General features: G+C 37.3%; 4 protein-coding genes across 4 annotated transcripts; 3 read left to right on the top strand and 1 right to left on the bottom strand.

The window, feature by feature from the left end:
- The first annotated feature begins 270 nt into the window (after window positions 1-270).
- FCER1A (Fc epsilon receptor Ia) lies at window positions 271-5,951 on the top strand. Its single transcript, XM_014848316.3, has 5 exons — window positions 271-480; window positions 904-924; window positions 2,044-2,298; window positions 3,796-4,065; window positions 5,553-5,951. The coding sequence occupies exons 1-5, from the start codon at window positions 426-428 to the stop codon at window positions 5,717-5,719; spliced, it is 768 nt and encodes a 255-aa protein (XP_014703802.3). The 5' UTR covers window positions 271-425; the 3' UTR covers window positions 5,720-5,951.
- Window positions 5,952-11,028: 5,077 nt separating this feature from the next.
- On the bottom strand, window positions 11,029-11,969 carry LOC106835823 (olfactory receptor 10J3). The gene is given in 2 exon segments (XM_014848425.2): window positions 11,029-11,852; window positions 11,855-11,969. Coding segments are annotated over 2 exon segments (939 nt in total).
- Window positions 11,970-33,122: 21,153 nt separating this feature from the next.
- LOC139042089 (olfactory receptor 10J1-like) lies at window positions 33,123-34,055 on the top strand. The gene has a single exon (XM_070497974.1). It carries the CDS (start codon window positions 33,123-33,125, stop codon window positions 34,053-34,055), a length of 933 nt encoding a protein of 310 aa, XP_070354075.1.
- Window positions 34,056-56,299: 22,244 nt separating this feature from the next.
- Window positions 56,300-57,229, top strand: LOC106835826 (olfactory receptor 10J1-like). The gene has a single exon (XM_014848427.3). It carries the CDS (start codon window positions 56,300-56,302, stop codon window positions 57,227-57,229), a length of 930 nt encoding a protein of 309 aa, XP_014703913.3.
- Window positions 57,230-72,089: the final 14,860 nt, after the last annotated feature.

Consider the following 72,089-nt stretch of genomic DNA (forward strand, 5'->3'; position numbering starts at 1 on the left):
AATATCAGATTTATTTTATTTGTTAATTTCATTTAGCATAGTGTCTGGTATATATTTTAGGTACTGAATAGTTAACTATTATCGTTTTATTCTGCTCTCCCCTGCACCCTACTTTTCTAAATTGCATTGATTGACACTTTAAGAAAGTCCTGTGACTGTGTGCATAGCCCTTTGTCTCTCTTCCACCAGATTCCAGATCTGTATGTGGAGTGGGGTGGGGAATGCAGTAAGGGGGGGTCTATATAAAATTGCCCAATTAGGCACCGCTCTGAATATTATCTCCAGAGAAGATGGCAAACCTAGGCACAGCTAATGAGTCAATCAGATATGATACAGAAAACATTTCCTTCCCCTTTTTGGTTTCAGGTCTGTTTTAAGTCTCTAGACCTCTCCAGCCCAGTTGGCACCTAGAGGCCACAGAGGAGATGCCTGCTCCCATGGGAAGCCCTGCCCTGCTGTGGATAACTTTTCTACTCTTCTGTAAGTAGAGGTTCAGTTACTATTCCTGGAGGGGCCAAAATGGATCTGGGGAACAGCTGGGGACTTTGACGGTTTTAGTGGTGACTTTTTCTAGGACATATGCAAATTATGGGGCATTTCCCAGGGATTCTGTAGTGGAGACAAGCTGGAGAGCAGAGGAAACTGAGCTGAGCAATGCCAAAGGCAGAAGCCAGACTGAAAGGCTGTGTCCTTGAAATCGCTCTGTTATTGCCCAGAGAGCAAGGGAGGGAGGACAGAGGAAAGACAGAAGCGCCTTCTTTCCCTGGGTCAGATTCCTGAGAAGAGGCTTGGCCCGTAAACTCCATGGATGTAGACCTCACCACCATATACCCAGATCTCAGTCTTCAGGAGTCCCAGAAGGCTGGGGATAGACACTAACTTATCCTCTCTGGACTTTTACAGCTCTGGATGGCGTGCCAGCAGGTGAGTCCTTTGTCCTTGTTCCCTCTGCAGTTCAATGTGTCTGGGCGTTGCTCTCCCTCACTGTTTCCCTTCATCCCGTCACCTCTGTTTGCTAATGATTGTGAATCTACTCCTCCCTGTCCAACTTGCTTCTCATTTCTACCTTGCTCTGTCTTCCTTCTTTTCCCTCATTCAAAATCTTCTCACATATCATTTCATTTTTTAAGTCACTTCCTCCTCTTTTTATGCCAACAACCATGTCTGTTGAACATCTGAGTCTCAGCCTCTCTTCCAAACACTATCACATAATCTCATTCAATTCTTACATCACCTTCATTATTATTATTATTGCCATTTTATAACTGAGGATGCTGAAACTCAGATTAAGTGATTTTCTGGAGGTTGCGTAGACAACAAAGGACTAGATTCTAACATAAGTCCCTTGGATCCAAGTCTGGTTCTCTTTTGATTGTATCACCTTTTCTTCATCACCACCTAGCCACTTGCTTGGCTGCTGTTTGAATATTGGTCTCATCTGTTTGTTCTTAGAAGCCTTTTAAAACTGATTCTCTTGGTGTTTCTCACTACCTTCCAGAATTGACACAAATTGTTCACTCCATATACACTCACAATTAAATAGTTATAAAAATTTAGAGCTGGCAGAGATCTTATATTTCATCTAGTCCAACACCTTTATTCATTCATTATTCACTCATTCATCCACTCAATAAATATTTAATGAACACTTACTATGTACCAGCTACTGTACTGAGCTATGGTTGAACAGGACAGATATTGGTTCTGCCTGAAAAGAGATTGCAGTCCTCATTGACAGATCCTGAAACTGAAATCAAGAAAATTAGAGTGAGTTATCCTGCATCACACAGTAAATTTGTTTGTTTTTTAATATCTTGCATTAGTATCCTGTCTTCCTCCCAAGGTTGGGAGCTCCCTGGGGCCACAACATTGTTTCCTTCTTCCTTTAATCCTAGGAATCAGGACAGGGTCTTATCACCAGCAGCATAAGGGTAGATTGACCATTGATTGTCTGACTATTTGTATGTCTGTATTTTGGAGTCTAGCCAGTTTTCAATGATTTTTTTCCCTCTATATCTTTTTCCATAATTTGATCTTCTGAAGCCATCCGGAAATCTACAGTGTCCTTGAATCCCCCATGGAATAGAATATTTCGAGGAGAGAATGTGACTCTTACATGTAATGAGAACAAGCCCCTTAAAGGCAACTTCACTGAGTGGACCTACAACAACACCACTTTAGAAGTGACAACTTCAAGTTTGCACATCACTAATGCCTCACACCGGAGCAGTGGGGAATACAGATGTCGGAACAATGACTTGAACCTGAGTGAAGCTGTGCACCTAGAAGTTTTCAGTGGTAAGTTCCAGGGTTATGCAAATATAGATTCTTCAATGAGATGAATGGGCCACATGAAGACGAGGAGAAAGAAAGTTATTTCAAGGCTTAGGGTACCAAGGTGGGACACAGGATCTCTCACTCAAGATCTGTTCATCTCATTCTTCCACATCTACTCCTTCTGGCTTCTTTCAATATTCTGGCCATCTCCCAACGTTATTCCTCTACTTTATTTCACCTCTGACTGTCTTTTCGACATAGGTGTATATCGTATGGTCAAATGGCATGTTGGATATGTGAACTTTGTAAAGAGCTGTGTATCTGAAATAGGATCAAGAAGCTTAATTTAAAGATTTGCTCTGCAATTTCTTTGTGCCATGATCTGAATATTAGGTTGTACTCTTCATTTTGAACGATATCTGTGTACATTCCTCATGTCCTCTACTCTTACTTAAGAACAAGTCTTATGTTTGCTTCATCTTTATCACTCCCCTACTGCCAACAACTAGCGCAGCATGCTTAGGCATATGTGGGTTAGTTAGTAAATATTGAATCAACAAACTAATGATTTCATTTGAATGGCTTGGTCATTGTTATATTTTACTTTATATTTTTAAATATAAATATATTTTAAAGTATAAACATACTTTATATTTTTCTCTTGAGTGAAAAAATATGTTTCAACATCAATATGCAAATTCCAAATACAACCTAAAGGAGTGTAGAATAGCTTCTTCATTTCTTTGGAGTAGATTCTAGAAAAGTCCTCAAGGATTGCTCCTAAATAAAATATGCTTGCACAACCTAGCCATATTTACATTCAAAATTATCCTTTGGCAAATGCTTTTCAATTCTTAAAGTGATATTACCCATAGAACTTGACTCTTATCTTTTACTGGGTCATTATTGACAAATATTTGTTGAGTACCTACCAACTTCTAGGTGTTGTGTTAGGCACCGAGGATATAATATAAGGAATAGACATAGCCTCTGACCTTTTGAAGTATGGAGCCACATGGGGAAGAGGATATTAAATAAATAATTACACAAATAATTAATTTAAACATGATACATGTTTTGAGGAAGTTTAGGGGCCAGCTATGGTTAATAGCAGAACTGGGAAGCTCCTACAAGGTAAGAGAGAACAAAACAGACACTCTCCTAGGCTGAGGGTCTCCAAGTAGAGTAGGTTTATTTCCCCCTTACTGACTAGAACTAGCAACAATGAGTCTGAAGGGAATACCGGGTTTCAGATCTTCCATGGATGAGATCAGCAGAAATGTCAGATTTTATGGTCCCCCGACTTACTTTTTATAAGCAGAGGGGATTTGTCAATGTAGAAGACAAGCTCTAAGCATTATTTTGTGTTGACTTTTTGTTGACCTTATGAGCCAAGAAATGAGTTAATGATAAACCATGGTTTCTGATACACACTCTATCCATGACATTTTTTAGTTTATTTTATGTATCTATCTATTTGTTCATTGTTAAATAAATAATGTAATGAATGCTCTTCAGACTGGCTGCTCCTTCAGGCCTCTGCTGAGGAGGTCATAGAGGGTAAGGCCCTCGTTCTCAGGTGCCGTGGCTGGAAGGATTGGAACGTCTTCAAGGTGATCTACTACAAGGATGGCAAACCCCTCGAGTACTGGTATGAGAACAAAAACATCTCCATTGAAAGTGCCACAACAGAAAACAGTGGCACCTATTACTGCGAGGGTGCTTTTAACTTTAAGCGAACAAGTGAACGCTATATCTCTGATCCCCTCAACATTACTGTAAAAAAAGGTGAGTTGGTAAAGGAAGGGAGGGAGTCCATAGCAGGGGAAGGGAGATAGAACACCTAAGCCTGACATGGTTGCAGCTTGTAGAATGAGGGCAGCTGCCATACTCTGGAAATTCTCCTAGACTTGCAATGAGGAGACCTGGAGTATAGTATATCCCTCAATTTCTGTCTTAGATTCCTTATTTGTTTAACGGCAATAGTAATATCTGCTCACATTATGGAATTTTTATGAAGATTAAATGTGGTCATATTTGTGAAATGGATTAGTAAACCATTAAGCACTACCCAAGCATAAAAGATTGCAATTACTGTTTTGACCTCAACGTCATCTTTTGCTCATGGGGAGAACACTTATATTTATTTATCCAATTGAAAGAGAGTTTCAAAGTTGAAGGAATAAAGGCTATAAAGAGCTGAAAGTGTCTATTCCAACCTAAGAGGGCTAGGAAAGGAAAACAACAAGTCAATAGGCTGTGTGCTTGTGTATTGGGAGGTGAGAGAGAAGGCTTGTGAGAAAACGATAGGAAGGTGGGCTGCCTCCATAGCCAATGAAAATGACTACTCTTTCCAAACTCATATAAGAGAGGGAGTCTTTGAAATATTTGCCTTGGAAGGAGGAAACTAGAGCTTTTGTTCATAGTAATGTCTAGAAAAGCATGAGACCAAAAAGCAGAATTAAGCTCTACTGGCAGTTCTCTGCTAACTAATTTGAGACCTAAGTGCTATTTAATTGTCACTGGATCCTTATCTGTAAAATAAAAGGTTTGGTCTAGACTCCATTAGAATCACTTGGGGAATTTTAAAAAAATATTGCTGTATCTCATCCCTTGAAGTTCCAATTTAATTGTTTTGGAGTGAGGCCGGGGCATAGTATTTTCAAAAGCTCTTTTAACTGATGGTAATGTGCAGCCCGTGTTGAGAGCCACTAGTCTAGGTGATCTCTAAGTGTTTTCTGGCTATAATATTCCGGGGCTCTACCATTCTAGAATAATAGCAAAAATCAATACCTTATAAATAGAGTAACAGAATCACAAAGTAGTGGAATTGGAAGGCAAGATCTAGTCCAGTATCCTCATTTCACCCAACATGCATGGACTAAATGGTGATTGAATGATTGAGAAATAAGGCGCTGCTGATCGCCTGCCCTCACTCTGTCTCTTTTCCACCCCCCATACCATGTGTGGACATTGGTCTTGTCAGCTCCAAGAAAGGGATCTTCTTTCCTATGACCTTCCCCTTGGACACGTTGGCTAGAGGAACTGTTATACAGGGGCTGTTGGGGAAATACTCAGGACTCCCTAGGGCTCAGAGAGCACAGACTTAGGAACTCAAATTTGTGAGTGTTTTCTCTCCGCTCCTGGATGCCATATCATGTTAGAAGATGAAGGACCAGGGTGGGCCCTTCTCTTAGGGAGGATGAAACCCTGAACCTCATTCTTTGATTCCTAATATAAGTTATGTTTCTTGTTGCATCTATCTTCCACTACAGCTGAGCAAAGCAAACGCTACTGGCTACAATTTCTTATTCCATTGTTGGTGGTGATTCTGTTTGCTGTGGACACAGGATTGTTTGTCTCGACCCAGCAGCAGTTAACATTTCTCTTGAAGATTAAGAGGACCAGGAGAGGCAGAAAACTTATGGACCCCCATCCTTAAGTGAGACCCGAGAAAGAACTGATGTCACTGCTCAAGAAACCTTTGCAACAGCAATTTCTTCCTGGCATCAGCAATTGCTTTTCAGTTGTCAAACACAGATCATAATGTACATAGAAAGGTCTATGCCCACGGCTTTACAGAATTGCATCATTAAACTAACTAGAACTGGTTAAGTGGCATGTAATAGTAAGTGCTCAATAAACATCACTTAAATAAATATAAGAATGAATAGATTCATTTATTAGCATGTGTAAAAGAGAAGTACAATTTGAAAAAAGAAGTATGAAACCACGTAATATGACGCTTCTAAGTATTTAAGGCTAACTCGTTTCTTCTTTGCTTCTAGAGACAAGAATCATGAAGTTATAGATTAAAAATGTTCTCTCTTGACCATTAAAAGTCTGAGCTAGGAACGAGAAGACATGGTAGGATGCTAATGAGATTGATCATTTTTATGCTCTCTCTTTAACTTATTATCTATGAGTTTCTAGTTCTTGGTAGAATTTGGGGTAGTCTTGAGCCATAGGACTCAGGGAATAGGGCTCAGTGTAAGATTCCCCTGTGATTGTTTCACCTCTTTAATCTCTCCCAAACCTAAATCTCAAATATCCTCTTACAACACCCATATGAAGCATCTTAGAGAAATTCCAATGAATAATAATAATCAGAACTCTCAGCTCTGAAAACAGTCCAGGACTGAATGTGATCTCAGGCAAAGACCCAATCTTTGTTCTCCCATCCCCACACCATCCCCACTCATAGTGACAGTTATACTGGGGGTTTGGGGAAAGCATTAAGGAAGAGAAGAGGCATATTGTCAGTGCTGATCATGAATTCACAATGGCAAATGAGAGATCAGAGCACCTATAGTTTATTTATGTTTCACAACAATTAATAACATCAGGAGGAAGTGAATCTAGGGGGAAAATTTGTATATATCCATGAGACTAAGTCCCATTTTCTAGAAAGGATGTTTTTGGGCCATAAAGCAGAGAGATTTGGAGATTTTATTTTTTTATATAGTCATATAGTATGAACCTCCTTAACACTCTCTACTTTTTTTTTTTTATTAAATCATATCAGAGAGGTAAGAAATGACCAGATTCCCAGTGAACAGCCTTGTCACTTGGCTTTATGTAAACAGGCCTGGTAAGCAGAGAAGAGATTTTTCCTGTAACAGCAGACCAGAAAATGTCCCTATAGGAGGTTCCTTGGTGGTGTTCCTGGACACTTCCTCTGCCCTTAAGAAAAGATAGGAGGTCTACTATGGGATATAGCCGTGGTACCACAGCCTTGCAGAACACTCATTAACATCTTGCTTCACAGTATTCTGTACACAGCTACACATCAGGGTAGAGAGAAGAAACTTACTCCTTTATTTGGCCTGAGGCCAAATGACGCGGAGTTAAGAATTGAAAGATATTAAACATAGATAGAAAGTCCAGGCTTCATCAGCTCGAGAAATATCTTCTGAGGGATTTTCTGGGTTCTTGAGTGTTACAATTCACTTTCACCTCCCATTTTATCCTCGCTCCAAGCTTGCAAGGGCTGTAGATAGAGCACAAACCTGGAAGTTAAAGCTGTTATTAACTAGCTGTGTGATTGGGGCAAGTTCCTTGCTACTCTCTGAGATTCCGTTTCTTCTTTGTAACAAGAGGGGTTTGGAGTAGGCGGTCTCTAAGCTCCCTTTGAACCAGACATTTTGTCATTCACTACTTGAGAACCCAGTTTCTATGTGGTGCTTATCCAGGCACAAAGACTCAGAATGAATTCTCCAAGAAGTTCCAGTGTGTTTTCCCTTCATCCTTCAAACACTGTTCTCTCCCTTTACTGTGCTTTTCCATGTATCTGAATTTCAGGTTTTTTCCCAGACTTATGTCTACCATTTATTTCTAAATATTTTTTCTTGATATTTTTACGTCTCCTGTTCCATTGGGAATGTGAAACACAGAATTAGGGCTTGAGTATTTCATGGACCCTCAAAGTATGGCATTTATAAAAGAGTCTTTTTATTGTAATATACATGAAATCTCCCTATGCCAGAGAGGGAGTATATTTGTTGTACAAACAAGTAGAATAGAAGTAATTCCCCGCTAGTTCACCCTTGGGGCCAGTCCATAAAGCATATTTTCTCTCCCATAATTGCTAATCCAACTTGGCTGCCACAAATCATCATGAACTCCCAGTAGTTAAGGACTAGTTTTTTGAATATCAAGTCAATAGCTTCCTACCAGTGGCCAACGGAAGACAAATTTCCTTGGCCACCTCAAGAGTGAAAACTCGGACAAAAGATCTACCTTGTCAGTATTTTGGGGAATTGAGTACTTGAAGAAAGGCTCTGCTCTTCCTCTCTTCTCATTAAATATGAAATGGAACCATTGTTGGGAAATGGGAACATCTCCTTGAGCCCAGAGATGGGAGTTTATGTTGAGAATGACAGAGCTACCTACCAGCCTGGGTCACTAGATAACCTCAGAGAGTAATACTGTCCTCCTGCCTTAAGTTGCCTGTCCAGTTCTGGACAGTTACTTACCAAGCTCAAGTCTCCATCTGGTGCTTCACAAATCTCCACAACATTTCCCATCACAGTCCTTTTACTCTATAAATGTGCGCAAGATCACTGTCAAATTCACATGTACACATTACTTACAGCACCTACACTTTTCCCTTCTTGAAAATTAGAAGGACAGATGCTCACTTTTAGTTCTTTCTTGTTATTTGCAATTTTTAAAATATCACTGAGAGTGGTGAGCAATTTTACTGCAAGGTAAGGGCACCAGGCTACAATGAAATTTAAATTGCTTGTAGAAAAATTTTTGAAGACAAAAGAATGACTTCTTGTGGATGCTGAGAAAAATTCAAAGTTTTACTTTTTAAACCAGTTTCCAAGAAGACAGTACTGCACTGCCACCGACTAAATTGAGGCACAGTAAATATTGTTCAATTAATAGGATGAAATTATTTTTTTTATTAAAATATAGGATCCACTGACTTTCTGCCTTCGCTAGAATATGTCAAGGCTGAAAGTTTGGGTTCTCCACTTGCCAACTGCTGTTCTAGAAATGGGATCCTGAAATGTTGCAGATTGGGATACCCAGAAACAGACTCTGAAATAGAGATTTGAATGTAACATGTTTCTTAGGGAAGTGCTCTCGGCATCAACACATGTGTGGGAGTGAAGGAAGCAAAATCTGGCAGAGGGAGAAGTTGAAATGTGATGCAGTTGCAGCAGAAACTTCAAACCACCCCACGGGCCACCCCGGTTCTTTAGCAGTTAAGTGCATGCAATCTGCTCCGGCAGCCCGGGATTTGCTGGTTCAGATCCCAGGTGTGGATATACACACCGCTTCTCAAGTCATGCTGTGGCAGGCGTCCCACACATAAAATAGAAGAAGATGGGCACAGATCCTAGCTCAGGGCCAATCTTCCTCAGCAAAAAGAGGATTGGTGGTAGATGTTAGTTAGCTCAGGGCTAATCTTCCTCAAAAAAACAAAAAGGACCCCGTTCAAACCACCTCGCAGATGAGAGCCCTGGAGCCAGGAGAGCCCTTTGTAATCGTCTTAAATTGAGGTAAGGGGCCAGCCTTTATACCCTGAAATAGACAAGTCATTGGAAGCAATCTGTCCCTGGTGATTGGGTGTGACTTTGGAGGAGGCCTCTCTTTAGGAAGGGCAATTCCTGAAGAGGGACTCAACTGAGACCTGTCAGCCCAGGACACTCCCAGCAGCTGGGGGAATGAACGTGTGGGTCTTGAAGGGGCACAAGCTGGGTAGTGTGCCACAGCATCCACTAAACACAACTTGGCATGGAAGAGAATGTGCCACTGGTCATCAGAGCTTTACCTAACAGCTTTATCAGCAGAACTACTAAGCAAAAATTGTTTTATAATTATTTTTGGCTATCCTCACAGAAGTGAACTGACTTTATCATTTCTAGAAGTCTTGACACAAAGGCAAAGATATCTTTTATCTCTGGTCAGACTTCACACAACAGTGTATTTTGCAAAGCAGAACATGTTAACTTGATTTAGAAGATTAGTTAATTTCCACTGACTTCTGCCCTCCTCAGCACTCAGCTGACTTCATAACACTCTCACAAGTGGTATCTTGTCTCTGCAGGATCACCCCATGGGATCAGCTGGACTGGAATCCTGCAGGAGCTGTGTTTGAAACTCAGGTTATGCTTGTTCCTCAGTATAGAAGGCCAGAGTGGAGTGGAAGGATGAGGGACAGAGTACCTCCCCCGCACCAGAGCAAATGCTTTCATCTTCTGTGACGCTCACACATGAAATGCTGTTTTTAACTCAGATTCTAAGTTGGGAGTATCTAAGAAAAAATTTCTGAAGATTAGCCTCTGCAGGCTTAGGAGATTACTGGAAAAATTTTTATTTGAGTCAAGCTTCTGACTTCTGTTCATTAATAAATATTTTCGGAAGTTATACTTAAAGTGCTTACATTTATAACACTATTTCAAAAAGTTCAAGTCTACCCTGAAAAAGGAACCATACTTTTGTTTGGCTCCTTCTAATCTCAATCTTCTTTCACTCTTGTGTTGGAAGTGTGAAAAGTGTTGAACTTTTCAGCATATCCTCCTTTACAATTGGAGTTTTCTCACTGAGGCATCTCGGGTCTATGGACAACTAACCTCTGGGTTCTCGGTAGCTGATGATTTCATGCTTTCCCACGTTTGCATTCCTCATTCCCAGGAATGATCAGTTAGGGCAGTTCTACTCCTTGGAAAGTGTGTATCCAACCTGTTGAAGATTCCTCAGGCTGTGATGGGATATTAGCAAGTGGCAAAAACAGATTACAAGAACGCTTTCAATGTCCACAGAAAAGGATATGCATGTGTGTCTCCTCACTTACTTGTTAAAAAGTAACCTATACCCTTAACAAAAACAAGTCTTTCTGAGGTGGTTTCCAAACCTTCAACTCTCTGAGATGAGTCTGTCCTGTTCATTAGCAGTTTAGACCCTGCTGGATTTTGTGTCTTAATGGAGTTGTATAATTCAATATATCCTGAGGGTATGTGTAGCTGTGTGCATGTGTGTGACAGAACATGGATATGAGTGATCCAGGCAGGTAAATCTTTCCCTTACGTTTGTAAGTGTATGCCAAGTCGTTTTCTGTCCTCTCTGAAGGAGGGCATAGAGAACCATGACTGGCTCATATGGAAGCCTCTAATGTTAGCACCCAATTCAATATAGTCTATTCTTGTTGATCCCATACTTAAAGGCATTATTGGAACAGAATTAAAATTAATACACATTTATAAAATCAAAGAAAAGTCCTTCAATAACGTTTCCTCATTAAGAGGAGAGAGGCTTTTGTCCCATGGCTTTGTACAGAGCATCTTTGACCTCCTTGTTTCTCAGGCTGTACACAACGGGGTTCAGCAGGGGAGTGATGACAGTGTAGGTCACTGAGATGAGTCTGTCCTGCCCCAGGGAACTCTGGGACTTAGGCTTGAGATAGATGATAGAGGCACAGCCATAGTGGATGATGACCACTGTGAGGTGGGAGGCACAGGTGGCAAAGGCCTTCTTTCGACCCTCAGTTGAAGCAATCTTAAGGATGGTGGAGATGATGAGGACATAGGAGATGAAGACTAGGCCCATGGGTAGAACAAGGACACAGACACTGACAACAAAGTTGATGATCTCATTGACAGTTGTGTCTGTGCAGGCCAGCTTCAGCAGGGGTCTCACGTCACAGAAGAAGTGAGAGATTACAAAGTCATCACAAAAGGGCAGGCCAAATACAGATGTGACCTGGACAGTGGCCATGCACAGGCCAATTTCCAGAGAACCAGATGCCAACTGGACACACGCCTCTTTACCCATGATCATTGAATACCGTAAGGGTTTGCAGATGGCCACATAGTGATCAAATCCCATGGCAGTGAGCAGGAAGCAGTTGTTGATACCAAAGGTGAGATAGAAGAAGAGCTGAGTGGCACAGCCTTGGATAGCAATGGGCTGGTAAGGATTCAGGTGGCCATAAAGCATATGGGGAATGATGGCCACAGTGTAGCAGGTCTCAGAGATGGACAGCATGCTCAGGAAAAAGTACATGGGAGTATGGAGGTGATGATCCAGGCGAATAATAGTCACAATGATGACATTGCCAGAAGAGTCAGCAGGTACAAAATTAGAAAGACAACAAACAAGACAAGCCTGTGTTGCCACCCAAAGCTAGAGAAACCTTCAAAGAGGAACTCAGTCACAGCTGTGGAATTTGGCTTTAGCATTGAGGGATGTCTAGGTCTGAAAGAGCTAGGCAAAGGAAAGAAAGGTGTGATGAGTCAACCACGAAAGAGTAGGCTGGATGAAAGCCTTCAGTAAACGGTGTGTCCATCCTCTGAGCAATGCTCTAGACCTTGAGGGCCATCAGTGTTCAGCTATTGGCCAGTTGCTCAGAGTCATCACCTTTACTACTCTCTTCTTTGGTGATACAGAGGTGTTACTCCAGGACCCTGGGATTCAGGGCAAGGATAGATCTGAGAGGGAAAGTAGTGACAAATTAAAAGACAAATTTGTGGAAATAATTACCCAGCCATTGAAGAGGTGAGTCCAGGTCAAGGAAGAAGCCCAGCCCTATATTTTCTCTTCAAATACTCTTGAAATAGCTCCCTAAGGATCCAATGAGGAATAGTGACCTAGGTGAAAGATAAAAGATATCTGAGGTTGATATCCTTTCAACACTATCAGAATGTACCGTCAATAGCAAATGCCCATGAGGGTCCTAGAGTGACTTCTTCTCCTCAGAACCCTAGGTCCTAGGTTTCACTTCCCCAAGCCCTGTACCTAAAATCCACTGTGACCACGAAAGACTAGAAAAGAGAGCACTTCTACTAGATATTCCTCCTGGAAACCCTGCACCACATATCCTCTAAGATCATGAAAAATGGTTTGAAAAGGCACTGCATGTATTTAGCTTATCTCCTTGAATTCTAGCCAAAGGCAGAAACGAGGGTGGAATAAATCTGAGGCTATCCTTTCAAGTAGGGAATGGATTTTCCTAGAGAGAGAGCAAAGATAAAATTCACTTAATCAGAGAGGGACCAGATGTTCTGTTTGTTACTTTTGCATATTCCAAGTTGTGTTGGGGATAGAAAGGAGCTTATCCCACATGAGCTTAGAATTAAAGACTGTCCTGGGGCAGATTGAACCCACACCTTAAACTCATATCTACTCCTGATAAACCCACCATGTTTAACCATTACCTCCATTCAGAAAGCTGAGAATCATCCCACATATTTCCCTTCCCTTTTCCATCCTGAAAACTCTCCTCTGTGTCCCCTCCTTTCCATGCTTTCTACCAACACCAACTTCTCACCACCATCATCATTCTCTATGATGACTGTAATGGTCTCCTAACTAATCTCCCTCATTTGAGTTGACCATAGTTCAAGTCCAATTCTTCCTCCTGAATGTTGTCATAAAATTCTTTTAAAAAATCTGCTAATGGATCTCTCGCATAAAGTCCTTCAGTAGCACCTCCAAATTTTAAGCATAATATTTAAACTCACTTGTAAACTGAGTATATTAATACTCCACGGAGTTACTAAGAGTATTAAATAGGTTAATGCATTTGAAGAGTTTGACATGGCACTTGACACACAGGAAGCCCTTAATAAACAGTAGTTTTATCAGTAGTTTTTCTTTTGTATTTTCCAAAATGAGCCAGTTTAAATATCTATGAGAAGTAGAGTAGGGCTAGAGGGGCTTCAGCCCAGCATTCTAGGATTTGTAAACAAGCCTGTGATTATACCAGCCTTGATTTCATAAATTTTATCATTTCTCTTCCAATTCCTTGTTTTTCATGCTCTTTTAAAATCTTTTTTGAGGTGCATTGACCAGAACCATGAACCGCTACATATACTGTCCCAACATGGATGTGCATTAGCTAGAAAAAAATTTTAAGTTTTGCTTCTAATCCCCTTCTTGAAGATGCCCATCATTTTAGTCCTCCCTTAGATCATAGCAGCCCATTCAGCTAATATATCTGGGAACAATCGGCAGTGACATCTAGATTGTGTTCCTGGATTATAATTGATAGTTTGGAACCCACCAATATAAAATCACAGTTTTCATTATACTTGCACACTTAAATTGAAATTCATCCAGGTTATTCTTATAACTTAATTCCACTTTCTTAGCCAGAAGCTCTTACTCATGCATGTAGCCTAGAATATTTCTGTTTTCTTCCTCCTCCAGACCATTAGTCAGCTCTAAATTGCTAACACCCTAAAAAACTCTATCCCAGCACCATTATGTGGGAGATTCTAACAGACAGAACAATCAGTAAAGGGATACAGCGTGGGATGGAGAAATAAGAAACATTGGCAAGAGTAGGATTACTCAGCTAGGGTGTAAGAAATGTAGGTGAGGAAGGGAAAGATGAGAGACAGATGGACAGAAACCTCGAAATTCAGATAATGTCTCTGACTTTGCAGTTTTTACTACCCTTTATTTCCTTCAAACAAATGACCAAAAAAAGACAAGAGTTTAATAAAGCCTGTCCCTGACCCAATCCTGGATGAGTGTACTATTTATATTTTTTCACCACAGAAGAGAACTTGTCTCACTGTTCCCTGATCCTTTTTTTCAGTCTCCTTCAAATAATAAAATTTTGCTTCAAATCCAAGCAAAACCATTTCTTCAGTAGTCCAATGTATTGACTAGTCACAAAGATTAAGTACTGTGGTAGTACTAGGAAAACAAAGATGACGAGGAAATGGTCCTTGCCCTCACGGAGCTTAGATGTTTGAATAGCTTTTTCTATAGGACCCAATTAAAGCCCCTTGAAATCTTATGTCCCTCTTCTGTACATTAGTTTACACATCCACATTTCTAAAATCATAGACATCACAATATTCTCTATGAGAGATCATATTCCCTCTTCTATAGACTATCACTGGCTATGTGATAATTGACTGTATGCTATAATGAACATTCACCATGCCTATGAGCATATAAGGAAGTGAAACTTACCAAGTCATATGTTTCTCTGGTCTTCTGGAGAGCTGTACTCATGCCTGAGCATCACATCCCCTGCTCTGGAAATTTGACTGCCTACAATAGTAGATATGGATTTTTACTAATAGTTATAAAATGTTTCTGAGATTTTTGTAACGCCTTTCATGAAATTATTTAAAAATCCATCAGTTATTTGAGTTTAGATCACTTTGTAAAAATATTGCTATTTTACCTAACAGTCTACGAATGTTCTTATCTGAAGGTCACTAACGTCTTACTGAGCAGTGCTTTGATTTAATAGAAATTCTCGCTTCACTGCAAATCTTTAGACACCATCCAGAATGCAATACCTAAAATAAACTAGAGAAGAAGGAAATAATGCCCCTCCCAGTCTTCTAGTGCCTGAGACTAGAAATGAAGGACAGAAAAAGTCACATTAGTCACCTCTAGATTCTCACAGCCCTAGGCACTGGAGGAAACTCCTCTTTGGGTTACAAAGCAGCAACTCTGGCTTGAGGTTTCTTAATAAGGTGCAAATTGTCCCAGGCTCCTGGGTGTCTCTCCCCAAAACTGCACTGACTACTCCCAAGTGACAGATAGCAGAAGACAATCCAAACAGCAGAGTGCCTGGAGACCTCATTACTCAAGCAGCGCATTTCCTAATCCAGAGATTAACATTTTGGAGAGTAGAGTTGGCCTGGCTATTAGGAGAAATCTCTAGGGTGAAAGGGCTGATTTCAAACTTTGTTAGGGTGGGTCATGCTTCTTCTAAAGATATATGTCGTACTTTCTGTCCATTTCTCTGATGTCAAAGGAGCAGAGTTTAAGATCCTACAGAATGACTCTTTGCAAGTGGCAGAAAAGAAGTAAAAATTGCCAAGTAGGGCTTAGGCATAGACCCCTGCTGCCAGGTAAACAGAAGGCTGACCTGCAGGTACTTTGACACTTGAAGCCAGTTTAAAGTCTCAGGGTAGAATCATCAATCCAATTCCTGAATTCTGTTCCAAAAATTTTTATACTTTTAACCAATCTTTCTCATCTCTGCCCCGCTTGCACATATCCTCCATCATTTTGAATCCCCTAGCTCATTCATGCCCAAGGCTTCAGCTATGCTAGATCATCTTCCATAGACTACATCCACCTTATTATCCGTAGGCCACATAGATGTTAATGAGTGTTAATAGCCTTAAAATATGCACGAGTTGCTCTCAATTGTCACATATTTTTATCTCGTAATAATTTTCTTTGCATTGATCTTGTATTCCTAACTCAATTAAGCATCTTTAGATAGAGACTTTCGTTCATCTTTTGCTCTCTCAGTGCAACTACAGCCACTAGTGTAATAAAAATAAATGCTGACACTTATTACATGTGCTTATCATATGCTAGGTACTAAATTATGCAATGTACATATATTAATTCATTTAAACCTAAAAATAAATCTATAAGGCAACATTATTATATTCGTTTTCAGAAGAGAAAACAGACACAAAGACAAAATGTAACTTTCCCTAGGAGACTGAGCTGATAAATGGGAAACCAGAACTTAAACCCAGGAGTCCAGCTTCAGAAGCCATACTAGCATAATTCAGGATGCAAAATAATTCTCAATAAATATTGGTTAGATTGAATTTAACTTGAATTTGTGTTCATTGGTGGTATTGCTAGTGATAGCAGTGATTGCCCTTTCACCTAGGGTGTAGCCCTTAAGCATATAGAGACTGGCAGATGCTTTGCTCATTTTTTTTAGTCTTCTGATCAAAGCCAATAAACAACAAATCGAGGTCTTCGAGGAAACTGCAAAGACGTGGGGGTCAGCATAACATTTCTACATATCCTTTTTTTCTAGAATCTTGGCCCCTCAACAGTTCATTGAGTTACAAGCTATATCCACATCTTATAGTCTTTACAACATCATTATATGGATGGAGGAGTCAAGAAGACACCTTGGTTATGGTGAAAAAAGCATTATATTAGTGATTCTCTTTATCCAGGTATTCGTTTCCATGTCTGCCACTAACTTGATTAGTGTTTGGATAGACACATCTTGTCTGGGCCTCTGTTTATTTACCTGTGAGTGATGATATGATAATGTGATGATGATGATGATGATGACAGTAATGTCTAATCAGATCTTGCCTCTCACTCTGCATCCTGAACATTGTTTTATGTAATCTCATAATAACATGATGAACTAAATATTTATTTAAATACTATTAACCCCATTTTACAAATGAAGAAACAGACCAATTAAGAGAACTGGAATAAGTGACCCTTACCAGGGTTCTTTCCACTCTGCTACTCTTCATATCCTTATAAAACTGAAGGATAGAATGTTCTCCTCCATCCATATAATGATGTTGTAAAGACTATAAGATGTGGATATAGCTTGTAACTCAGTGAACTGTTGAGGGGCCAAGATTCTAGAAAAAAAGGATATGTAGAAATGTTATGCTGACCCCCACGTCTTTGCAGTTTCCTTGAAGACCTCGATTTGTTGTTTATTGGCTTTGATCAGAAGACTAAAAAAAATGAGCAAAGCATCTGCCAGTCTCTATATGCTTAAGGGCTACACCCTAGGTGAAAGGGCAAAGTGGATATAAACTAACAAAGACTGAAACCAGCTTCAATTTCACTTAATCCCTCCTTGAACTAATATGCTCTTGCCCTTAATATAACTACCTGCCATAAGGCAAAATAAAATCTGCTCTAGAGGAAGATAATATAATGTAGAGCCTCAATTTATCTTTACCATTTTTTCATACAGAACATGGGTAGGCAAACTACAGTCTGCTGGCCAGTGAACCTACCATTTGCTTTTGCGCAGCCTAGAAGCTGTATAATGTTTTTTACATTTTTGAATGGTCGAAAAAAATCAAAAGAATAATATATTTTATAACATGAAAATTCTATGGAATTCAAATTTCAGTGACCACAAATAAAGTTTTTCTAAATCATAGCCATACTCACTCACTTACGTATTACCTATGGCTGCTTTTGTGCTACTATGACAGAATTTAATAGTTGCAGCAGAGACTTATGGTCCACAAATCCTACATTATTTCCTATGTGGCCCCCTTCAGGAAAATTTTGAGCATTCCTGATATAGAGTGTCCAGGAGGCAATAAACGTGTACCAAACATACAGGAGGAAAAAAAAGCAAAAGTCTAACAATTAAGAAGAAAAAAAGCAGTCAATAAAAACAGACCCATAAAAAGAATCACTGTAGTAAGTTATCAGGTACAACTTTAAGATAAATAGATTCTGGCAGATGCACCCTAGGTGACCCTCAATGAGTCACATCTATGTATAATCCTTTCCTCTTGAATGTGGACAGAACTATGACTTGCCGCTACTCAACAGAAAACAGCAAAGGTGATGGGCTGTCACTCCCTTGCTTATATTCTATTATATAAAAATATATCTCAGCAGACAAGAGCAAGAGATCCTCCCTTGCTGGCCCTGAAGAAGTAACCTGCCATGTTTTCAGAAGGCTTATAAGAGGGCCATGTGGCAAGGAATGTGCACGAGCTCTAGGAAGTGAGAGAATCTTAGTTGACAGCCAGTAAGAAAATACAACCTCATTCCTATAACCACAAGGAACTAATTCTGCCACAACCATGAGTTTGGAAGAGGACGCCAAGCTCCAGAAAGGAATACAGCTCACCTGACACTTTGATTTCAGGCTTGTGAGACCCTGAGCAGAAGATCCAGCCAAGCCATGCCCAGAATGCCTGATCCATGGAGACCAAGTGATAATAAGTGTGCGCTATTTTAGGCTATTAAATTTGTGATGATTTACTTTACATGAGAAAATGAATGGAAATATGCTACATGTAAAAAAATATTGTGGTGATGTGTTATGAAGCAATAGAAAACTAATACAATTTTTATTATATTGGAGAAAATAGATGACAAATTGTGGAACCACAACAAAGAATTGGAAAATATTTTTTATGTGTGTGAGGAAGATTGGCCCTGAGCTAACATCTGTTCCAATTTTCCTCTTTTTGCTTGAGGAAGATTGTTGCTGAGCTAACATCTCTTCCAATCTTCCTCTGTTATGCTGGCACAGTGTGGCTTGACAAGTGGGGCTAGGTCCACGCCTGGATCCAAACCAGCAAACCCCAGGTCGCCAAAGTGGAGTGCACGAACTTAACCACTGCATCACCAGGCCAGCCCCTGGAAAATGTTCTTTAAAAAGAAGGTGAAGGGAATTAAGAGGTACAAACATCCAGTCACAAAATAAGTAAGTCATGGGGATGTAATGTACAGCATAGGGAATATAGTCAACAATATTGTAATAACTTTGTATAGTGACAGATGGTTACTAACTTATCAGGTTAACCATTTTGTAATGTATGTAAATATCGAATCACTATGTTGTATACCTGAAACTAATACAATACTGTATGTCAACTATACTTCAATAAGAAAATTTAAAAAGAAAGGGAAAAAAATCAAAAGTAAAAAATACAGTAACTGTAACTAGGAACTTAGAATGTTTCAACAGCATATTAGAAACAACTACAGATAAAAATCAGTGAATTAGAAGCACGTGAGTAGAAAATATCCCAAGTGAAGCACAGAGAAGAAAAAAATGTGATATATACAAAAAAGCATACAAGGCATACAGAAGCCAATGAAAAGGTCTAGCACATGTGTAATTGGAGTTCCAGACTGATAGAAGGGATAGAACGTATCAGAAGCAATATATGAAGAAATAATAGCCACAAGTTTTCCAAACATGAGGAAAACACCAAGATACAGATTCAAGAATCACTCTGAATTATAAGCAGGATATATACACATACCTCTCACACAAAATGCATGTAGGCATATCATGTCAAACAGCAGAAAAATAAAGATAAAAAGAAAAAGTCTTAAAAGTAGAGTATAAGAGATACATTATTTTCAAGGAATAACAGTAAGACCATTAACTGACTTCCTAATAGCAGTAATGGGAAAATAATGAGAAATCAGTGGAATGATGTCTTCAAAGAGCTGAAAGAAAATAACTGCCAAATTAGAATTCTAAACTCAGGGAAAATACCCTTCACTAAGAAAAGCAAAAGAAAAACAGTTTCAGGGGCCTGCCTGGTGGCGCAGCGGTTAAGTTTGCACGTTCCACCTCTCAGCGGCCCGGGGGTTCGCCGGTTCAGATCCCAGGTGCAGACATGGCACTGCTTGGCAAAAGCAATGTTGTGGTAGGCGTCCCACATGTAAAATAGAGGAAGATGGGCATGGATGTTAGCTCAGGGCCAGTCTTCCTCAGCGAAAAGAGGAAGATTGGCAGTAGTTAGCTCAGGGCTAATATTCCTCAAAAAAAAATTTTCAAAAAAAATAAACAAAAACAGTTTCAGAAATGGAAAAAATAAGAGAATTCATCCCCAGCAGACCTGCATTAAAGAAATGTGAAATGGAGTTCTTCAGGTATAAGGAAAATCCATCCTAGATGAAAATAAAAATGAAAAATAACCAAAACGAATTTAAAAAATAACAGAAAAGATAATTGCATGGGCAAGGATAAATTAATGTTATACTTAATTAATATTATGCAATAATAAATTAATATATTGTTGATTTTTAAATATTTACAGAATTAAAATACACAACAATAATAACATTAGAATGGAATAAGTTAAATTAAGATTTCATATAGTCTATGCATGGTCCTTGAAAAGTAATCTTTAAAATAACCAGTAAAATGATGTGTAAATAACTAGTAAAAGGGAAAGGAATAATAAAAATACTCAGATTACTCCAAAATAAGGTAAAAAGATGAGAGGAATGGTACCCATACATAAAATGAGAAAAATAGAAAACAAATCCTAACATGGTATATTTAAACCCAAATATATCAGTAATTCCATTAAATGTAAAATGTACATTTCATTAAATGTAAAATAATTCAGTTAGTAGACAAAGATTGTCAGGCTGGATAGGAAAACCAAAATCTGTTTATAAGAGACACACTTTAATTACCAGCATACAGAAAGATTGAAAATAAAAGAATGGAAAAATATATTATGCAAACACTAACCAAAAGAAGGTTATTTGTTTTATGTTAATATCAGACAGAAAAAATATCAATTTTTAAAAATTTATTGAGGCCTATTTTGTTACCTGACATATGATCTAGCCTGGAGAATGTTTCATATATACTTGAAAAGAATATGTATTCTGCTCTTTTTGTGTGTTTTCCATATATGTCAGGTGAAGTTGGTTGACAGTGTTGTTCAAGTATTCTATATCCTTACATATTCTCTGCCTCGTTATTCTATAAATTATTAAAATAGAATTATGGAACTCTCCAACTATAATTGTTGAATTGTCTAGTTCTCCTTTCAATTCTGTCATTTTTTGCTTCGTGGATTTTGGGGCTGTGTTGTCAGGTGCATATACATTTATAATTTTATGTCTTCCTAACATATTGATTCTTTTATCATAATTAAATATATTTCTCTCTTGTAATATTTCTTATCTGAAAGTCTATTTTGTTTGATATTAACATAGCCCCTTAAGCTCTGGTTTGCATGGTCTATCTATTTACAATTATTTATCCTTGATTCTAAAGTGTATCTCCTGTAGACAGTATATAGTTGAATATTGCTTTTTTAAACCAAATCTGACCATTTTCCCCTTTTGATCAGATGACTTGATGCATTTACTTTTAATGTCATTAATGATATGATTGGATTAAGTCTTCCATTTTTCTATTTGCTTTCTACGTTTTAGGTCCTTTTCATTCCTCTGTTCCCCCTTTACTGCCTTCTTTTCTGTTTAAGAAATATTTTTTATTGAACAATATTAATTCTTCTGTTGATTTTATAGTTAGATTTTCAGCAGTTGTTCTATGCATATTTAAATTATTACAATCTAGTTCAGGTTAATATTGATTTGATTTCAGTGAAATATAGCAAATTTACCCCAATAGAACTCCATTTACTCCTCTCTCTCCTTTGTGCTATTATTCTGTATACTACATCTTCATTTTTTATAAATCCAAAAATACAGCATCGTAATTATGCAACTATTTTAAGCAATCTTATGGCTCTTTAAAAGAAATTAAGGGAAGAAAGTAGAAATACATAAGTACACACACACACACACACACACTCCTTTATAATTACCTACATATGTTACATTTCTGGTTTTCCTCATCCTTTCCTGTGGATATGAGTTACCACCAATAGTCATTTCCTTAGCCTGAAGAACTATTTCTGATATGGTAGGCCTGCTAACAACAAATTGCCTCATCTTTGTTCATCTGGATACGTCTTTATTTTGCCTTGATTTTTGAAGGATGTTGTTGCTGGATATTGAATTTTTTGTTAAAATGTTCTATTTTTCTTTTGGTAATTTGAATGCCATTTCACTGTCTTCTGGCAAATTTTTTTCTGTTGAGAAGTCAGCTGTTAATCACATCGTTTCTCCTCTGTATATGATAAGTCACTTTTCCCTGGTTTCAAGATTTTGTCTTTGTATTTGGCTTTCAGCAGTTTGACTCTGATGTGTCTACATATGGCTCTCTTTGCAGTTAACTTACTCAAAATTCATTGAGCTTCTTGAATCTATTAAGTTAGTGTTTTTCATCAAATTTGGAAAGTTTTCAGCCATTATTTTATTCAAATATTTTTTCTGCCTCTTTATTCCTCTTTTTCTGGGAGTCCCACTACACCTATTTTGGAATGTTTACTTTGTCCTACAGTTCTCTGAGATTCTTCATTTTTCTTCATTATTTTATTTCTCTGTTCTTCAGACTGGATAATTTCTATTGATTGATTTTCAAGTTCATTGATTCTTTCTTCTGCCATTTCAAGTCCACTGTTGATATCACCATTTCAGTTATTATAGTTTTCAACTCTAGAATTTCTATTTGCTTTTTTTTATAGTTTCTATTTCTCTTTTGAAATTCCCTACTTGTGGAATCACTGCCATCATTATTTTTCTTTTTCATATTTTTTATTTCTTTGAATATATTTTTAAAATCTGCTTTCATGACTCTGCTAAACCCAAAGTAATTGCCCATTCAGAACCAATTTCTATTAACTGGTTTTTTTTTCCTGAGTTTGGATCACACTTTTCTGTTTCTTTACATGACTTGCAATATTCAGTCAATAACTGAATATATTGTGCAACTCTGGAAAATTTATATTTTCAAATGCCATCATGGTTGTTTTCCTTTTTCAGTTACATTTTTCAACTTCAATGCAGAAACCACTATGTATGGATCTGATGTCGCCTCAATTTCTCAATTATTTTTATTTTTTAGCCTGGCTTCCCAGGGATTTCCCTGTGAGTACATAGCTTAATGGTTAGCCAATGATTTGGGCAGAGATTGTGTGCAAACATCTAGAGGCCATAAGGCTCTATCCTCTCCCAATCAACCTGTGTGCAGGTTGTGGAATGCATTCAAAGTTCCAGGCAGTTTTCAAGTCTCACTTAGCTTTCAATTTCAGTCATGTTTTCTCAATTCTCCCTTGTGCATTCATAGTTCCTATGCAGCCAGAGGTGTGTGAGGAACTTATCTCAGCTTTTCTATGGCTCTCTTATTTTCAGGTTCTCCCAATTAAATTCTTGGCTTATTTACTGCTTGCCCAGAATCAGGAGCACAACATCACAGGGCACAGAAGCAGAGCTGTGCATTTTCTCTGTCCATTCCCAAATGAGTCTGCCATATCGAGCCAGCAAAGCTTCAGGATTTTGCATAACCTCTACTGCAAATATAGACTGACCCCCTCTGACACCAAAGCTGCTGGTTTTTGCAGCCAGGCTCAAGCAGATAAAACTAAAGTTCCTACCCACTGAACTGGGAGTAGGAGAGGGATATGGAGATAATGATGGGAGCATCCCAAGACAAAAAGGCCACAGACTCTTGCTTATCCTTACCTGAAACTCTAGCAATTTTTTTGAACATAAATATTTCTTAATTTGTTATCTGCCTTTGGTCAATTTCCAGTACCCTAAAATAATTGTTTATGATATATCATTCAGTTTTCTACTTGTTTTCTATAGAAGGGAATTGTTGGTCTCTTCTTGCCACCATTACTACAAGTTCTGTCTGCTCCACTTTCTCTCTTTGCCTTCTGATCCATAAGTGGTGACAGATCCCAGAAGACTCCTAATTTATAACATCAAGAACCTAGGAAATGTGTGTAGGAGTTTATCCTAAATTTGTTAGAGGAGAAAGAAACATAATGTTCAGATAGGCAGCATGTACTGATGTGTGTACTTAACCAGAGATCCTGAACTCAGTGTATCTGCTCAAGATGAGAGTAGCTCTCTCATTTTATTACTAGCAGTAGTAATCGGAATTGCTTGCTTACGGAGCTCTTTGGTATATCTAATTGATTATGGTGTTCCACAGAATGGAGATAGAATGGAAATAGAAATAGAATGGAAACTGGATCTATACAATAGTAATAATACATTTTAAAAATCTCTAGGATTGGTGAACGTGATCCTCACTTGAGTCACCATAATGGAGAACCATGGTCTCTCACCCAATTCCCAGACTAGAGCCAGTTCACATTCCCAGAATCCCTTGAATGGCCATATCCCCTTGAAGGCATCTTATGACATTGCTGCAAACACATTCTGTAAATTTTCTTTATAGCCTTCCCTAAGGGAATTTGAATCCATTTGCCAAGGTGACTGAATATAAGGAATTATATATATATATAATTATCACATATATCATATGTATATGATTTGGGGGAGAGTATTGGACACTATCTCTGAACAGGCAGTTATCTCCTGGATAGCAAACACAATTTAGCATGGAAGCTTATGGAGGTCACGTAAAAAATGCAATTTTGGCCTGAATTCATTTCACAGTGGGGCCAGGGATTTCCAAACACAGTCTGTTTTATTTCCCCATTTCCAAATGTGTTATTTAAATAGGCACACGTGGCAACATATTGCACATCTGCTACTTCAACTCATTTCCTGAGTTAGCCATGATACTGTGAATTTCGAGCAGACCCTAGAACAAGAGAAGGCTCTGAAGTTAGCCTAGGATACAGTGCAGGCAACTCTGCCACTAAAGCCTTATGACTCTGTAGATACAATGTACTCAAAGAGAGTCAATTTTTATAGAGATTGAGATTTATAATATATGTTTATAGGGTCTGTCCTCAAGGGACAGGCCAACCCTTCATTCAAGGGCTCTAGTCAGAGAATTGGGTGAGAGGCTATGATTCTCCGTTATAATGAATTATGTCAGGATTCTGTCAGACCCCCATAGGAGGATTGCAGTGCAGACTCCTCAGATTTATATAAAAAGCCATATTTTCTTTCTCTAAATAAGCATTCTTCTGAGAAATTACTCCTGAGTCACTTGTAAGTCCTGGTAAAGGCAGGTCACCTGACCATAAATCCTAGTGAGTTGGTCTTATGTGTGCGAATAAGCCAAAGTTATCTTCATGTCTATCACCCTTGTTCCAGCTGCCATCACATTTCCACTGGAGAATCTGCTTCCACACTTGCTCTTCTCCAATTTCTTTTCCACATTTCAACCAGACATTTTGAAATGCACATCTGATTGTGCTATTTAGCTCCTTAAAAGCTTTGCTGGGTCCATATTAGCCTTACAGCAAGCTTGAAGTGGTATAAGACCCTACACAATCTCATCCCCTATTACCTTCTAACTTCATCTCTCCCTCAGATTCTTTGTGCACAATTTGCTCTCTTTCAGTTCTTGGAATGAGTTATTATCATTAATCTACCAAATCCTTCACTCACGTTTTTCTCTCTGCCTTAAATTCTCTTCCCTAACTTCACATCGCTCACTCATATTCATCTTACAGATCCCAGTTCAAACGTCATTCCTCAGGAAAATATTTAGACTTCCCAGACTCGCAAAACTTGCCTCCTTTTATTAATTCTTTTCAGAAGACCCTGCATTTTTCCTTGAAGCATTTATTTTTGTTTGTAATAATGTATTTATTTGTGAGATTATTTGTTTGAAACCTACCTAGTGTGCAGGCTGTGAGCTGCACAAGGATACCTAATCAAGGGGGAGAGTAAGAGATAAAATCCAGTCCACATTCTACTTGACAAATCATACATCTTGGTATAGAGCTCCATCTGCCCACGTGAAGGGATGCCCTTTTACTAATTGCAAAAATATACTGTCTATTCACCAAGTGGTGTGCACATGGGCTGCATCTACCCAGAAGATGCTCCTTTTTCTAATTCTGACAGGATACCCAGTGGATTAGCTACAGCTCTAAACGCCTCCCTTCTTGATAAGCTCTGTGAGAGCAAACACCATGACTGTTTTTGTCATGCTTGTACCTCTAATACTCAGCATGGTATATAAGTAGATGTTCATTAATATTTGTTGCTTCAATAAATGAAGGAATGAGCCTCAGACGTAGAATAATAGACATGTATTTTATTTTGCATATTTCTTCTGGGTTCATTGGTTTTTTAACAAAACATATTCCAGTTTCTACAATGCAAGCTGCTCATGTAAGTCAGGAACCAAAGGCAAAGAGTTTTGTCCTACTAATTGCCCAAGTTCCTAATCAAGCCCCTGGGGTAGAGCCTCAAGCTCTGTCTCTGCTGCCCCTTGTGCCCTGGAGTGATTCTCAAGGGGAAATCCCTAGAGTCCTGATTAGATGGATCTGGTCCTCATTTGGGAATAAACAGACAGAGCTCCTGGATTAGGGGTTTCAAGAGGCTTCAACTCTGCAGAAAGCTCCTCTCAGACCAGAGAGGTCAATGCTTTGGGCCTCAAGTTAGTCACCATGCTCTGAGCTTCCTTCTGTCACTCTGCAAATGCCGAACTTCTAGGCTTGGAATTGTCAATTTCTCCCTTATATTCCTCTGGGAGAGAGTCCTCTCTTGGTTCTTTTTTTCTGAAGTTCAGATGTACCAGCAATTAAGAGAATTTCTCTCATCTCCTTTGCCAGCTTTGCCAAAAAGTAAGTCGTTGTTGGTAGGAAAACAAAGGAAAAGGAGAATTCTTTTTCAATTTTCTACATTTCTTCCTTTTCCCGTTCTGGTTTTTCTGATGATTTTCTTGAACATTAGAGTTTCATACTTTCCCTGTATCTTTCATGATGGCTGATTGAGACCAGGTGCCTATAAAGTGAACTAGAGTATTCTCATAAGTTTCATTTTTAAATAATGGAAGAATCTATTTAAAATCATGGAGGAGAGATAGTAAATAAGACAAACTTTATAATCCCAGAGTTGTCATCTACCACTGATGTCCCTGGTATCTCTTGAGCGAATAGGGCTGAGGATCAGGCGTTTTTCATACAGCTACTGTCTCCTTCCCCTGTAACCTGAACCACATGTCTAATGTGCATTCAGCAGAGTTTGGATTCAATGGAAGTGTGTGGGATTTGGAGTCAGTCATACCTGTGTTTCACAACTGCTCTTGCCAGTTACTAGATATGTGAGTCTGACAAGTAGCTTATCCTTCTGAGCCTCAAATTCTCCATCTATAAAATGGGAGTATTTTACTTCCTTGTAGGGTAATTGTTAAATTTTAAATTATATAGCCCGTCTTAATAAGCTGGCATATATCATATTTTACCCAAATGCGAGTTTCTACATTTACATTTACTAATTACTTCAGACATTCAGAGTATGAGAGCCAACTTTATTGTTCCATCAGCTTTTAAGGTCTATATGCTGCTTTGACTCCCCTTACTTATTATGTTCGATTCCAGATCAGGTTCTTTGCCCTGCTTCCATTCAGCAATGTAACACAGGGGCATCCAGATCACTACTTTCAGAAAAATATGCATGTGTGTGTGTGTCTGTGTGTGTGTGAGTGTGTATGTGAGAGAGAGAGAGAGAGAGAGAGAGAGAGAGAGAGAGAGAGATGGCTGTGAATTGGGCTGGAGCTGGGGATTTTGGGAAATAGATGCTAGACTTCAGCAGAATAAAAAAAAAAGGGGAACACAATTTTCCTCTGAAGCTTGCCTTCCCCTTAGACATTGGTAGCTTTGTTAGGAACAAAAGGAAATTGGGTAATACTTATTGAGTCCATGACCCTGCCTCTTCACAGAGACATGAAAAACAACCCAGAACAGGATACAGTGATTTCCTCTGCTTTTTAATGTCTTCCTAAAGAAAGCTCATCAACTTTTGTGCATCACTGTTACACGTGTCAGTATCTCAGCTGAGACAGAAATAATATCCTCCTCCAGGGTTGAGATCTTTCAAGAGCAAAGGATTCAGGGTACAGGGTAAAGAGAGCTGGGTTCCCGAGTTATCTCTGCTATAAACTCAACATGTGATATTAGGCAGCTCCTCTATCCTTTTTGGAATTAAGTTTCCTCACATTCCTATACATAGTTATTTTTGAATAGTAGATGTATCATTACTTTGAAGAATGAAGGAACCTGTAGAATACAGAAAATTCATATACATTTCCACCATCTTTTCAGAGAAAAGGGCTACTCACCAAAAGTCAGATTGAGGATTGGAAAACTAATCCAAGATTAATTGTCTGTGTCCCTTCTTAATGATAATGGTTTACCAATATTGAGTTCATCCACCCATGTTTTTCTATATTGTTCTTTCATGTTCTCTGGCAGTCTCTCAACTTCTGCAACTTAGTGAGCTCTATAAAGTTTATCCTTTCCTGTCTATGTGTATGCCAGATTTTCTGTCTTTCTTTTGCCTGAGGGCTTCATATGCTCCATCTGCCTGAAGTGTCCCTCATGGAAGAGACCATGTTCTCCACCTCTCACTCCCCTAGAGTTCTGAAGTCTAGGTTCTCACTTCAATACTTTGTTCTGATTTCCATGTGCCAGAGGCAATGCTGTTGAATGTATGTGGCAGAGGTGTGGGTCTCCTCCTTCAGATTAGGCCTCAAGAGTATTCTTTCATTTATCAGATCATTTAACACATGGTTACCAAAAGCTTAACATATGGCAAAAAGTGGGCTAAGTTCTGGGTATGTGGAAATGACTAAGTATGATCTCTGTCATCAGAAAGCTTACAATCTAGTTGAAAAGTCAAATGATAAATTACATCAATTGAATGTGGCAAGTACTATCATATAGGAGTGCATGAAATGTTGAGAGAACTGAGATGGGAGGGATACGTAGATGGAAAAATGGTGGTAAGAATGACCTCAAGAAAAATTTTTAAAAACTGAACCTCTCCTCCACCCCACAGCATAGTAATACATATTCATCATGGACATTTTGGAAAATTCAGGAGACAGTAGAAATTTACCCATAATTATATCATGCAGAATTGTGCACTACTAACATTTAGATAATTTCCATTCAGCTTTTGTTCTTTGCATGTTTTCACATAGTTGAGATAATTTTGTATATACTATATCATATCCTGCTTTGTGACATTATTTTCCATTGAGTTACAAAATTTTCATACACATCATTTACAATCTGCATAATATATATTTTAAAAATAATATTGCATTAGTCTCTGCTTACAAATGTCACATGTATTCACTTAATATCCTGTCTTTTTTCTATACATATATATTCACATATACGTGGATATATATCTTTGTTTTCTTTATGATATTGAGATCATATGAACTTTACTGTTTTGCAATATTTTTTCATTTAACAATATCATGAACACTTTTCTTGATGTATAATGATAAAATATTTATTGTAAAATATGGTGGACATTAAAAAGAGTGCATAAAACAAATGTACATTTTAAGAAAAATAATGAAACAAACACCTAGGTACTCTCTGCCCAGGCTAAGAAATGGAACATCACCATAAATCTAGAAGCCTCATATATGCTTCTTTCGAATACTTCAAATATAGGCCAAATTGTCACTATCATGAATTTTAGGTCAAAACATTTCCATGCTTTTAAAGAAATATATTTTCCCTTAAAAATATATTATTTAATTGTTCCTTTTTTTGAATATGAAAGAAATGGAATACATGTACGCACAAATACATATATATATATATATCTGTGATTTGCTTCTATTATTCAACATTATGATTTTGAGATCCACCTACATTGATTTGTGAAAACATAATTAGTCCCTTTAACGATCTTATAACAGGAGTCATCAAACTTTTTCTGTAAAAGATCAGTTAGCAAACATTTTAGTCTTTGCAGGCCATACAGTCTCTGTTGCAGCTACTCAACTCCACTGTTACAGTGCGAAGGCAGCCGTGCGTAGCACATAGTCATAAATAGTACATAAACAAATGGGTGTGACTGTGTTCCAAGAAAGCTCCATTTACAAAAATAGCCGGCCCGTGGGCTGTAGTTTGCCCGCCCTGGTTTGTAATTAATTCATTCAATGCTCTATAATACTTCATTATAAGAGTTAACTTCAATTTAAATATGCTTTCTGCTCTTGAAGAACATTTGGTTTGTTTTCAGGGTTTCGTTCTATTATAAACAAAGCTGCTATATAAACTTCTTGCATGTGTCCCTTTAGTTTTTCCGGGTTAAATATCTAATGGTGGAATTGCCGGTTCATAGGACATGTTCATTTTCAACTTTAGCAGGTAATGCCTAACTGTTTTCCAAAATGATTGTATCAGTTGACTCTCCCTCCAGTAGGAAACTGGAACTTCCATTGCTCTAGGTCTGTGAAAGTTTTGTTTTTTTGCAGTCTGATGGGTGTGAAATGGTCTTTGGTCTTAACTTGTGGTCTGCGGTCTTATTTTTCCCTGGCTACTAATGATGTTAAAAATCTGTTCACATACCATTTGTGCTTCCTCTCATATGGAACTCCTATTTATTATTTTTTTTATCTACCATTTTAGGCTGATCTTTTTTCTTCTTTTTGATTTTTAGAAGCTGTAGATACTCTAGATACTAGTATTTTCTATCATTTTTGTTGTAAATATCTTCCCCTGTTTCTGCCTTTTTCTTTGTTGTGATTTTCTTTGAAAAATAGAAGTTAATTTTTATGTAATTTATCATTATTTTCTTTTATGTTTCATAACTTTTACTATCCCAAGTTTTAAAAATATTCTCATATATTATCTTCTAAACATTTCATAGGGTGTTTTCTTTGTTTTGTCCTAGGTTTTTAATGTATCTGAAACTTATTTTTTTGTATAGGGCAAGCTAATCTAATTTCTTTTTTTCTCACATGAATAATCAACTATTCCAGGACTGTTAATTGACTACTCCATGCCTTCCACTAATTTGCACTGCCAGCTCTGTTGTGGAGAGTTTCCAGGTTTCAGAGCTCCATTGTTTTCCATTGGTGTGGTTGTTTATCCCTGTGCCAATACCACACCTTCTTACTTATTACAGCCTTATAATAAGTCACGATATTTGAAGGGCAAATCCTCTCTTCCTGTTTTTGTTCTTCAAGAGCATTTTGGCTTCTCTTGGGTCTTTATACTTCCATATAAATTTTAGTGTCATTTGTCAATCCAACAAACAAACAAACCAAAAGAACCCATTTGGGATTCTGATTGAATTGCACTGAATTTATAGACTACAAATTCATAGATTTTGGATTAATTGGGATCTTCGTAATATTAGATCTCATTCATAAGCATGCTGTATTGCTCCATTTATTTCAGTCTTCTTTAGTTTTCTTCATTAAGCTTTTGTAATTTTCTTGATAAAGCTCTTTATTCCTTAGTACTTTATATTTTAAGCTATTATAAATGGTAGTTCCTTGAAATTTAATTTGCTATCAGTTTGTTGAAGTACAGAAATGTGATGAATTTTTACAAATAAAATTTTTTACCAGAAAGTTTGCTAAACTCTCTTAATACTTCTAATAGTTTATCAGTACTTTCTTTTGGATTTTCTATGTACACAATCACATCATCTGTAAAGAATTTCTTCCTTCTCAATCCTTATATCTTTAATTTCTTTTTCTTGCCTTACCGGGCTGGCTATAATGTTCAGTACAATGTTGGAGAGCAGTGGATAAAGGAGTCACTCTTATCTTGTTCCAAATCTTAAAGCGAAGCCTTCAGTATCTCACCACTAAGTATACGTTGGCTGTAGAATTGCCATACACATTTTGATCAGTTTAAAGAAAATCTTTTATTCTTAGTGTACTAAAGTTTCTTCTCATAAGTAGATAATGAATTTAAAAAATTTTTTGGTAGCTATTGAAATATTCATATGACTTTTTTCCTTTAAACAGTTTATTTGAAGAAATATGTAATTGGACTGCTTTAATGTTAAATAAACTTTGCATTCAGAAACAAAACCAACTTGGTCGTGTACCCATTTTATACATTGCTGGATTTGGTTTGATGACATTTTGCTTAAGAATTTTACATCTATATTTGCGAGTAAGATTGGTCTGTTAAATTTGGTGTCAAGATAATTCTGGCTTCATAAAATGAGGTGAGGAGTAGTCCCTCTTTTTCTTTTGCCCAAAATAGTTTGTGTAAGATTGAAATTGATTTATTCTTGAATGTTTTATAGCATTTATTGGTAAATTTTTCTGGAGATTTATTTGTAGACTTTTCACTAACTGTCTCTGTTTCTTAGAATGGTTTTCAGGTTTCTACTTCTTGTTTCAATATTGGTCAGTAATTTTTTTTTCTAGAAATGTGTCCATTTCACTAAAGTTTAAAAATGCATTGAGATAAAGCTGTTCATATGTTACTTTACATCTTTTTCTGTCTGAAAATTCTGTAATTGTGTCCCTTTATTCATTCATAATAGAGTTTCTGTCCTCATTTGTTTTTCTTGGTCAGTTTCACTAGCAGTTTACCCGAAGTTTATAAACTTTTACTTTAGGTTATCTTCTCTATTTTATCTATATTTTATATATCATTAACATCTATTTTATCATCATTGTTTTTTTTCCTTCAACTTTCTTTTCTATCTTGTTTTCATAACTTCTTAGAATGGATGCTCAATTCATTAATTTTCAGTGTCTTTTTTAAAATAACAAACAAACATTTTAAACTATAAACTTCCTTATGCTAATGTTCTAAATGCATTGTACACTTTTTGGTATGTGATTCTTTTATTATTATTTAGTTCTAAATATTTTGTAATTTCCATTATAAGTCCTTCTTTGAACCTTCTAACATGATTATCAATCATTTGCAATTTCTCAAGTTATTTTTCATAGCAATTTCTAACTAAACCACACTATGGCCTGAGAACGTGGTCTACATTTTAAGAAAATTCAGTTTTAAGAAATTTTTGAGACTCACTTCATGGGCCATACATAGGTGGTCATTTTTTTTTTAATAACCCAGGTATACTTGAACATGCTTTACCTCAAACTTTCCAATATTGTTGCTCAAATTTTCTGTATCTTTACTTCAAGTTCTAGCACCTAATCTGCCATGTCTCTGTAAAAGGCAGTTGATTCATGAAGTTTTGAACTGGGTCCTTGTGTTATTGAATCTTTACTCTGGACCATGTGCTCACCAGAGGTCAGGGCAGTCTCTTGTGCCAGGAGATGCTGTTGACTTTCTCTTTATCTTTCAGACCCAAGATCCTCAATGAAGACAGCCAACTACACAGAGGTGAGACAGTTTGTTTTCCAAGGTTTCTCCACCTTCCAAGAACATCAGCTCACACTTTTTGTGGTGTTTCTTACCCTGTACATCCTAACTCTGACTGGCAATGTCATCATTGTGACTATTATCTGTATTGACTATCACCTCCACACTCCCATGTATTTCTTTCTAAGTGTCCTCTCCACATCAGAGACTTTCTACTCCCTGGTCATTATCCCACGCATGCTTTCCAGCCTGGTAGGCTTGAGCCAGTCTATCTCCTTGGAGGGCTGTGGGACTCAGCTCTTTTTCTTCCTTGGTTTTGCCATCACCAACTGCCTCCTGCTAGCAGTAATGGGGTATGATCGCTATGTGGCCATCTGCAACCCACTTCATTACTCAATCATCATGAATTGGAGGGTCTGTGCCATGCTGGCTTCCTCAGTCTGTGCCACAGGGTTCTCACTCTCACTACTTCAGGCTGTGGCCATTTTCAGACTGCCCTTTTGCAACACACTGATTGAGCATTTCTTCTGTGATGTTCGACCGCTGTTGGACCTGGCCTGTGCTACCCCAATCATCAATGACATGCTGACCTTAATTATCAGCCTCTTGGCCATCACAGCCCCTGCCACCTTCCTCTTCATCTCCTATGTCCTCATTAGTTCTACCATTCTCAAGATTGCCTCAGCTGAAGGCCGGAAGAAGACCTTTGCCACATGTATCTCCCATCTCACTGTGGTCATTGTCCACTATGGCTGTGCCTCCATTGCCTACTTCAAACCCAAATCAGAGAACACCAAAGATCAGGATCAGTTAATCTCAGTGACCTACACAGTCATAACACCTTTACTGAACCCTGTTGTGTACAGTCTGAGAAACAAGGAAGTCCAGGATGCTTTGCGGAGAGTGGTGGGTAGGAAATCCTTTTCCTAAGATGAAATCTCTACCCAGATAGGCGTGCATGTCTCCCACATGGAAGATTACAGGAAAAGTTATAGAGCCTGGGTTTCAAGTGATTGTCTCACACATCACAGCCAGAGCCAGGGCAAAAGTGAAGCTGTGAGCTAGCCTCTAATAATTGATTCTTTCTTCCTCAACCTCTTTGGTAACATAATAAAAACACAAGTCACTCTGCAGACTTGTAAACAGACATCTACTGGCTCCATTCCAGGAGATAATTACAAGGTCAGAGTGTGATCGTGTTTCTATCATGCTTAAATTTAAGGTGACCAGTCCAATTTGCTGAAGTAAAAACCCCATTAAAACCACCACTCAACTGAATCTTTTTTTTATCATAAATTAGGTGCTTGGACAAGTGGTTACTAGAAAGGATATTGTGCAGAAATCTAGTTGCCTTTTGTTTTAATAATATAAGCAAAGTAAATATTGTATAAATATATTTTAGGAAATGGATTTGGAAAGAGCTAAAAATCTTCTAGAGAGAATATTTTCAAGCAACTCACTGCAAGTTTCCTGCCATGCACATGTGGGACTCCAAAGGAAAGGGAACTAGGAGTTGGGGGTGGGAGAGAAGGAGAGTTAAGTGGAAAGGACTCCTAACCACATATGACAGACAAGGAGCTCTGGCCTTGTAAACAGAGCTTACATGACTAGGTCTGATCCTTCACTTCTGGCTAAAGATAAGCCACAGGAAGAAGCCCCTGTGGGGCTGAAAGAAATGTCTGCCTCACGGACAGGGTGAACAACAGGCTCAGAGGAAGAGGAAACTGATGGCTCAGGGAGCAGGCTGCCAAAAGAATGCTATGAAATTAGCTAAGAAGAAAGAAAAATTAGAAGAAGATCCAAATTGGAGCTTCCAGAGATAGGAGAGTAGAAGGCAGAACAGGGGAAGGGTCAGGAGGAACCAAAAAGAATTTAGAAAACGTTCTTCAGACTGGGTCCTCTCCTGCCCTTTGTAAGCCAAGTCACAAAGGCAAGGAAAGAGAATTAAATGGAAATATGAAAAAGAGTCAGTATAACACCTTTCTGATAAATTAGATAATTTTATTACTCCTGAAACGCTGAAAAAAGTCAACAATAAAAGATTTTGACATGAAAACATCCGTAAAATTAAAGCAACGGAGTTAGAAACGGAATAATAAAAGATTATTTACTGTTCTTCATCTCAACAATATAAAAAGGAATGAGAGTGAACTTTAGACTCAATTTGTGACACAAAATGTGTTGAATAAAACTATAATGATTACCAATTGTAATTACTGAGCAAATCAGAATTACTATATTGAGCTATTTGTAAAAAGATACATAAGAAATACATGAGTACACAGTATTTTCATTGTAAAATATTTTTGAAATACAAAAATATCAAATAAAATGTACAAAGTGATTGTGAATTTTATAGGCTATGTAAGCAAGCACACAAAAATCTAGCTTCAAAAAAGTTCTGCAAATTCAGTCTACTTTGTAATTCAGAGCTCCCAATCTGCCTGGTGGAGAAAAAGTCTTCCATCTAGTCTTTTTCATGTAAACTAAGGCAATTTAGTGATTGAGTAATTTTATGAGTAAACGCAATGAAATTCAAGGTCCTGCTCCTCTTCCTTCTTCCCCATTATCCTAGGAGGTGAATCAAATTCTGGTCAGGGCTTCTAGTTTTCTTAGCATTGAGGAGGAAGAACCTGATCCATGGTTACATCCACCTGCCCATGTTGGATTCTATGGAGGTACACTACCCTCAGTGCCTATTCTTGTTGGCATCCATTGAGATGACTCTGGTCTTGTCACATTCTCTAATCAGTGTGGTCCCTGTACTTCATCTTCCTTGTGACTACTCTAGGTCCACTGGCCTTCTCTTAGCCAATTCTTGCAAGCACCTGGGCATTCAGCTGCATCCTGGACCCTGTAAGGGAGTGAATAGGACTCAGTGAGGTGTCACCAAGCCTCACTCACCCATTTCTGCTCCACCAGGATTCAGGCCTTTTCTTAGAGCCTCCTCTTGGAAATAAGGGCCAGACTCCTGCTTTTATCAGATCTTTCCCTACAGAAGGGTTTAGCTGGCAGGTGCAAGACTGGGCCTTCCCTAATATCCAATAACTCTACTGTGTTCTCCACAAACCTGGATGCCTTTATTTTATTTTGGCAGGAAAACCTGAATTCTTCTTAACTCTATAGTTTACATTACACATTTCACATACAAATTACTTTAGTACTTAGGCTTTTGATATTCAAAATCATTTTTTAATAAACTAGAAGAGGCTTTTCTCTCCCGAAAAGTTTGCTAAAGTTAAAAAATGTTTCAGCTTTTAAGACAAATGTTTTAGTTATGAGTTTTAAAATTTTTTTTTGAAATTCAATGGACTTCTTTTTTTTCTGGATTCTTTTGCATTGTCCCTTCTTTGGGGCAAATGCAAGTCCTCTGAAACAATGTAGAATGTGGAATGTGGGAACAAGGTAGAATTTTTATTCTGTTGTCTCTATATATTCATTCCAAGTGTCAACAACATTATTTACCATAGATATTTTTTATGTTTTGCTATCTAATAGAGCTAGTTATTTGCCATTATTCTTCTTCGGAATGCTTTTGGATGTTTTGCTTTGTTTAAATTTTCCTATAAATTTTAGAAGCAGCTTGTTTAATTTACATGCCCCCTTCCAGCGCCAACACACATAATATACTCAACACAGTTACCCACATACAAGCAAATCAAACTCTCATATTATTTTATTGGAATCCTACTGAATTTATAGATTCATTTGTAGAAAATTGACATCTTCATGATCTTGAATCTCCCTATTCAAAAACATAGTGTTATTTTCCTTTGACTCAAGTCTCCTTTTGAATCAGGAACTTTTACATTTTTCTACAGCTTTTTTTCTAAAAGTTTTATAATTTTACATTTTATATTTAAGTCCATGATCCATTTTGAGTTAGTTTTGTACAAGGTATGAGGTTTAGGTCATTTAATTTTTGCTAATGGATATACAATTGCTCCAGTCCAATCTTTTTTAAAGATTATCCTCCTCCATTGAAGTGCATTTGCACATTTGTCAAAAGTCAGTTGAGCATAATTCTGTGGATGAATTTCTGGATTTTCCATTCTGTGCCAGTGATCTATGTGTCTATTACTCTACCAATACCACACTGTCCTGACTAATGTAGCTATATAGTAAGCCTTAATATTGGGTAGAGTGATGCCTCTCACTTTATTCTTCTTTGTCAATATTGTTTTAGTTATTCTAAGGCTTACATATTTCCATATCAATTTTAGAATAAGCTTGTCTACAAAAAACCTTGCTGGGATTTTGTAGGAAGTACACTAAATCTATAGGTCAATTCAGGGAGAACTGACATCTCTACTACGTTGAGTCTTCCAATCCATGAACAGAATATGTCTCTCCATTTATTTAAGTCTCCTTTGATTTCTTTCATGAGCGTTTTTTAATTTTCAGCATACAAATCTTATATATGTTTTGTTAAGTGTATATCTATTTCATTTTCTTTGGAGAAATTGTAAGCGATTTTGTGCTTTTAATTTTGGTTTCCTCACGTTCTCTGTTAGAATATAGAAATGAGATTGATTTCCGTGTGTTGATATTGTATGTTGAGACCTTGCTTAACTCACTAGTTCTAGGAGTTTTTGTGTTTTTTTATACATACCTTGGGTCTTTCTACATAGATAATTATGTCATCTGTGTAAATAGGGACAGTTTTTTTCTTCCTTTCTGATCTATATACCTTTTATTTCCTTTTCTTGTGTTATTGCAGTGACTAGAACTTCCATTACCATGTTAAGTAAGAGTAGTGAAAGCGGACATCCTTTCCTCTTCCTGATCTTATTTGGGGAGACTTTAGTCTTTCATCATTAAGTGTGATGGTATCTATAGGTTTCTTAGATGTCAGGAGTTTTTAAATTACAAATTCCGTTTCTTTAATAGTTACAGGACTACTCAGATTATTATCTATCAAATAGTTATAGAATTATTCAGGTTATCTGGTTGAGTTTCTGTAGTTTGATTATTTTGAGGACTTGATCCATTTCTTTCAAGTTGTTGGATTTATAAACATAAAGTTTCTCATAGTATTTCCTACTATCCTTTTAATAGCTGCAGAATCTGGTGATAGCCTCTATTTCATTCCTGATATTGGTGACTTGTGTCTTCTCTCTTTAATTTTTGTCGGTTTTGCTGGAGATTTATCAATTTTATTGATTTTTTTTCAAAGAACCAATTTTGTTACATTAATTTTATTATTTTCCTCTTTTCAATTTTATTGACTTCTGCTCTTATCTTTATCATTTCTTTCTTCCTGCTTGCTTTGGGGTTATTTTGCTCTTCTTTTCTAGTTTCTTGAGGTAGGAACTTAGATTATTGATTTGAGATGTTTCCTCCTCTCTAGTGTAAGCATTTAGTGCTGTAATTTTCCTTGTCAGCACTGCTTTAGCTGCATTCACATATTATGATAATATTATATATTAATTTTCATTTTTTTCTATGTATTCTTTTATTTCCTTTGAGACTTTATCTTTGACCCACAGATTCATTAGAAGTGCACTCCTTAATTTTCATGTTTTTAAAGGTTTTCCTGATGTCTTTCTGTTACTGATTTTTTAGTTTATATCCTGGATATGTTGTCTATTATGCTAGAATTCTCTAGAGCCTATTTAAATCTTTTCCTTTAGCAGGTAGTCTCCCGGTTTAGGGTTAGCATGCAGACCTGACCTACTTTTGTGGGCTGTGTGTCCACTGACAGTTTAATTTTCAGAGCATTTTCTGTGTTACATGGTTGTGCTTGGTTTTTGTGGTGCTGTTGGGATTGACACCAGTCCCTGTTGGTGCTACCTAAGGATTAGAAAGGGTTTCCCCAAGCTGGGCCGCTGATGTGAAGGGGAGTCTCAGCCCGTGGGGACAGAGGCTTCCCTACCTAGGTGCTTGTTAGGATAATACTCCCTTTGCATGTAGGGATGGAGAGCCTTTCCTACTAGTATTCCCTCATCAACTCCCCCCCCCCCACACCCCGCTTCTCTGGAGGGTGAAGAGAAGTATCAAGCTCACAGGGTCAAAGAAGCTTCTAGAACTATGTTTGTCTGTGGGATCAGTAGCCCTGGTGTTTCTGATGGGGGAGGAGAATCTGAGTATCTCTGGGGGGGTGGGGGTAGGGGGGTTACAGGCCCTGTAGGGAGGAAGAACACTTTCCCTGGCTACTTATTGTTAGGGCTCCTTGACCAATTCCCCTTGCTAGCCATACTGGGCTCACCTGGTGTTGTGGGAGAAACTCCTGTTTGCTCCAGGATAGAAATGAGCCTACCTGCGCTTCTTTCTGTTGCTAGGTTGGGGGTCAGGAAACACAGGGGCCTAGGTGGCCTTATGTTGACATGAGAGAGGTTAAGATTCCCTGCCACTGTGCTGTTTCTCTAGTCCTGGAGTCTAAAACAGGTTTGCCTTCATCTTACCATCTCTTAGAGATCTCCTTTAGTTGTCTCTTGGATTATTTCTAGGGGTTATAGCTGTACTTAAGGAGGAGAAATAGTCTATACAATCTTATCTGTACCAGAAATTACTATAAATTTCACACATTTCTTAAGTTCATTCTTTGACATTTCTTATTTTGCAATTGAAAATGATATCCTTTCTTCCATTATATTATTAACTGGCTTTATTTCTTTGTAGCTGGGATAATGATGAATTTGAACCCAGACCTGTTATGGAATCATTTTAATGTGTATAATAATTTTTCAGTGGATTCTTTTGGGTTTTCCAAGTATTCCATTATATCACCTGGAAATGATTATAATTCTACCTCTTCCTTTCCAGTTTTCATACCTTTTAATTCTTTCCCTTGATTTACTTATGTTGGTCATTATAAGCATAAAAGGATAAACAATAAAGGTTATAATGATCATTTTGTTTTGTTATTCTATTTAATAGGAGTGTTTCTCATTTCCCACTGTAAAGTGTGATGCTAGATTTTTAATTGAAATATATACATTTTTCTAATATTAAGAAGTTATTCATCTAATCCTATTTAACTGGATATTTGAAATGAAGAACGGATGTTACATTTTATCATATATCCTTTTCAGCATCTGAAAAGAAAGGCATATAATTTATCTCTTTTTTCCTATTTATATGGTGAAATTTATTAATGGATTAAAAAATTCAGAACCCTTCTTGTATTACTGCAATAATAGCTAACATATATTGAATTCTTATTATGTGTCAGGCATTTTTCTAAGGATGCATATTAATTAACTCTTTTCATCTTAGAATAATCCTATTATTTAGAAACTATTATTCTCTCTATAAGTATGGATACTATTATTATATCCACTTTATAAAAAAGGAAACAGAGGCACCTGGAAGTTAAATAACAGGCTTAAGATCACACAGCTCATAAGTAGTAAAACAAGGATTCGAATTCCAAGAGTCTTGGATTCAAGATTTTTGCTCTTGATCACATGCAATACTGCATTACACTTTGTCATGCTATATTGTTATTTTGGTCTACTGCTAGTTTCTCTTTATTTACTTTAATGAAATTTGTCAGTATTTTGTGTGTGTGTGTGTGTGTGCGTGCACTAATCAAATCAGGCTTTCTTTTCAAAGTTGTTCACTTCACAAAATAATTTGAAGGGTTTCCTTTTTTTCTAGGTTTTGCCCCCCTTTTTTTAAATTGCAGTAACATTAGATTATAACATTATATAGCTTTCAGATGTACATCATAATATATTTCAAATTCTGTGTAGATTACATCATGTTCACCACCCAAGAACTAATTGTAGTCTATCCCCTCACATGTGAGCCTAATCACACCTTTTGCCCTCCCCCCCCTTCCCCTATGGTAACCACCAATCCAACCTCCATTGCTATGTGTTTGTTTGTCGTTGTTTTTATCTTCTACTTATGAGTGAGATCATATGGTATTTGACTTTCTCCCTCTGACTAATAATACCCCCAAGGACCATCCATGTTGTCACAAATGGCAGTATTTCATAATTTCTTATGGCTGACTAGTATTCCATTGTGTATAAATACCACATCTTCTTTATCCATTCATCCCTTGATGGGCACCTAGGTTGCTTCCAAGTCTTGGCTATTGTGTATAATGTTGCAATGAACATATGGGTGCATGTATCTTTATGCATTTTCAAGTTCTTTGGATAGATACAAAGAACTCATACAGCTCAACAACAAAAAAGCCAACAACCCAATTTAAAAATGGGCAAAAGATCTGAGCAGAGATTTCTCCAAAGAAGATATACGGATGGCCAACAGGCATATGAAAAGGTGCTCAACATCATTAGCTATCAGGGAAATGCAAATCAAAACTACAATGAGGTATCACCTCACTCCAGTCAGAATGGCTATAATTAACAAGACAGCAAACAACAAATGTTGGAGAGGATGTGGAGAGAAGGGAATCCTTGTCCACTGCTGGTGGGAGTGCAAATTGGTGCAGCCACTATGGAAAGCAGTATGGAGTATCCTCAGAAAATGAAGAATAGATCTACCACATGATCCAGCTAGGCCTGACCCTTTTTTAAAGACCATTGAAGTTATTTATTCCTTAAAGTTTTGGTAGAATTATCCTCTGGCTTTATATCATATCATTTTATAGCCCGGAATTATCTAGAGCTGAGACTCTTGTTCTGGAGGGGTAGCTCCTTGACAACTTTCTCTATGACTTCTTCTAAAGAAAAGGTCATTTAGATTGGGTCTTATTGCCTTAAGCTGATTGCTGAGAGGAATAAAGGGAAATCCCCAATTTATAATTCCAGCTCTTATCCTCTCTGGATCCAGTCTTGTTTAACTATTTGCCTCCTTATGACATTTCCATTTAGATGCCTAGGATCATCTCCAAATAAAACACGTGAAAAAATATTAGCATACATTCCTCAAACTATTAAATGGCACCTTCTCTACCCAGTTGCTTAATCCAAAAGCCAGTGAATCTGATTCGGATCTGATTTTCTCCTCATCCCCTCTCCACAGCATTGAATCTGACAGTACATTTTTATGCAGAAAAGAACAAAAGATACAGATACTACTAGCACCACAAGGTGTAAAGCAAAATAAGGTGATATGGAGAAAATCTTCAAGTAGAGAAGTGGCCAAGTGCACACCATCTCCCAAACTCTCATTAACCTGGAGCTTAGGTTGTGTGTAAGTTGGCTGGTTATACCATAAGAATGGCATATTTATAAAAAAAAGAAGGTGCAGGGAACATCTAGGTGACTAAGTCATAACAGGTGCTTCCAGATTGAAATAGTCTTTTTAGACAAAAGGGAGCATCAAGAACTCACAGCTGGTGTCACCCTATACTTCCCTTGGGGTACCTTAGAACTGTGGTGTCAGCTGTTTCCAAACCACTGAAGGAGAGAGAAAAACAAGACTTTTGGGGTCACCTAGACTAGTATTTCCTGACAAGTTTTGTCAGCTCTATGTGAATTTATCCATGTCCTTCTATCTCAACTGAAACTACTCTTATCCAGAAACAATATTCTCTCACTATCTACTCTCCTTGTTTCTTCTTCTTCTTTTCCACTCAATTCTCTACATAACAGCAAAGTTAATCTTTCACAAATGAAAATCAGATCGTGCCCTTCCCCTAAATAAAACTGTCCAATGGATTTCCATAACACTTGAAATAAAATCCACTTTCTTCCTGGTGGCCTCTAAGGCCACACCTGTCCTTGCCACCCCATGCCATTAAGAATGACCTCATCTCTTATGGCTAACCCCTTATTTACTAGTCCAGTATCTATGTAGCAGGTTTATTCCCACTTAGGATCTTTATACTTGCTATTCCTTCAGTCTAGAGGGTTCTTTCTCCAGATTCTCACTCTTTCATTCATGTTTGTTCATTCTCTGTCATTCAGGCCTCAATCTTTCCCTGACCACTTCATCTACAGTCATGCTCATCAATGTCATTCTCCATTAGGTGATATTCTCCACTAGGTATTTTATGGTTTTTATATCACTGATCACTATCTGAAACTAAATAACAAGGTTGAGAATAAGGGGTGGAAAAATACTAAATAGAAGAAGGCAAAAAGTACTAATAAAAACAAACAAGCAGTGAACAAAGCAATGTTCCTACTGTCATGGAACTTATATTCAAAAAGGAACATAGGTGATTTAAAAAGTATTTAAGTAATACATAACTTATTTGGGGAAGTGATCAGTTTTTGAAGAAAAAGCAAAAGCAGAGAAGGACAAAAGGATAGTCATCCCTGGCAGCAGGGAATGGTAGCTTGTTTAGGTTGCAAGGTCAAGAAAGGCTTTTCTAAGAAAGTAATGTTTGAGCAGAAGAACAAGTGAAGTCAAGGAATGAGTGAGCTGTACAAGAACCTGGGGTAAGAGTGCTCCAGGCTAAGATAAGATCAAGGAAAAATTCCTGAGGAAGGGTTAACCTTGGCATGTGTGAGGAATAACAATCAGGCCAATGTGGCTGGAGAGTAATGACCAAGGGGACCAAGAGGAAGATTGAAATTTTGGTCTTATAAGCTATGGTAAGGACTTGAGTTTTATTCTGAGAAGAATAGAAAGTCATTGGAGGTACATTGAATGAGGGCACTACTTGATTTGATTATACTTTAAAATCTTTACTTTGGCTATTACTGTATGAAAAACCAACTCCCAGAGCCAAAAGTGAAGCAGGAGAGACCAGTCAGAAACTTGTTCCAGTCCAAGTAAGAGGTGATGGCAGCTTGGAACAAAATGTATCTTTGAGTGAGGAGCTGATCAGTTGTGGGCATGTTCTATTTGAGATTCCAAGTAGACATTCAAGTAGAGTTAATGGACTGATTGTTGAACATATAACTTTGGAGTTTGAAAAGAAGTATGGACTGGAGGTTTAAAAGTTCTTTAAAGCCAGAAGAGGAAGAGATCACTAGGTTGTAAGTACAAATACAGAAGTGGTCTGTGGCTGAACTTTGAGGTATACCAACGTCACAAGACTGAGAAAAAGAGGAAAGAGAAAGGACACTGGGAAGGAAAAGCCAAAGTGAAAAATGAAAACTACGAGAGGGTGTGTACTACTAGAAGCCACATGAAAAAAGTTTCTAAGAAAGAGAAGTTAATCAGTTGGGCCCAATGCTGCCAATATGCCAAGAATGATGAATTAGAATTTACTGTTAGAATTGACAATACGGGTGGTTAGCCTCTTTGAAAAAAGTCTGTCTTAGTAGAGTGATAGTGATAAAAGTCTATTTAGTGTGAATTCAAGATAGAATAGAAGAAGAGAAATTGAAGACAATACAGTTCGTTGAGAGTTTTGCTGTAAAAGGGAGCAAATAAATGGGCTTGTAGCTGGAAAGAATGTGGGATCCAAAAAGATTGGTTTTTTGTTCTTTTAGCATGAGGCAATTTACAAACAAATATGATTGTAAAGGAAAGTGATCTGATACAAATTTGATGATTCAAAGGAGATGGGGAGAACTGCTGAAGCAAGGTCCTGAGTAAACCAGAGGGACTAGGATGCAGTGCACAAGAGCCTTAGTAGAAGTGCACAGAGCGCTCCCCGCAGTAAGAGCGCACCAGGCTTAGCAGTAAGCACAGATGCACACGGCTGGGTAGGTGTAGTAGCGGGAATGGGTAGAAGCTCTCTTCTAATTGCTTTGAATTCCTAATGAAATAGAAAATAAGGTCATCTGCTAAAAAAAAAGAATAAGAAAGAACTTTTGGAAGTTGGAGGATAGAAAAGATGCCAAAGAGGGTGAGAGAGAGTGGTAGTCAAGAATATGTTGGGGTTGCCCAGTAATATCAATACCCCACTTAGTGTTAAATGTCATGAATTTTAAGTAAGACCAGTTATCATAGGACTATATTTTTCACCAGTGAAGTTCAGCTGCATGAGTGCTCTGCACTAGAAGAAAATTTGATTTAACCAAGGTTGTAATTATGTCAAGTAAGATAGGGGCACGTGAATTAAAGATGAATGCAAGGCAATAATTAAAATGATAGTCTATGAAATCTTAACAAGGTAGGGAGCAAAGTGAAGACAGATGGGGCAGCAGCATAAGACCCTGAAAATGATAGAAACAAATGTAGATATATAATGTAGGACTTTATAAATACTTTATAAATTGAGGAATTATTTGGATTATGGTACCAGTGAGAATGAGTTGGAAAGAGAAGCAATGAAAACAATGATTCTTTTGAAAATACAATGGAAGGAGATATCTAATTCCTAAATAAAACAAAAATAATCAAATACATGGGAATAGGAAATGTGCATTTTCTATATGAAGAATATTTAAAACTACTGAAACACATAAAAGAAGACAAACATTTCCTTTTAATTCTCACTTTGGATAGAAAGCCTCAGTGTTGTAAAGACTAAAGATGTTTATTCTCCTTATATTTCTATGAATATAATGAGAAATCAATAAAAATACCATTAACTGTTAAATGTGAGAATAACTAGGGAAATTCCAAAGAAGAATAATTGAGGGAGGAGTTTACCATATGGTAACATAATGTAGTATCAACATAAGATGTCTTTATTATTCATCTATGGTGGTGAGACAATGGCATAGTTATTGGGAGCAATAAAAGGTACATCTGATTTGATTTTAAGAAGTATACCTAACTTTATTTCTCCCAACCAATTAAATTCCCAATGAATCAAATATTGAAACATAAGAAGTAAAGAAGAAAAACATAGGTACTTTTAAAAATAATTTTGGATGGGCCAGCCCGGTGGCACAGCAGTTAAGTGCGCATGTTCCACTTTGGCAGCCCAGGGTTCACTGATTGGGATCCTGGGTGTGGACATGGCACCGCTTGGCACGCCATGCTGTGGTAGGCGTCCCACATATAAAGTAGAGGAAGATGGGCATGGATGTTAGCCCAGGGCCAGGCCTCCTCAGCAAAAAGAGGAGGATTGGCAGCAGTTAGCTCAGGGCTAATCTTCCTCAAAAAAATAAAAAAATAAAAAATAAAAATAATCTTGGAGTTAGGAAGGCCCTGGTAAACACATAAATGTGATACTAATAAAATTACAAACTTAGTAAAAATGATAAATGGAAGAAAAATATTTGCAACATGTATGATAAAATGCATATTTCCTTATTATAGAACTCTATAAGAAAACGACAATACAATATGAAAAATAAGCAAGATATGTAAATGGACATGCACAGCAAATGAAGTACAAATGGCTAATCAACATATAAAAAGATACTCTGCCCCACTCATAATTGAAGAAATAAAAATTCAAAGGAAAAAATAATATACCATTTTTACCTATCAGCTTGCCAAACATCAAAAGAATTGGTCAGTGCTCGTGGCTGATGGAAATATGGGAAAGGAAGCAGTCTCAAACAGTATGCTGAGTGTGTAAATTTACACGTCCTATTTTGGTTTCAGTTTGTCAATAGCTATTCAGTTTTTTTTTTTTAAAGATTTTATTTTTTCCTTTTTCTCCCCAAAGCCCCCCAGTACATAGTTGTATATTTCTCGTTGTGGGTTCTTCTAGTTGTGGCATGTGGGACGCTGCCTCAGCGTGGTCTGACGAGCAATGCCATGTCCGCGCCCAGGATTCGAACCAACAAAACACTGGGCCGCCTGCAGCGGAGCGCGCGAACCTAACCACTCGGCCACGGGGCCAGCCCCCAATAGCTATTCAGTTTTTAAAAGCACGTATCACTGACCAAGGAATTCTACTTTCAGGAATGTATCCTATAGATAGGCTCCCAGGAGTGTACAATTATATATGAACAGAGATTCTCTTTACAATACTCTTTACAGTCCATTTGGATTATAAAAACAGGACACACACACAGGTGCATGCGTAGAACACAGCAGGTTTGGTTTTTCGTGTGGCGAGGGTAGCAATTTAGAAACAACTTTCTATGTATATTAGACTTGCACACATGTGTAAATATATTGAGAATAATTAGAACCAGTTTTCTTACTGTTGGAGAAAGGAGTTATAAACATGCAAAGGAGAACACTAAAATATGCTCTGAGATATTATTTTAGAATTGGAGATATCATTATGAAATCATGGTTTTTAAGATATAGATATTAATACACACAGAGATGCACATACACTCACACACACCACTTTCTAGTTTTTTCACTGAGAAAGTTTGAAAGTAATTCTATGACAGCGGCAATAAGTACATCTAGCACACAGGTCTTAGTTTCTAAATACAATTATCCTCTAAAACGTACCAGAGCTCCCTGGAGAAATGGTTGATTTCAAGGCCAGTTCAGGGAAAGTACAAGACAAGCCTGAAACATCTTGTTGGTCTAGAGCATAAAGAAGTGCTTAAAGGGGACGGCCGGTGGCGCAGCAGTTAAGTTCACATGTTCCGCTTAGGTGGCCTGGGGTTCACCAGTCCAGATCCCGGGTGCAGACACCGTTGGACAAGCCATGCAGTGGAAGGCGTCCCACATATAAAGGAGAGGAAGATGGGCACTGATGTTAGCTCAGGGACAGTATTCCTCAGCAAAAAAAAAGAGGAGGATCGGCTGAAGATGTTACCTCAAGGCTGATCTTCCTAAAAAAAAAAAAAGAAGAAGTGCTTAAAGAATAATGGAGGCATGTTAAAAGAACATAGGAGCCTAACTAAAGCAGTTCCTACTGGCCGATTCTGTGATAATTTGAACATCAACGTAAATAATGTTTGTAGTATCTAACATTATATAGTAGCTATACCATCAAAATCTAGTAGTGTCTGAATAATATCTCTTTCTTACAGTAGAATGCCAACCTATAGGAGGAAAGATGGAGTTAGGAAATCATCAATGAACCATAAAGCTGGAGGATGAAAGTTTGATGAGGAACAGGATATTAATCTCAATATATTGCCCTCTAAAAAAGAGAAAGGAATAACTTTACAATGGAGAAAACTTATAGACACCTCCTTAAACAAAAGATTACAGTTAACATCACTAGTAATGGTACAAATTGACATCTTGTGGCCCCTGGTATGATGCATTGAGAATGATACATCACTTTTGTGATATTCTTGTTAAAAATTCATAATCCGAATCTAATCATGAAGGAGATTAAACCAAAGGAAGTACAAAGAAAGAAGAGAAAGAACTGAAAAAGAACTGAAGATGAATATAAGGGAAAAATTACAAGGCACTCTTCAGATAAACCCAAACTAAGAAACATTCTACAAAATATCTAGCTTGCAGTTTTCAAAAGTATCAAGGTCAAGAAAGACAAAGAAAACCAAGGTACTGTTTCAGCTAAGAGGACGTTAAAGAAAAAGGACAACAAAATGCAATGGGTAATCTTGGATTGAATTCTACATTGCAAAATGTGAGCTATAAAAGGATACTATCGAGATAATTGGGGTAATTTAAATATGACTTGTGGACTAGATAATATTACTGTTGTATTTGAATTAATATACATGTGTATGTATCTCTCTTGTTTACATACACTGATTTTTAATAGCTACGCTGTGGTTATGTTAGAGAATGATCTTAGGGAATACACACTAAAACATTTACAGGTAAAGTGATACAATGGCTTCAACTTACCCTGAAGGGATTTGAAAGAAAAGTGATAGATAAGAAGGAAGAAAAAGAATGGTGAAGCAAGTGGGACAAAATATAAATAATTAGGGTACCTGGATAAAAGATGTTTAGGAGTTTTTGTACTTCTTGCAACTTTTCAATAAGTTTGAAATTGTATCTTTAAAAAGTTTCAAAAAAACTTAAAAAAAGCATATAAGAAAACATTTGTAAAGTTTCTTTAAAAATATTTATGAAGGGTTAATGCAGCAGGACTGGGCTGCTCAAACTCCGCACATTCCAAGAAAGGCTTGTCTTTAAGACTGGCCTTCGGCCAGCTCCTGGGAGATGAGTTCTGAGCCCTCGAATTATTCTTTTTTTCATAAGTGTTTTGTATGCGGGAGGCCTTGACCCATCTGATACCTATTTGATCAGATAATTTATGCAAACAATGTGGTTTATGGCGAACACCTGTTTTTGCTCTGGAGGACTGAAGTCTGAGTACCTGAGGTCATTAATGCAGGTGTTGCATGCCTACATGACTGACCCCTACTAAAAACCCTGACACCAAGCCTCAGCTGAGCTTCCCTGGTTGGCAACACTTTGCACCTACTGTCACTTTGCATTGTGACTCCATTGGGAGAGAATACTCGGAAGCTCATCCTCGGTTTCTCCTGGACTGTGCCCCATGCGCCTTTTCCCTTTGTTGATTTTAATCGGTATCTTTTCACTGTAAGAAACCATAACCATGACTACAAAAGTTTTTCTGTATCCTGTGAGTCCTTCTAAGGGAATCATCTAGCTTGATGGTGATCTTAAAGACCTCCAACAAAAATTAAAGACATTTAAATAAATGGAGACATAGCCTATATCAATTCATCCCTGATGATCTTTTAATTTAATGCAATTCAAAAAACTTGATCTAAAATTTGTGTGGAAAATCAAAGGTCCAACTACCTAAAAATAAATTAAAGTAAGGGGAGTTGATCTCCCTGACAGCTAAGATTTCTTATAAAGTTACAGTTGTTAAGACAGTATAATTTTGCTACAGGGAGTTAAACCAACTAATGGAGCAGACTAGAAAGTGCCCACACTGACCCATGCTCATATAGAATCTTGTTATATGGCGAATAGATTGTACACCAGTGGGGAAAGGAGGTCTCTTCAAACAAAGGTGCTAGGATAGTTGGTTATCCATTTAAAAGAGTAAAAATGAATTTGGACATCTGTCTTACCACATATACAAAAATCAATTCCAGATGGATTGAAATATGGAAAATATACTAATGTGCTTACAAGGAAATAAAGAAGATCATTCTGACATTGAGGTAGGAATTTCTTTTTTCAGATGCAAAAAATGCTAACTACGAAAGACAAGAATAATACATTTGACTACATTAAAATAATTTTTGTTCAATAAAAATTACCACAAAGAAAATGAAAAGACAAGCCACAAAATGGTAGAAAATATTTGCATAACATATTAAAGACAAGAGTTTGGTTCCCAGAGTACATAAAAGGCTACTACAATTGAATAAGAAAACCAGACAACCCCATAGAAGAATAGGCAAAGACATGGACAAATATTTTACAGAATATAAAACATTCAAGGCCAATAAACTTTGAAAAGATGTTCAACTTCTTTACTATTTAAGAACATGTAAATTAAAACCACAATGAGATACCATTTCACTCCCACTAGTTTGACAGAAATTAGGCGGTCTGATAACACAGTATTTGAAAGCATGTAGATCAACCCAAAACTCCTCTTATTCTTTCCTTGTCATGGTGTGAACTGGTACAACCACTTCAATATTTAATTTTGTATTTTCTCGTAAAGTTGGAAATTTGTATATTCCACAACCTAGTAATTCTTCTAAAGGATATAGACCTTAGAGAAACTTTTGCACATTTGCTCAAGAAAGCATGTATTAAAATATTTGAAAGATTGCCATTTATAATAACAAAAATCTGAAAATAACCCCATTATCCCTCACCAGTAGAATGGGTAAAAAATATTGTGCTATATTTACATGATGGAATAGTGTAAGGTAGTTAAATTAATAAACTGTAGCTCTACTCTGGATTTTAGAAATGTAACATTTAATTTTTTGAAAAGCAAGTCTCAGAAAACTATATATAGTATATCTTTTTTATAAAGCTCAACTATAGATATAACTAAATAGTTTACTGTTTAAACATACATAGATATGTAAGAAGGTATAAAAAAAGACAAAAATAAACATAAAAATCAGGATAGTAGTAACCACCAGGAGAGAGGGGCAGTGTGATGAAAGAGGAGGTGGGAAAAACAAGAAATACAATAGTGCGTATAGTTCTTGAGTTGAGTGATGAACTGACAAATTGTTTATTTTATTGTTATGCTTCACAACTTACATGTTTTAAACATAGTGGTTTGTAAGTATAAAGTGTTATATTAAAAATGGTAAAGAAAAAATAAACTTTGTAATAAAGATCAGAACATGTCCCAAGCCTGCAGGTGGTCACAAAAACCTACAGCCAAATTGCAACTAGTGGCTTCAGAATCTTGTCAACCAGAGTTTTGTTAATTTTGAAATTGTTTAGAACTTTTGTTTGCCTTCTACAGTTAGCATCTAATGCGGTCAAGGTATAGCTCTTTTATGTTCTAACTCACATTAATGTCATCTCAAGTTTCTAATGTTAGATTAGCAGGAGATCTAAAATCTTCCTTTTTGGGGGGTTCACATTTTCCCTTTATTCTTCCAAGAATCCCTGGAAGTTAAGCATTCCAAAACAGTGATCAGATTTACATAAACACCTGGGTAAGGAGAGTCTGGAGTTCCGTTATTTTAATTTTGATTTTGTTTCCTGTTTCCCTTTGAGGACAACTAGCCTAAACTGTTCACGAGAAGACACTGGTCATCTGTTGAGTGTATTTTCAAAAAATGGACACAATATCCCCCATTCCACATGCTCTCCTTACCGTGTGCCACACCCCGATTAAAAGGTGAAATCTGTATCTCCTCCACTTGAGACTGGGTGGGCCTTGTGACTGCCTGGACCAATGCAGTGGGGTGAAAGTGCTGCTGTGTGACTTCTGAGACTAGATCATAAACGATCATACAGCTTCTGTGAGGCTGTGTCTCTTGGGGTGCTTGTTCTTGGAACCCAGAGGACCAGGCTATGAGGAAGCCCAGGCCAAATAGAGGGGCTGTGAGTAGGTATTTGCAGTCAACAGCCACTATCAACTGACTGTCATGTAAGTGAGCAAACCACACCCACTTCTGACCACAACTACATGAGAAACCCTGGGTAAGAACAGCCTGAGACCAGTCACCACAGAGATGAATGATAAAGGATCGCTACTGCTTCATGACACAAAGTTCAGGGTAATTTGTTAGACCACAAACTGGAACATCTGAGTTTCAGTTCAGCAACTATGCAGGTGGACAACTATGGTTGTCCTACCCACTCAATGCTACGCTGGGGTAAAGTCACAGAGCACAGTTCCCAGGAACATAGCACTTCCTAGAGCTTAGCCCTTTCTCTTGTTTACCCAGCCATACATTGAGAAACCTGCTGACCAGGAGTCAGAGGTTGTTTGGCCATCCACCTCCTAACAGTCCCCTAACCACTGTCCTCCTTCCCTTCCTGGTTATTCATAAACCTAGGATTCTTCAGGATTTCATTTTTCAACCTTTAAAACGTCAAAGGGCACCTTCTGTACTGGAAAATGAGGTTCCTAGAGCATCCTCCTCCTACATGGCCTCCTAATTTTTGACAGAGATCTCAGACTGTATCAATACAAAGTTGTCCCTACGCTGATCGTATGTTGATAGAGCTGTGCTGATTGTCTCCCGTGAAAGAGGATTTATAGACCCTTCCCATTTGGAGGAGGGAGCTTCTTTATGCCTCAATGCTGATTTGTGTTTCCTGTGAGAACTAGGGTGACTATATGGCTCTTCTCTCACTAGAGCAGACAAAGAAAAACACAGGTTTAATCAGCACGGGGACTCAAAAATGGGGGACTATCCAATCACACTTGGACCCCAAACCATTGAAGGCTTTAATGCCTGTGAAGATACTATTCAGCCATAAACAACAAGGAAAGAAGTTGAGATGCTAAATTTATCAATGATAATTTAATTAAAAAAAAATTTTAGTTTTTTAAGAAACTCTAATTTGGCCAATATTTCCTCTTCTTATGTCTTGAAACTGATAGAGATAAGAGCAAACATTAACATTTTTATACTCCTGTAAACTTTTCCTTTTATAGTTTTCTAAAGTTTAAAGTTACCATAAAAAATTCAGTAGAGAAGGAAGAAAGAGGAGGGAATACAAAAAATAAGTAAGAAGTACAACGGGCATTTTTTGAGTTCATCAATATAGAAATATAGGCATTTCATTTTTTTGTGCCAAGTGTGGAAAAAATAATTTGGAGAAGAATTGTTGGGATCTGGCAGAGGTGGATAAGGATGAATATAAAAGGAAAACAATAGCGAGAATAAGATTCTCTTGGCGGGGGAAGGTGCCTGTGGTTAGGGCAGGGAAACGAGTGTTGAGATAACACCAGACTGGCCTCATGAAGCCCAGTGCATTTAACCATGTGCCTGATGGTCCCCTAGGATGAAACCCTGGCTCAGGTTTGTAGGACACACAGTAGTCTCCTGGCCTTCGAGAGACATCTGTATCGTCTATTGAGATTTGGTCTCCCTTTCTGAATCCCAAAGGACAAAAACTGTAGCCAGACTTGGCTGTTTTAATTCCAGAAAAGAAGCAGCAGAAGAAAAACAGCTTCTAATATTGAGTAGGGTTGACTATGGGGAGAGCTGCATGATTTCCCGAAATCCCAAGACAGTGGCTGAGCTAGAGCTCACTTGGGCTTTGTAACCATGGTTTTTCAAGGCCCAACTGTATAAAAATAGAATGTTTATTTAAAAAATAAAATCTGACAAATAAGCCACTGCTGTTTCTACACGCAGCGAAAAGTACCCAAAGCATAAACCCATGTAATCTGGTAAATGTGCCCTACACATAACGAGGTCCCCTGGCACCAGCTGTCTGCTTCCTTCTAGCCCCAGGGTGACTCTCCAGGGTGCCCAGGAAATGGCACCCAGAAACGTTGAGGGATGATCCTCAGAGAGCCTTTCTTGGGTGTCAAAATCTCCTCTTGCAGCTGGAGGAAATAACTCGTATTCAAGGAGCCCCCTGCAACTTTCCTTCTACCTCCCTCCCTGGACTGGCCTGAGGGCAGGTGGAAGGACCACACTGAAGTGTCTCTTCTTCATGACCTTTATTTGTGAATATTTGCCACCAATGGGCCACACCTCTGACCTCTACCTCCATTTTTCTGTTGAGCCACAGATTTGCAGGGAGAAAAGTAAGTGAGATTTGGAAAAAGCTTTCAATGATTTACAGAAAGAGCCATATGAGGGATAAAATACAAGCATGGGTTTTATTGTTGTTAAAGGGTCAAATTATATTAAGCTGGAAAGGGTCCTGGTGTCTATGAATGCTGGTTTTCCTTTATCCTTGATTGACCACTTTCAAAGATCCCCTGCTAATCCTAAGGAATCATGACTTCCCAGGATAAAGAATATCTTGACTAATATGGTAATAAAGAATGTGGTTCTGGGACCAGCCCCGTGGCGCAGCAGTTAAATTCGCATGTTCGGCTTCGGAGGCCCTGGGTTTGCTGGTTCAGATTCTGGGTGTGAACATGGCACCGTTTGGTGGGTCATGCTGTGGCAGGCGTCCCACATATAAAGTGGAGGAAGACGGGCACCGATGTTGACTCAGGGCCAGTCCTCCTCAGCAAAAAGAGGAGGATTGGCAGCAGCAGTTAGCTCAGGGCTAATCTTCCTCAAAGAAAAAAAGAATGTGGTTCTGCCACTTATCAGCTATGCTTCCTTGTCTATATTCTTGTCTTCAGAAAAAGCATAATCCACAGAGACATTGTTTATAAAGCCCCACGGAGCATATTTATAGTTACTTACCATGGCACACACATCAAGGCCAAACAACTTTCCCTGTTAGGAAATGGTCCCTGGCATCTAACATACACTTTGGTTGTCTGCAACCTCATATCATTTCTCTTCATAGCATGCTCCGAGAAGCTGAAGCGTACCTGTGCCCCAATCCCTTACAAATAACATTTTGTAGTCTTTTTATTAAAAATGGTAGATTTCTGAAAAATAGATTATTTTAATTGTAAAAACACTAAAGAAGCCTACCTTTGAAATTTACTCTATAGTAAATCATTTTGCAATGTGGCTAATTTGCTTCACTCCAGAAAAATGCACTTTTTAGACAACTCCATCTATTCTATTACTGAATATATTTTTATAGCTAACCTGTTACATAATTATATGTTGTTTATTAATAGGATAAAGGCTACTAGAAAAGTTGCACTACTTGTATATTTTCCAATTAGATATTAATAGTGTCATGCTTTCTTCTAGTGTTATAATTCCAATGTTAAAATTTAGCTTAATTCTTTAGTTTATTGCTGTCACAGGTATAGACAGCAGGGAAAAGGAGATAGAGGTTAAAAACACTTACTACTCTTCTTCTCTGAAGAAAACCTCACAGTGGTGTCCCAGCATTCTGCTTCCTAATGGACAATTTCTTTGATGGAGCAATGACCTGTAATGATTCTACTAGCAGATATTTATGCCCTACACTGCAGTGGTCGCACTGGGGTCATAAAGAGTTGGCATATGTGGTCCCTATTCTCAAACACTATACAGTTTAGCTGTGGTGGGGGCAGTTCTATTATGCTGTTTTGTGTAGTAGGAAGAACAATGGACATAGGATCAGAAGACATGGATTCTAGTCTTGATTTCTGTATGCCTGTGGGCAATTCCCTAAACAATGCTGATGCACAGTTTCTGCATCTGGAGAGAAACAGGAATCGTTGTCCTCCCTGATCCACTGGATGATAATGAAATTAAATAATGTATGTGAACATAGTTTGTAATCACAATGCACTATAAGGTGCTTTCAATGCAAAAGAGCCAGTAAACAGTTCTGTGCTACCTACAAGGGCAAGGACATGTAGGCCAGAGCAGGGGCGGGAGAGATTTTTTCAGAGGTCATGGGCTTTGTGTGGCTTGGAAAATGAGTGGTATCTGGGGAAGAGGAGTGGAGGACAGAAGAGAGCATCAGCACCATCAGAGTTAAAAGACTGGAATGAGAATACAGCGTGTAAACCATAGTAACAAGAACTCTACCCAAACCCTAGAAGCTCAGGTATGAATAGGTGGCCACAGAGCCTAGAGTTCTGAATGACACACTGAACATGAATGGATTCAATAATTTTCTGAATTCTGCTGTAAGTATGATACTTATTTTAAAATGTTTCTATGAATAATTCTATGATGTTGTAATCATTTGGTTTGTTTATAGATGTTGGATAGATGTTGTAATCATATAGTTGTGATCATATAGTTTCTCATATAAAGATGAGGAAACTGGTCTTAGCGATGTTAATTCCTTACCCAAGATAAGTTAGCACCTGGTAGAACTAGGATATAAGTTTATAGCATTTGACTCTAAAAGCCATGTACTTTCTTTTTAGTGAGAAGAGAATATTTCTCCATTCTTTATTTCCCAAAGAAATAAGCAGGGATGGGAATATAAATAAGCAGAGACCTGAGGCAGATTAACCAAGAGAATTTACCCAGCTTACTGTTTGACGGAAACCATCCACCTAGGTTCCTTATATAATTTTTTCTTTCTTAGACACTATATATGATTTCATGAAGAAAGAGAATCATACTTTGGTGAGTGAGTTTACGTTCCAGGGTTTCTCCAGCTTCCATGAGCACCAGCTCACCCTCTTTGTTGTATTTCTTGTACTGTACATATTAACCCTGGCAGGCAATATCATCATTGTGACCATCATTAGCCTTGATCATCACCTCCACACCCCCATGTACTTCTTCCTCAACATGCTTTCAGCTTCAGAGACCATGTACACACTTGTCATTATTCCCAAGATGCTCTGTAACCTCATAGGCCTGAGTCAGCCCATTTCCTTGGCAGGTTGTGCCACTCAGATGTTCTTCTTCACCACTCTGGCCATCAACAATTGCTTCCTACTCACAGCGATGGGTTATGACCGCTATGTGGCTATTTGCAACCCCTTGAGGTACTCTGTCATCATGAACAAGAAGGTGTGTACTCAGTTGGTATGGGGGGCCTGCAGCATTGGCCTAATTGTAGCCATGACACAGGTGTCTGCTGTGTTCAGGCTGCCCTTCTGTACCACGAAGGTGGCCCACTTCTTCTGTGACATCCAACCTGTGACGAAGCTGTCTTGCATTGACACAACTGTCAATGAGATCCTAACTTTGATCATCAGTGTGCTAGTGATCCTGGTTCCCATGGGATTGGTTTTCATTTCCTACATCCTCATCATCTCCACCATCCTCAAGATCACCTCTGCTGAGGGCCGGAAGAAGGCCTTTGCCACCTGTGCTTCTCATCTCACTGTGGTCGTTGTCCACTATGGCTGTGCTTCCATTGCCTACCTCAAGCCCAAGTCAGAGAACACTAGGGATCAGGATCAGCTGATTTCAGTGACCTACACCATCATCACCCCCTTACTGAACCCTGTGGTATACACCCTGAGGAACAAAGAGGTCAAGGATGCTCTGCTCCGGGTCATTAGCAAGAAGCTTTCCTGACAAGATGGGCCTATTTCAATGAGAGTCTTAGAAGATTCTCTAGAGAGGGAAAAGCAGAGCAGCACCCACAGTCACGAGCAGTGATTAAGTGAAAGGAGGAGAGAACAAAAGGATTACAAATTCAGCTGCTGGAGAAATGGACAAGGTTTTCCAAAGCACAAGCAATCCTGCATCTCACAAGAGAACATGGATGGTATGGGACATCAAATATAGGAGAAAGAATTCAATGACGCTGGGAAGTAGATGGGCTCCCTGGGCAGCCTGGAACAGAATGAGATCAAGGAAGTAGAAAGAATTAATAAGTGGACGCCGCCCCAGGGCAGGGCTAAAGTTTTAAACATATTCTATAACACTCTTTTTTGGGCATGGGGTTTCTCCTTACCCAGTTAGAGCTACACATGTTTATCACCTAAGTGAAGTCATACCTTTATGGACAATTCAAATGCCTTGCATCTTAGACACCATAAATAAATGGACATGAGAGATAAATAACCATCTGTAAAATTCATCAGCCCTTGAATTCTATATCTTTTTCACATAAGTTCCAGCTTGGCCATATGGGAAAATGGAGGCCTAAGTTTTCAGAATCATGTAAGAGAAACATTTTTGGAAGGTTAATTAAAATCCCTTGGTGATCTAGTCAAAGAAGGCAGTAGCATCAAGTAATCATATTGGCATTTATATTATGAGAATATACAACAGTTGTTGGTGATATTATTTGTGACTGACTCACCTTGTAAAAAAAATTGGTATTGCCTTTGGAGATGTTTGTGGAATGGACAGAAGTTACCAGTGGATGGGAGTAAAAGAGAATCTACACCAAGGATTATCCGGGTAAGAGGATTGGGAGGATTAGGGTGGGTATGGAGAATGTAGCCATGTGGTAACTCAGTGACTCAACAAAAGAAAAAGACTCAGACCATCAATCCCATCATTTAAGACCATCCAGGACCTGAATTAATATGTCATCTTTCCCTAGTCACCTCCATTTCCAGGAACCCTCCCTTTAGCCTATCATCCAGCTCCACACAGCCTACAATCCAGTAATACCTAGTGACTTGTGGTTTCCCACTTCCCATTTCGTATACTCATACCTTCCTATAGCTTATTGCCACTTAATGGAAATCGCTTACTGCCACCCTCACTGCCCATTCAGCCAGGGTGCTCTTCTATTCATTTTGGAACACAAACTGAAGCATCTCTCTTTTTATGTACCCTCTAATGAAGAAGAAATTATTCCCTCACACTCCAACCTCCAAACTCATACATTACTGTAGTGAACATTTTCCATGATGTCTTTATGAACGAAAGTGTGAAATGGGCAGTGAGTGATGTTGTGACTACATCAAGTCTTAGCTAGGTGGGCAGTTTCACCTACCGTTTAATGTCTCACTTGTACCAAGTGATGCGTTTTTCACAGGCTGTGTTCTCTTTTATGTTAATTTCCAAAGTTAGGGCTCAGTCCAAATAATTTAATTTCATAAATAGCCCGTTATGATTCAGTCTTACATAAATTCAAGGTTTTCTTTGGAGATTTTTGGTGAAATCCAAGAGAACACAAAGTAAAGTTACCTCATGTTTGTCAATGGTCACTTTTACTTTTTCTCTGTAAATAAAAAGTGTTTTTTAAAAATTTGCTTTAGACTGTAGCCTTGAAAGTGTTGTCCTTTCTGGTCAACCTTCTCAATAATAATCTATATTTACAAACTTAACTATTTAAAATGTTATGTAGCAGTTTTTGGAGGTCAGCAGAGCAAAGTAGATATAACACAAGCATTGTAAGAAAAAGACTCTATTTTGAGTCCTGGTTCTACTTCTTATTGACCATACATACTTGAATGGTTATTCGCTTCTCTAAGCTTGCAATTTCCCCAACTATAAAACTTATATTAAAAGTTTATTATGGCAAACACATGAGACAATAAGTGTAAAAATCCTTTGCAAATGACAAAATAGGGACAAATATTCTTTATTGTTACTACAGTAAGGAAAGTGTTATAATCTCTGTAAACTTCTAATTGTGTCTACCAAACCCAGAGAGCTCAATCTCATCCATCTGAGGGGACTGCTGCCTCAGAGATTTCTGATTCGGCTTTTTTGTCTGCCTGCCATCACTCTTATTTCTACACCTGGTTCAAGATAGAGTCTCTTTCCTCAGACAGCCTGGAGAATGAGGAGGGGAAGTTCGCTTCTGGGTGATCCTCCAGACACAGCTCAGTCGTTTAGCTGACACTGCTTCAGTGAGCTCACAGCAACAGAAAGTGATTGTTGCGCTTATTTCCCCTAGACATGTGGGCTCCATTCTTCATGTTTCTGCTGGTTTCTTTTGTTAGGGAGAATACAAAATCACAAGAAGACTTGAATTTAAGACACATCTTTGGTCCTTCCCAGCTGTGTATCCCTCAGAAAGTACTGACTCTTTCCTTATCTGCAAAATGGGGTTACCAATGCCTGCTCTGTCTTTCCCATTAAGCTGTTGAAAGAATCAACTTACTCTAGAATAAATAGGGTAGAAACTGCTGTGGTAACCACAGGAATTGTTAAGAAACATAACGTATCATCATCATCACTACTGTTATTATTAACTAGCATGATCCCTATGTTCTTACCTATCCAATTTTTCTTGGCCATTTTATATTATTTCACTAATTAATTTTTGACTCCTACCTTCCTCCTACATACTTTTAAGTTCTAATTACTGTTGGATCCTTCATTAAGTCTGGAAGTCATATATTTGTAGTTTCTTACAGAAAAACATTTCCGAACTTTACATTACTATCTTTTGTTAGCAAGTTCAGCAGTTAACGCCAGTCCTCCTGCTCCACATCAAGCACTCTCCCTCCTTCTAGTTCAGTGGATTTCAAATTCTTTACCACGACCCACAGCCCTCAATAAGAATGTATGTTGTAACATAACCCGATAGGCATGTGTACATCTGTGTGTACATACATATAGAAACTGAAACAAAACATTCACAAAACAGTACTTTGCCTTATGACAGGCAATGCATTCTCATGTTTTTCATTCTAGTCTATTCTGTTGTATATTTAATTTTATTTAAGTAAAGTTGATGAATAGAGGTGCACCTAATACGTATTTTGACTACATACTCAAGAGTTGAGAGTTAAAGTATTCAACTGAAGTCAATGTTGAAACCAAATACCTTCATACTGTATTTCTGGTAGACTGAAATAAAATTAAAATCTTATAAAAAACTTAATAACATTGAAATTTCATTATTAAACATTCGGTAATCATATTTAAAGGGTTGACACCTCAGAGGAGGGAAATTTAGTCTTCATTGTAGCTGCTAGATTGTTCCAGTAGTCACTAAAACACACATTTGAAATCTAGGTAAACGGCTTACTTTTCAAATGAGAAACTGAGATTGGTAGAGAAGCAAAATATCTTGGGAGAAATACCTCATTTTTCTCTAACACATTCTTCTTTTCTTCATATTCTTTATTAGATATGGAGTGAAAATAATTTATCCTGGATACTGTCATACCTGATTTTGATGGCAAAATTTAAATCCTGCTGTAAATTCATCTGTAAAATTGATAAGATTCACGACTTAAATGGAATTAGGAAGCTAAAAATACAGTGCTTAAAAGTTGTTTTATTTAATGTAAATAGAGAACACCAGACAACTTTATAAAGATTGAATTCTGATATCTAATTTTTATTATTCTGCTTTGTATATTTAAATTTTATAAATATTTATTGGCTTTACAAAGTTATACTCTTTCTAAAGCTATCTAATAATTAACACACTATCTCTTAATATTTATATGAAATATTGACTTATTTTCCTATTTATTTAATTATTTAAAACTCTTAAATTTGTCCAGAAAATTAACTCTCACAATGATCATCAATTATTCCTTGTTTTTTTTTAAGATTGGCCCAAAGCTAACATCTGTTGCCATTTTTTTTCTTCTTCTTCCCAAAGACCCCGTACATAGTTGTATATTCTAGTTGTAGGTCCTCCTACTTCTGCCATGTGGGATACCACCTCAGCATGGCCTGATGAGTGGTGCTAGGTTTGAGCCCAAGACCTGAACCAGCGAAACCCTGGACCGCCAAAGCAGAGTGCACGACTGTAACCACTCAGCCATGGCGCTGGCCCCCTCATCAATTATTCTTACATTTTACTCTTGTAATAATAAACATAATGTATACTTTGATAGATTGAGAGAATTTTAACATGTAAATTATATAAAGCTATTGCAGTCTAAGTCACAGAATGATTAACTACATTTGAAAATGCATACTTGAATATTTTTTAAGAATCCAAATGACTTGCTTTATTCAGATTGCTGATGTTGTTAGACTGATTAGAGATAACAACCTATGCTATCACATGATCACTGTTTGCTTACAAATTCAGGGATACCAAAAAAATGGCATACAAGGGTTTCAGCCATTGATGTTGTAAAGGCTCTAGCCAAGCAGCAAGCAAATAGCAGATCTTGGCGAAATACCAAATGCAAAGTCAAACTTTGATGTACCCATAGTGTGATTGGTTAAACTTGGGGAAAAGATGAGAAGATATCGATGCCGTAAGGAATGTGGCATGTAAGAGTCACACACCAAGCTGGCTGAAATGGTAGGAGAGCACCTGAGAAGGAGGCCACTTATTTCTTCTTGTATTCTGAAATAGCAGTATGTTAGTTGGTATTTTTCGTAATCATAAAAGCAAAACTCACTCTTTGAAAAAAGCTTCAGAATATTATTAAGAAGAAAATGGAATCTCTGTTCTTCCAATGTTCACTATGACATATATGAGTATATATAGCATTTCTCCTCTCCAAACTCCCCAAATCCATCCCTCCCAAACTCTAGAAGTGATAGGAAAAATGTTTAAGTAGGATTATAGCCAGTGTTTAAAAACAAAAATGGAATTTTTGGTGGACAGAAACTATGAGGCACGTTGAGCAAATATGAGGCATGAAATAGAGACTCAAAATAAATGTAATTAGATTGATAAGATATCTCAGACGTATGTGGGAGTGAAAAAGAGAGTCCAGCCACAAAAATTGGGAGCAACACAAAAGTTAATTCAGACCCAGAGGTGGAGGGAAACAAGAACAATAAGAAACCCCAGGGGAAAGCAACAGAGGCTATTGTCCATAAAAAGCAGCCTACCCCATCACTTCTTGCCCCAAGGGAAGCATTAGAATGGTTTTGGTGGTTTCTAGACAAAAACAAAGCTTGGAGAGAGAAAGAGATATGACAGTGATGCAGGAATCTAGCAATAACAAAGATGGGGGGGGAGGAAATAGGACATAAATACAGAAGGAAGAAACTGATACTAGAAGCGCTGACCTAAAAAGCAGTATTATTTTATTTTTTGTAAAACTATTATAAGAAAATTAAATTCACTTCTCTTGCTCAATGTGAAGCTATGATATTGGCTAATACTAGTCATTTAGAACAAAAAAACAAAAGTTATAGGAATCTGTTAAATATTATTTAAGAGTAGAGGGAATTCTGATGAAACACAGATTTTACATGTGCATTATTTGTGGCTTTTTCCCAAAACCCTACTAAATTTGTGTTAAGAATAGGCTTACCTCCATAGCAAAAGAAAGAAAGGAGATGACAGCAAAAGAGTGTGAAACAAAATTTTGGGATCTGAAAAGCAGATTAATAAGTTGTTCTTGACTCCTGTGTGACTTAGCACCTAGGAGAATGCTGATGTAGAACACTCAGGGGATGTCTGAGGCAGAGAACACAGCAAAAATGCCAATGTTTTAGCAATTAGAATGCCAGAAGCATTCAGGAGAAGGAGGAAGTAAGTACTTCTGAACATAGGAGTGTATGATTAGCCCGAAAAATGGAGTTGCTTTAAAATTTTTAAGAGATGTTATACAATCAGAACCTCTTCCCCACCTGAGCAGAAGGCTGAAGAGAGACTTTCTGGAGAGACTTACCGAGATGAGGTGATATGAAAAAAAAAGTGGGGAAGAGGTAAAAGAACACCAGCAAACCTGTCAGTATATTGACGATAAGGCTCACAGCTCCCAATCAGGAAACTGAAGGATTTCCCCCCGGGGAACTGAGCATTTCAAAAGCAAAATTCATAGATATAGACAGTTCAATGTCTTATGTTGAAAAAGTAAGCTTGCCCTAATAAAGCCATCTTTATCACATTACCCAGCGTTATTACCCCAGTAAATAAAGCCCGCCATTCAACATATTCCACCCCACCACATACACACACACACACACACAGAGTTTCCAAACAGCCTGTTAGTACATTACTCTTAGTTATGAGTGGACAAACAAGGATCACTAAGCATTTGAGGACAATCACCAACATGAAAAGAGATATCAACCTAACAAATAGATAACAAAGAATATGGAAGAATCAGATATAGTGCAGGAAGTAGATTAAAAGCTTTCAAAAGATATATATTTAACATTTTCAGAAGCATAAGACAAGATGCTGTATTGGTAAAATAAAAGCAGTGTTACATAAAATGTGTGTTCTGAAAAGCAGAAAGAGTTTTTACAAATTAAAAATATGTTATTTTTAATGCATTTTTACTTAAAATACAATAATTTTACAAATTAAAAATACATTTATTTATTAAATAAAAATTAAATATGAGAGTTGCAAGAGAAATTTGATGAAATGACTTGAATAGCAAAACAAAAAGATGAATAGGAGTGAAGTAAGAGAACAATATATGAATACTGGAGATAAATATAAGATGTCCAATATTTGACCTTATAGGACTCAAAAATAAAAACAGAGCAAGTAGAGAGGGTGAAAGTTTCAAAGAAACAGTAAAAGAAAATTTCAAAGAGCAAAAGTACATGAACTTCCAGACCAAATGACTATCACATTAAAAACGAACAATCATGACCTCACAGGAAAATGCATCTTGATAAAGTACCTGAAAACTAGGTTAAAAAGATGACCTTAAAGCTTCAAGATAAAAAAAAAACCAAATATAGTACTAAGCAATGGATTAAGAATCAAAATGGCTTTGGACTTTACACCAGAAGCTGGAAGGATTGAACCAGTGATCTAAAAATTGTAAGGAAAATTATTCCCAAACTAGAATTCTGAATTCAGCAAATTATCAATCAAATGTGAAAATAAAATAATATTTTAAAACATGTAAGATCTCAAGAAATTTTTGCCTCTACTCTCTTTCTCAGGAGACCATTAAAATGAAAGTACACAAGAAAGAAGATAAAGGGAGAGGGAGACAGGAAACGTGGGAGAGGAGAGGTAAGAGGAACTCCCAGGCTGGAATCGAAGGGAGGCGCCATGTTCATAGCCGCCCCATCAGCTAAAGAGCAACTGAGCAAAACTGGAGAACAAAGGCAGAGAGCTCAGGGAGGACCTGCTCCATGAAAAGAGAAAGAACAGGAAATGAAGAGGTTCCTGATATTGTAGACCATACAAAAGAAACTGGCTTTCTTGCTCAAGAGACATATAATTACAGTGTATGACATGAATCAGCTGTGAATAGTATTCATTCAATCATTATTATTTAAACACTAAATAATGACACCCAAAATCAGAATATAAACATATTTTGTGAAAGAGGTAAGAGGAAGTGTGTGTGTGTGTGTGTGTGTGTGTGTGTCTGTGTTTGTAAGTGAGCTGGAAAGTGAAAATGGAGTTACATAAAGTTTTTGAAAATAATGTGATGATTAATTGTGTGTCAATTTGACTGGGCCATGGAGCCCATATATTTGATCAAACATTATTCTGGATGTTTCCATGAGGGGGGTTTTAGATGAGATTAACACTTAAATTGGTGGATTTTGAGTAAGGTAAGTTGTCCTCCTTAATGTGGGTGGGCCTCATCCAATCAGTTGAAGGAGAGAATTGAACAAAAGCCTAACCTTCCAGGAGCAAGAGGCAATTCAGCAGCAGATGGCTTTCAGATATGAACTGGCTCTTCCCTGGATCTTCATCCTGCAGACCCACCCTATAGATGTGAGATTTGCCAACCTCCATAATCATGCGAGATGATTCATGAAAATAAATCTTCATATAAACACACACACACAATTGGTTCTGTTTCTCTGGAGATACCTCACCAATACAGGCAGCCTCTAGGGAATAGGAGAAAAGGGTAGAGAAATTTTTTCCTTTTTAATATTTGAAATTTTAAACTCTGTACGTGCACTATTTCTAAAACTGAAAGGCAACACATAAAAAAATTTAAGGGTAATTACTAGGTAAAAAGGCAGAGAATGTAAAAATTCAAACCAGTAGACAGCATATAAAATAGAGATACCGGTCAAGCAAATTAAAAGCTGAGGAGGAGAAACAAACAACAAGGAGGAACATGATAAAAGGAAAACTCAAGATAAGAAGGCAAAAATAAGCTTATAATAAGTATACGAAATCAGTTAAACAAAATTCTTGAAGGAAAAAACACTAAAAGGAACAAAGAGCACATTTAGTTCTGCTAAAAGGAATAATCCACCAGGAATATACAGCTGCCATCAACTGATGTGGACCTAACAGCCAAGGTTCAAAACAGATCCGGCAAACACAAACAGACCACAAGGAGAAACAGGTATTGTATAATTATTTAAGTGACATTAATAAACATTTTCTGGAAACCTGTAAAGCAGACAAAATGCAAGAAAATAAAACATCAACAAGTGTTAACAACACAATTAACAAGCTTGATTTAAAATTATTTTCATAGACATATGAATTTTTCACAAAAATTTGACCAAAGGGATCTCAACGAATTTCAACACATACATCCTGATTTCACAATAAGTGCAATAAATTTAGGAAAGTAGCCACAAAAACTGCCCAATCCTCCCTCTTGCTATCCCCTCCCCACCACTCCCCCTACATCTGCAAATATAAAAATATACTTTGAAAAAAATCATGAGTAAAAGAGGAAATAAAAATGTTAAAAGCATTAACCATTTGGAATTAAAAGACAATTCAGGCTAGCAAAATCAGAGCAGTGCATTCAAATCAATCCAGAGATAAATTTATAATCGAAGATGGACTTCTTAGAAAAACATATAAAAGCAAACTAAATTTTTAATTCAAGAGCCTAGAAGAAGAGCAAAATAAATCCAAAGAAAGTGAAAAAACTAATAATATCATTTATAATGACAAATATAAATTAATCCAAAGATAATTAAATAAAAAGTAAATAATTAAACAGAGCTTAAAATGAATCAAGTAAAAATCACAATAAAAATCAGAACTTGAAATATTAAAATATAAAGTTTTGGTAGGTATGATCAAGAGCAAAGGAGAAAAGGACCACCTAAATAAAACTACAAATAAGGATATAATTAGTGATGCAAATAACATTGTTAAAATTATGTGATAATAGCATGAAAAACTTTAGATCAATAAATTTGAAAACATAGATTAAATGTACAATTTTAATAAAAATAAACTCTTATAATATTGGCCTCAGAATAATTAGAAAATGAACAACCAATAATCAAGAATAATGAAAATGAGGGGCTGGTTCAGTGGTGTAGTGGTTAAATTCACACATTCCGCTTCAGCAGCCCAGGGTTCACCAGTTTGGATTCCGGGAGCAGACCCACGCACCACTTATGAAGCCATACTGTGGCAGGCGTCCGACATATAAAGTAGAGGAAGATGGGCACAGATGTTAGCTCAGGGCCAATCTTCCTAAGCAAAAAGAGGAGGATTGGCAGCAGATGTTAGCTCGGGGCTAATCTTCCTCAAAAAAGAAATAAAGAAGAAGAGTGAAAATGGTAGTCAAAATATCTTTTCCACTCCTAGTTAAGAGAAACACCTGAGACCAACCTGTAAGAGAATACATGAACATTCTTTCAGGTCTTATAAAAAGAGGGGAATCTCTCCTACTTGAATCACGAGGCCACTAGACTCAAAAACTTTATGTCAAACCAGAAATAAGCAGTTAAAAATACAAAATTAAACATCAATGTCTCCTAGAGATAGAAGCAAATATTCTAAATAAAATCTTAACTACAGGAATCCATAATTTAAATAAAACAGCATGTCCAAGACGAGTTTTCACTAGGAATGCTAGGATGATTGAATATTAAAAGAATCTATCAAAATAATTTACTGTATTAACAAATTAAAAGATAAAATTCATGTGACTTTCTCAAAAGATGAAAAACATAAAAACAGACATAAATCCAACATCCAGTTGATCATAAACATTCTTATCAAACTAAGACTAAAAAGGACTTTCCTTTACCTATGAGCATCTATCAGAAGTCTACATCAAACATCATATTTCATGACAAAACATTTGAGCATTCCAACTAAAGTCAGGAAAAAGACAAAAATATATACACATAGGTAAACATAAAAGACAATATAGATATATTTTGTTTGCAACTCTTGTTCTCCTATCTGATTTAAAATAGAACTGCATAAAGCGATAACTACAAAAATGTGCTGATGGACTTGTATTGTATAAAAATATATAAGGATGAAATACATATAACAATAATAGCACAAGGAGAGGTGAGAGAATGGCGCTATATGGGAGAAAAGTTTCTGTGTCCTATGCAAATTAAGTTGGGATTAATAAGAATTAGATGTTTTTTGGTAAAAAAATTAATTGTAATTCTCCTTAGGGCAACCACTAACAAAATAACTCAAAAAACCTAGTAAAGAAAAAACAAGAAACTAAAATGTTACACTAGAAAATATTTATTTAACAGAAAAGAAGGCAATAATGGATGACTAGAGGGGAGAAAACATGCCAGATAGAAAACCAATACTAAAATAGGAAATGTAGATCCTACCTCATTGGTAAGTACCTTAAAATGAAATAAATTAAACAATGGAATCAAGAGGCAGAGATTGGCAGAATGGCTTAAAAAAATGTGATACAACTATATGCTGCCTACAAGAGACAGACTATAGATTCAAAGACGCAAATAGGTTGAAAGTAAAAGGGTATAATAAGACATGTCATGCAAACAGGAACCAAAACATATCTGGAATGGCTATATTAATATCAGACAAAATTGACTTTAAGACCAAAATTGGTGCAGGGGAAAAGAAGGACGTTTTATACTGGTAAAAGTTCAATCTATCAGGAAGACATAACAATTATAAATTGAACACGTACCTAACAAGAGAGTCCCAAAATACATGGAGCAAAAACTGAAAAATTTGAAGGGAGAAATAGACAATTCAATCATGGTAGTTAGATACTTTAATACTCCATATTCACTAATGGATAGAACAATGATGCGTAAGATCAACATGGAAATAGAAGACTTCAACAACACTATGAACCAACTAGAACAGACATCCATAGAACATTCTACCCCGAAATATCAAAATACACATTCTCCTCAAGTACACAAAGAACATTCTTCAAGACAGACCATACGTTAGACCATTAATCAAACCTTAATAAATTTAAAAGAACTAAAATCAAATGAAGTATGTTCCCAGACTGCAATGGAATTAATTAGAAATCATTAACAAAAGGAAATTTTGGAAATTCACAAATATGTGGATATTAACGCACTTCTAACTAATAATAAATGTGTCAAAGAAGAAATCATAAAGAAAATTAGAAAGTACTTTAAGAAGCATAAAAATGAAAACACGTCCCCAAATTTATATGGAACACAGCAAAAGCAGTGCTTAGGGAGAAATTTATAGATGTAAGTGTGTATATTAAAGAAGAAGAATGTTTTCATGTCATTAATCTATGACTCTCCTTAAAGACCTAGAAAAAGAAGAGCGAATTAAATCCAAAGCAAACAGAAGGAAAACATAAAAAGATTGGAGGAGTAATAAATGACATAGATAATAGAAAACAATAGAAAAATCAACAAAACCAAAAGTTAGTTCTTTAAAAAGATCAGTGAAGTTGATAAACCTTTAGCTAGACTGACCAAGAGAAAAAGGGAGAAAACATAAATTCCTAAAATCAGGAGCTAAAGAGGAGATATTACCATTAACTTTACAAGAATTTTTTAAAGACAGATTATAAGGGAATACTACGAACAACTGTGTCCCAACAAATTAGGTAAATTATATGAAATGGACAAATTCCCAGAAAGACACAAATTATCAAAATCGACTTAAAGAATAGAAAAATCTGAATAGACCTATAACAAGTAGAGTTTGCATTAGTAATGAACAAACTTCCCACAAAGAATAGCCCAGGACCAGATGGCTTCACTCGTGATGTCTACACAACAGTAAGGAATTAATACCAATCCTTCACAAACTTTTCCAAAAAATAAAAAAGGAGGAAACACTTTCCAACTCGTTCCATGAGGCCAGCTTTATCTTGATACCAAAATCAGACAATAATGTCACACGAGAAAGAAAACTATAAACCAACACTCTTTAGGAATATAAATGCAAAACTCCTCAACAAAATGGAATCCAGCAAGAATCCTGTTCCTAGGCATATAGCTAAAGGAAATGAAAACACACATCTACACCAAAACTTGCAGATAATGTTCATAGCAGTATTATATTCAGAACAGCCCCAATTTCCACCAACTGGTGAATGGATAAACAAATATGGTGTATCAATATATTGGAATATTATTCAGCAATCAAAAGGAATGAAACATTGATAGATGTTACAACATGGATGAACCTTGAAAACATTACACTATGCAAAAGAAGCTAATCACAAAAGGTCACATATTGCATGATTCCATTTATATGAAATGTCCAGAATAGACAAATCCATAGAGATAGCAAGTAGATTAGTGTTTGTGAGTGGCTGGGAGGAGGGGAGAAATGAAGAGTGGCTGCTATTGGCTACAGGGTGTCTTTGGGGTGATGTAAATGTTCTGAAGTTAGACAGTGGTGACAGCTGAACAATTCTGTGAATTTACTAAACACCACTGAATTGCACATTATAAAAGGGTGAATTTTATGCTATGTGAATTATATCTCAATAAAGCTGTTATATAAAAATATCCATTTACAATAATAACAAAAACAACTGAGCACCTTACAAAAACATAACAAAAGTATACAAGATCCTTCTGGAGAGTATTATGTAACTTTACTGAAGGACATAGGGAAGAACTGCATAAGTGGGACCATATCCCTTGATGGGAAGATTCAAAGACGTAAAGATGTCAACTGTTCCCAAATCAATATACAAGCTCAATGCAATCCCATAAAAATCCCGGTATGATGTTGCAGGCATACTGACAAGCTCACTCTAAAATTAGTTCAGAAGTATAAGTTCATTCCTTTATTTAACAAATTTATTGAGTGCTTACACTATATCAAGAATTATTAAAACTGCTAGGGGTACAGCATTAAAATGATAAGAAACATCACCGCCTTCATGTGGCTTATATTTTGTAATGTGCTAAAATAGATAAGGCCATTTTAGAAAAAACTCATAATGAGTTTCTTGATCTAGCAGATATCAAGCTGTATCATAAATCTATATTAATTAAAACAGCATAAAATTAGCACAAAAATAGCCAAAATAGATCCATATAACAGAACAGAATCCAAAACCAGATGTGTGCACATATACTAATTTGGGATATGATAAAGAAAGAAATATGATTGAATAGACACCCCTTAGATCAGTGCAAACATGAAACAAATTTTCATTAGATTCTTTAAAAACCTGCACTTCCTGCCTCTGAATTTTAGTGTACTTAGAGCAAACAACTATTTAAAAAAAAATCCAGTTGTTTCTCTTCATGGTTGATATTAACAGTCCAAAGAAAGCATCTTACTCGAGTCTCAGCTGATGCTGTCAGACACGATATAGACTAATTTGCTGACTGAGGTCCAGGAATAAGAGAAAATCGATAAGTTTTGGAAAGCCCATCTCTCACCCACATACCAAGCACTAATGGGTGGTTAGCCCCTCATAGAACATATTGACCCCAGCTCTACTTCTCATTTCCTCCCCTCTCCCACCCAGCCGTTCTCTCTGATGCCCCTTCCAATGGACCAAAGAAATGTTCAAAGATAAGGGAGGCCTGTGAGCTCCTCGTTGGTTCCTTTGCTCACTCCTCCCACACAGAGATGCTTCCCCACTCCCACTTCTAGTTTTTTTTTTTTTAAAGATTTTTTTTATTTTTTCCTTTTTCTCCCCAAAGCCCCGCAGTACATAGTTGTATATTCTTCGTTGTGGCTCCTTCTAGTTGTAGCATGTGGGACGCTGCCTCAGCGTGGTTTGATGAGCAGTGCCATGTCCGTGCCCAGGATTCGAACCGACGAAACACTGGGCCGCCTGCAGCGGAGCGCACAGACTTAACCACTCGGCCACGGGGCCAGCCCCCCACTTCTAGTTTTTTGATTCTAAAGCCAGTGTGGTCAGTGTGGGGAGGGGGAACATTAGCAGATAAAGCTCACAACAGGCAGACAACGTTCCATACACTAGCTCAGGCATGTTCAAAGAGTGGTCATGGGATCCCTTGCAGAGTGTCTGTCAGATCAAAACTATTTTCATGAGAATACTTCAGTTGTTTATCTTTTTCACCGATTCTCTTCTGAGAGAGTTTTCCAGAGGCTACATAACATGTGATATACAGATTATGTGATATATCAGATCCTATACAGACATTATGTGATATATCAGATTCTATACAGAGATTATGTGTGATATATCAGATTCTATACAGACATTATGTGATATATCAGATTCTATACAGAGATTACGTGATTTATCAGATCCTATACATAAGCACACATGAGAATCCAGCTATCTTTCATTGAGTCAGACACAGAGAGATTTGCAAAAATGTAAACCAGTGCTGCTCTTCCAAATCCTTTTGTTTATAGTTATTTCTCATGACAATGTTATCTATGTTAGCATATAATAGATTTATTACTGTTATTTTTAAATAAATTCATAAAAAACATCTTCAAAATGTTTGT

Source organism: Equus asinus, chromosome 25 (genome assembly GCF_041296235.1).
Source record: "Equus asinus isolate D_3611 breed Donkey chromosome 25, EquAss-T2T_v2, whole genome shotgun sequence".
In the NCBI taxonomy this organism is placed as follows: Eukaryota; Metazoa; Chordata; class Mammalia; order Perissodactyla; family Equidae; genus Equus; species Equus asinus.

Coding starts and splice junctions, on each gene's coding strand:
- FCER1A (XM_014848316.3), top strand. CDS start 426: ATGCCTGCTCCCATGGGAAGCCCTGCCCTGCTGTGGATAACTTTTCTA. Junction 481..903: donor GATAACTTTTCTACTCTTCT/GTAAGTAGAGGT, acceptor GGACTTTTACAG/CTCTGGATGGCGTGCCAGCA. Junction 925..2,043: donor TCTGGATGGCGTGCCAGCAG/GTGAGTCCTTTG, acceptor GATCTTCTGAAG/CCATCCGGAAATCTACAGTG.
- LOC139042089 (XM_070497974.1), top strand. CDS start 33,123: ATGAAGACAGCCAACTACACAGAGGTGAGACAGTTTGTTTTCCAAGGT.
- LOC106835826 (XM_014848427.3), top strand. CDS start 56,300: ATGAAGAAAGAGAATCATACTTTGGTGAGTGAGTTTACGTTCCAGGGT.